This window comes from Epinephelus fuscoguttatus, linkage group LG4, assembly GCF_011397635.1.
Source record: "Epinephelus fuscoguttatus linkage group LG4, E.fuscoguttatus.final_Chr_v1".
Classification (NCBI taxonomy): Eukaryota; Metazoa; Chordata; class Actinopteri; order Perciformes; family Serranidae; genus Epinephelus; species Epinephelus fuscoguttatus.
This window is the reverse complement of record NC_064755.1, coordinates 33,113,935-33,167,118: the sequence shown is the minus strand read 5'-3', so window position 1 is coordinate 33,167,118 and position 53,184 is coordinate 33,113,935. Positions and strand designations below refer to the sequence as shown.

General features: G+C 41.4%; 2 protein-coding genes and 1 long non-coding RNA gene across 4 annotated transcripts; 2 read left to right on the top strand and 1 right to left on the bottom strand.

The window, feature by feature from the left end:
• Positions 1-542: 542 nt before the first annotated feature.
• On the top strand, positions 543-27,552 carry parvb (parvin, beta). Of its 2 annotated transcripts, none has more exons than XM_049573284.1 (13): positions 543-807; positions 11,447-11,536; positions 11,988-12,058; positions 12,146-12,248; positions 15,552-15,692; positions 17,028-17,143; positions 17,342-17,400; positions 19,249-19,268; positions 19,720-19,781; positions 19,897-19,965; positions 20,164-20,265; positions 20,356-20,428; positions 24,163-27,552. In XM_049573284.1, exons 1-13 carry the CDS (start codon positions 693-695, stop codon positions 24,237-24,239), a joined length of 1,098 nt encoding a protein of 365 aa, XP_049429241.1. In that variant the 5' UTR covers positions 543-692; the 3' UTR covers positions 24,240-27,552. The 2 variants fall into 2 exon arrangements, with proteins under 2 accessions (XP_049429241.1, XP_049429240.1); XM_049573283.1 differs by lacking the exon at positions 543-807 and adding an exon at positions 5,924-8,273.
• Positions 8,280-28,705, bottom strand: LOC125886924 (uncharacterized). Its single transcript, XR_007449105.1, has 4 exons — positions 28,551-28,705; positions 21,564-21,628; positions 20,317-20,400; positions 8,280-10,399 (listed from the first exon to the last, which is right to left on the bottom strand). It is a non-coding gene; the product is annotated as an uncharacterized LOC125886924 (long non-coding RNA).
• Positions 28,184-46,783, top strand: parvg (parvin, gamma). The gene is made up of 13 exons (XM_049573287.1): positions 28,184-28,435; positions 29,145-29,251; positions 32,134-32,198; positions 32,811-32,913; positions 33,081-33,224; positions 35,690-35,805; positions 35,891-35,946; positions 36,025-36,059; positions 36,162-36,223; positions 38,688-38,756; positions 38,858-38,959; positions 40,999-41,071; positions 45,992-46,783. Exons 2-13 carry the CDS (start codon positions 29,188-29,190, stop codon positions 46,066-46,068), a joined length of 966 nt encoding a protein of 321 aa, XP_049429244.1. The 5' UTR covers positions 28,184-28,435; positions 29,145-29,187; the 3' UTR covers positions 46,069-46,783.
• Positions 46,784-53,184: the final 6,401 nt, after the last annotated feature.

Below are 53,184 nucleotides of genomic sequence, written 5' to 3'. Positions count from 1 at the left end.
TTTTTTTCTCCCTGTCCTTTTATGGTCTTCAGTTTTAATACAATTCAATAAGCTTTATTGACATGACATTTCATATGTGTTGCTAAAGCACAATTACAATTAAAGACAGCGAATTCAGTAATAATTACAAAATCATAGAAACAAAGTTTAAAGAAAAAACTCATTAAGTGAAGGAGTAAATAAAAAGGCAGCGTGTGATCTGTTATGTGATGAGCTACATGCTGCAGTGTTGGTTGTCTCTCAGGCTGTGACATACACTGACATATCTTGCTGCATCCATAACGCTGACACTATTGTCTCTAAGTAGATGTTTCATTTTTCTTCATAGGTCCACGTAACTCATTTTATGGTCTTCATTTCATGGAAAGCTTCTCCCCACTAGATAAAGATGGATGTATTTATTTATTGTCACATTTACCATTAAATAAATTAAATCTATTTCCTCACCCTGCCGTTAGGAGGCGCTGTGACATGAACCCTCAGTAAACATTGGAGCAGATTGTTACTCACATGTGAGTCATTGCTCTGTTGATGCTGGACCGGCGCTTCTTCCTTCAGTCTGCCGTCTGCCTGTGAATTCAGTCTGTTCTCTGTGATTGGCTCTCACACCGGTGCCGTGAATGCAGCACGAGGAGGAGGAGTGACATTATTAACAGACACAAGAGAGGCAAAGAAACACAACACACGGAGAGATGTCTGGGACCGCGAACACATCTGCGACCCTGCAGCCCGCAAAGATGAAAAAGGACGAATCTTTCCTCGGGAAATTAGGAGGAACCCTGGTGCGGAAGAAAAAGTCTAAAGAAGGTCAGTGATATTTTTTTTGTTTGTTTGTTTTCTTTGTTTTTCAACATTATAAAAGGCCTCTGTTTGTTTTAGCTTGTTGGGGTTTCTGTCCATGGTGCTGCAATCACATGATGCGCTATTAAAATATTCTGCTCTGGGACACCACCGGCACTTTAATCATGCACTGCACACATGATTTAGGCCTATATGAATACATTTTTATCTTTCTGTGGTATAATCTTGTACTGTTCCTCTTGCATTCTCCTGATTAGTGTGTCATAACTGATTATAGATTCATTCATTAACATATTTTGAGCCCTAGTGTAGTTTTAATACTTCTCCAAGTGAATAAGAGGCGAGACAAAGCACCCTGAGCAGCTTCACAGGCATTTACCATGAGGTAATGAACATAAATAGATCACACAGTCACACAGTGGTGACAGGATGTGGAGATAAAGGTGGCAAACAGCAGGACTGTGTTCACTGTGTTGTTTTGGATATCAAAAAATAGGCTTTAACTTATTGTCCTACTTTACCAGTTGTTGGTCAAACTATTTTCTGCCCTCCCACGGGCCAGACACTGTGTGGTCAGACAGACAGCTGCAAGGTTTAACGTCTGTGTGTGTGTGTGTGTGTGTGTGTGTGTGTGTGTGTGTGTGCTCACAGCCATGTGTTTGTAATCTCCATTAAAGGAGGTTCACCATCAGCAGGAGGAGGACAGAGACATATTAATTGTCTAGGAGCCTTATTGAATTCTATAATAGATAGATAGATAGATAGATTATCAATCCTGGGGGAAATTAAGGCACCCAGTAGCTTTTTACACAACCCATACATAAACGCAGATATATATGGATAGAGAACCAGTGAAAGGTGATTACATTAAAGTGTAAGAGCATTGCAGAAGTGATGAAGGTGTTGCTATGGATAATATGAACGCAGTTGAAGATAAATATATGTACATACCAGTGCAGATACAGATACAATATTTTAGACTTGTGCTTTTTCCTCCCTAAATAAAACATAAAAGTAGCACAGGACTTTTTATTTTGACATAATTTAAGACATTTGCAATATAAATTGATGCAGAAAAGGCACAAATCGGTGTATCAAAATTCATTCAATTCAGATAATTAAGTGTTTGATCTTTAAAATGTTCTGTGAGAGGACCCTCAAACCCCCTGACTCGTGCGTCCCCTCCAATGTTGGAATGAAACCTACACCTTTGTATCATCATATAGATTCAATGAAGACCTGCAACAAGATGATACAGGATATACATCACATGAAATCAAGTTTATTTATATAGCACATTTTAAAGCCCGCAGTTGACCAAAGTGCTGTGCAAATTGAAATAATAAGACACAAATATATGGCAATATAATATGTATACAAATATCAAACAGAATAACACTGGTAAGAACAATTAAATATAGTTGTGTTTTAGACTGTTAGTTGGACAAAACAAGCAGTTTGTCACCTTGGTCTCTGGGGCACACACAACTTCTGTTTCTATTATTTTATAACCGCCACAATTAAAAGAAAGAAAAATCGATAGATAAATTGATAATGAAAATAATCATGAGTTGCAGCCCAAATAGATGTAACTGTCCCAGAGTGGGATAAGATGATTCTTTTTAACCTTAAAGCTGCTTTGGGAGTTAAACAGAGAAACCCACAGACAGCTCAGCTCAGTGAGTTAATTGGATGATATCTCGATTTTAATGAGGAAATGAGAATAATTGTCTTCCTGCTGCAGCTTGTGCTGAAAGCTTTACTGAAACCAGTGATAACAATTTAGTGTTGGTTCATATACCACAGTATAGAATCAACACAGACTAGCATTTCTCAAAACAATGTCCCAAAACTCTTAATAGCCCAGACGTTGTTTGAGTTTGCTGCTTTTTTTTGTCCCTATTGTAGTTATTGAATATATTTGGATTTTTGGCAGATTAGTCGAACAAAACAAGCAATTTGAAGACACCTCTTAGAGGTACAGGAAATATGATGTACAGGTTTTTTTTACAGTGATCTTTCTAGTTTCTCAGACAGGAATGTGGAAGCACATACAAGCCTTCAATAACTTGTAGACAAGGTGTGTGGGAGGAAATTGTCTGTAGATAAGGGAAGAGAATATCTGCACGCTGTCTGATTACTTGCAGTAAAACTTTATTTAAATACACAGTTTCGGTTCTTAGACCCTTATTAGGTAGAATCAGGGAACAAAGAATGTCCAAAACCACATATAAAAACGTCTCCTCCTGAGGTGAATCGTCAGCCATGAACTGTCACTGCAAGAAATCCCACAGTCTGTGGGAACAACAACTTAACAACTTATTTGGCCAATAACTGATACTGATATCAATATATCCACTTTTTTCCCACGTAATTTTAGTGATCAAGTCCCTTGCATATTTGAATTAACATTGTACTATGCATGCACACTCGTACTCTTTCAATGTATGTAATTTAATTAATTGTACAAAATAAGAAAAAGAATGTGGGCCGATGTTAAAAGTTCCTTTTACTGATGATGTGCCGATATTATCGTGCATCCCTAGTATTTAGCCTATAAGAGGGCACTTCCCACTATCAAAGGTGGATATTATGGGCAACAACTACATCAATGTAACCATTGAATAATATAATAAAAAAAAGACAGTCTATCTAAAAACATGTCTAACATGTCATCAATGAAGTCAGTCTTTACCTGATGAAGGTCAAAGGGCCAAAACGTGTACATAAAGTTTATTGCAAGTAAGGGTGCAGGAATTCTCTTCTCTTCACCAGTGGTTTGTGGACAACACAATTAATAAAAAAAGATGTTAGTTGCAGACTTAAATTCAACATTAATATTTCAGTCTTAATATATTATGTTGGATTTTTTTTTGTTAGAGCTAGGCTAGTAGTTTCCCTGTACTTCCAGTATTTGTGCTAAGCTAGGCTAACCTTATCCTAGACCTATCTAGGATTTAACCGTCCCTCCTCTTAACTGGCCCTGGGGAACACCATTTCCCCAAATATCTTTACATCCTCTTCAGAAGTCTGCATTTCAAGACTGCCAGTACAGGTCACAAATGTCCCATTATAAAGAATCCTACAAATACCTTTATCGTGTTTTTGCCCATAGTACCCCTGGCCCAGACTTTAGTGTAGGCAGAGGTAAAAATGGGGAAAGGCAAACCTGTGATCTCAGGCGTCTGTGACATTTTCTCATTGTGTTTATACTGGATGTAATGAATGACACAACATGAAAATGTAACTGTTCTTTTATTTGTCAGCCTCCAACGTACCTACAAAACCCCCGAGTGGTTTCCAGACATTAATTTTGCTAATGTATGACTGTGCTGTAAGTCAGTGCAGCAGAGTGGGCTGAAAGGAATCCCACTACAGTGTCAGTGTGTGTGTGCAGCTTGTTTGAGCGCACTGCCCCTGTGTGGTCAAAGTGGATTAAAGCCAAGATGATAAACTGCTTATTTTAAAGGTAGAAAGTCTCTGTGATTTTAGAATTGAAAATCAGTATAACAGGAGACAAGTATGTGAGTTTGGTCTTTGGTAAAGCAGCCCAGCTTGTGGTCTCACATGCTACTGCTGCTGCTGTTGTCGTGGTTTCTGTTACGTTTGGGTGTGGTGCTATATATCTTAAAGAGGAACACCCAAGAGAGACGAGTTGCCACTGGAAAAGTTGCTTCACACTTGCTGAATAATCATTACTAGTGTAACTGTATTGTGCCTTAAAGAGAGGGACTTATGGTTTCTTAAGCTGTGTTGACACTCCTTAGCAACCATATGTGCTCCTTTTAGTAGTTATAAACATTCAAACCCTCCTCTTCTTCTGCTTGTATCAGAAATAGGATGAAAAGTGTTGCTTAAGGCTGTTTAGCAAGACGTAAACTAACATGTATAATTTACCAAGCCCAGATTCCTGCAATTACAGACCTAGTTTTCAAAGATACTGCACGGTCATGGCTCTTTGTGTATATCCTGATAAACTGAAAGGAAGTCTGCATCTCTCTGACAAGACACAGCTCCCTTTGTCAGCAACAGGCAGTACTGTAACAGTGAGAGTTTAATGGAGACAGAAAAAAAAGTTTTTGCTTTATAAGGACTGAGAGGATGAACGTCAGGTCACATCCTCCCTCTATTATCTCAGGGTGAAGAGTGTATGCACTCTGAAAATACAAAATATGACTTAAGTGCAGGATGGATGCTGATAATAGTAAGTCATCTGGTTATTGTTGTGTTGTTACTTTTTTTTTTTAACTAACTTCACCTGCTTGTTTTATTGTCACTTTTACACAACTATCAAAAAGAGATGGAGATGAACTGGAGTATGGCACATTGATTAATGTATCAGGAATACATCCAAAAGATAGTGAAACTTGAACCAACATTACTAGATTCAATATATAGTTTGATACTGTTGCTTTGTGTCTTTTGCTCTTTGTGATGCAGCAATGGTGATTTTTTTTTTTAAATTTAGCATCTTTAGGAAAATACTATATAAATAATAAAAACATCCGAATTGCTTGTAAATTATATTGACTTAACATTTATGGTATTATTAGTTGCCGTTATCCAGGACATCGTTGACATACTTTAAACATTTAAGAGTAGAGTTACTCCAAAAAAGGACAGAAACATATTTGCTATTTGATGCACCTGAACAGTCAAGTCAGTTTTTCTCTATATTACAGCCGATATAGTGACTGATATTGACCTATTAATGTGGGTTACTGATATTGTAACAAGAAACTGCAGCACAGAAATATCAAAGATGTATTTGAAAAACTGTAATATTACAGTTCCTTCACCAGAGAGCCCTGAATTTCTCAACTGTAAAATGTCCCACTTAGTACGTATCTCAGTCATAATTTCTAAAAACTAAATTTAACAACATCTGTAAGACTCTTAAAAAAGTTTGTGTATGTTATGTCAGTATGTGCACTGAGTCTTATTTAACATTGTTTAATAAGAGGTATCTGGTTGCAGATATAAAGTTAACTATCAAAGAATTCACAAAAAAACTCAAGTATAGAGGACACCAGATTACTGCACACCATGTAAAACCTTTAATAACACCATAAGTTTGATCTAATTACACACAGTAATCAAATTATTAATGTTTAAAATGTACTAATTTATTGTGAAAAACATGCTGACATGTATGAAAAGAACCAAACAAACAAGAAAACACTTGACAGCACATAAACTTCAATTTTATTGAGCGTGAAAAAAAATAAACGTAACTGACATTAACTTGACATTAACCGTGAACCTGGCACTTTGGGGATTATTAAAGGAAGAAGAAGATATACTTTATCAATCCTGATATACACACAAGCCTGAAATACACACACATGACATAAACAGGACGTGTACAGTACATGCATTAAATGGAGAGATGTGCCTTGGACAGGCACCCCGAACAGTTGGTCAGTGTCTTGTTAAAGTGCACCTCAGCAGTGCCCAGGAGGTGAACTGGTGCCTCCCCAGCAACCAGTCTTCACTCCAATTAGTCCGTACTGGAACTTGGACTGGCGACCCTCTGGTTCCAAAGCCAAGTCCCTATGGACGGAGCTACTGCCACCCCTAGTTACTCTGCGCAGAGTGGTGCACTAAAGTAGACTGAACACAGGTGACTCGATACATCTCCTGGGTGGAGGTCTGCGGTCCACTGAGCACATTTTCTATTTATTTATTTATTTAGTTTAATTTTATTAAAGTTCAGTCAATTGTCTTTTTTTTTTTTTGTCAAGTTATATCCTCATGTTATATAGGGGTGAAAATCACCAGAGGCCCCACGATACAATATTATCACAATACAATATTATTGTGATTTTAAAAGTGTCGCGACATGCTGGGTATTTCAATATATTGTGATTTATTACCTTTTTTAAACTGTAAGTTATGTCCCCAAAGGCAAACTTTGTCAACATCTGTGCCATCTAATAATATAAAGTTTTTAGCAGAAGAATGTATAGTGGACTGAAAAAGCAATTGATTTTACTATTCTAGTAGGCCACCTAAAGTTTAATTTGTATTTGTAATATTAATAATTTATGTAATTAAAAACTCAAACCTTGGCACTGTGTGACGATACAATATGCTACACAAAAATATCTCGATACTCTGCTGTGTCGATTTTTTTTCCCCCATCCCTAATGTTTAAGGTTTTTCTGCGGTATCGTTTGAGTATTGAGACATTTAGGCAGGTATTGATCAAAGTCGTAATTTTGAAATCACAACAACACTAGTCAGTATCCAATTTGATTTACAGTCTAAACAATTTTCGACTTCCGCTCTCCTTTGACTCTCGATTTGGATTAGAAAAAAAACAGCACCAAACAGTACAATAGTAGAAAAAGAAGAAGAATTGCAATATGGAGAAAAACAGAATCACATCATGGAGTAAATAAAGTACATAGCATGTAATAATAAGTAAATATTGAGTGTAATAAGTTAGAGAGTTAATATCTGCTGAAGGCCCCCTGTGGAACAAACTCAGTGACTCTGTCATCTCCCGGCTGCTGTGACTCACTGCTGCTTGTGTCGGTGTAAATAACCACAGCTATATTTAAGGTCCGGCCTGTCTTCTCCATACTGCTGCATTATTTATATCTTCCCCCAGTGCCACAGTGAACCGCCTCCCCCCCTCGAGAGCACTGGAACCAAACAAGACGAGGTCGATTTCAATCTGCTTTACGCTGTTGTTTATGATGCAGACTAATTATACTCGGAACATTTTTTATCTCCAAAGCAAAAATAAGACTGACCATATCTTGCTGTTGTTTTGTCCTCTTCCATAATGGTTTGCAAAAACCACAGAGGAGGTTTTTACGTGGATTTGTGCAACGCAGCCAGCGTAAGATTGACTGCAGGCTTTGATTTGTATTGAATTAGTGTAATTCTGTTAACAGGAATACAGCCGCTGCCTGATTGATTATCCGCTGCAGCAAAACATGTTAAAGGCTCCATTCACTTGTTCAGTTATTCTCCGAAAAAACAAGTCTCTTATATTGCTGTGAAATTACTAGATTGCAATTTAAACAGTCAATTACAGCAACAAAATCCTGAACTGACACCACCAGGCTGCATGCATTTATACGGATATTAGATTCAAATTAAACGATATCCAGTCCACTCTGTACCTGTGAGAGGTCAGTGAAGTCTGTCCTGTGTCCAGAGCCTGGTGCGTTCATGTCCAGTGTGGTCTTTCCTGTCCCACACACACACACACACACACACACACACACACACCCCTCAGCGTCTCTTGTAACTGGACCGCAGATGTGGGGTGGAGGGCTGTGACAGAAATAAACACGTGATGACGCCCCTGCCACTGCTCAGTCCCACCAACTACGATTCACACACACATACACTCCTGCATTTTCTACCTTTGCCCGCTGCCGTCGTCGTTGGGAATCAGGAGGTTTATAGTGGGGACATGGCGGGGCTGCTGTGTGGGACCAAGAGGAAGAAACAAGGTAAATGTGGTTCTGATTTTGGGCTTTGAGGAACTTGGAAGTGGAAATGGGGAAGCAGGACCTGTTACCTTAGTGCAACTGCAGGTTAATATCCAGCAATGTGTTGTGTCGGTTGTTGTAAGAGGTCATCGAGATGTAAGTAGTCACTGTGAAATGTCTCTTTAACTTAACAGAATTGAGTGTGAGGGTTGCTGTTGTATTTCTGGATCTACGAGTGTGAATGTTTTTATTTCCATAAATCATTCTGCATAAAGCTGCTCTAGCAAATTAATTATACGGTATAATGTGACCATTTTTCACTCACTTTTCACTTGACTGTGTGAAGTGCCAGCAGCAGTAATGCAGTCAGATAGACGCAGAGGGAGGAAGCAGCACAATTATGATGAAATGCAGCGTGCTTGCTCTGTAATTACAAAGCAAAGTGCTGATCTGTAGTGAGATTCAGCTCTTATGAGAGGGCTGAATCAGATAGGAAATCTATGGGGACCTCTCCTCCCCGGGGTTATTCTGAACATCCTCTCTTTGCACTGGCTTTGAAGTTGAGATTTTCTCCAGATTGTATCACAAACACACAGCTCTAGACTTCCCTTTATTATATTTTCAATCAGAAAAATGCATTTAATTTAAAAAAGGAGCTCAAAGTGCAGCCACTCTGAATAGCAGAGTCAATGAAATGACAGATTTGAGACCATTGATTGCAGTCCGGCGTGTTGCAGGTCGTACAAATTGAAATGCTGGATGATAAAAGCAGCGTGGCCATTAAGAAGAAAAAGCCTTTTAATCCCTGGAGTGTCTCTGCAGTCAGAAGTGAACGCCTCTCAGTGGAAATTGATTGCACTGAAAGCCTTTCTCAAAGTGTGTATCAGTGTTTGTTACTTTTTGTGTCTTGTTGTCACCTTGAATCAGCTTTAGTGTCCACAGTTTGAGACTAAATTCTCATTCTAAATGAAATACACTATAAAGTGCCAGTATGCAAAGTATAATAACTTTTGATGGACACTTCTGCGCTGTAATGCAATCTGTAGTGGAAAAGACAGAGCGTCACATGGGTGGAGAAAAATTTAGGAAGTTACAGACGTGTGACAGAGCAGTTTGCAGCTCAAAATCACTGGATAAACATTTTTCACCAACTGAAGATTCTGCAACTCACAACTTGATGACAGCGCACTCCTTACATAACATCTTCTCAGCACAGTGTGGTACATCATGAGGCGTAAACAGATGGAATATACTTTATAATGTGGAATTGGGAGTCAAATTATTCTACCTAATTTAGTGATTGACAATCTGACTATCTGATTAATAGTTGCCAATAAATTATAGTCTTTGAGTTGTCCCTTTTCAGAGTGCAAAGTATGAGATAGAAAAGGTAAATTTATTTATATTAATTTGACTTTTTGAGTATGTTGAGTCCATTAAGGTCTGTAAACGTGCGATGCTATGATGCTTACAGACATACAGAGAAAAGCTTCATCCAGCCTATTTTTTTCCTTGTATTTTTTTATGCTATTTCCGATTTTATGTATGATTACGTTAGCTGTTTATTGACTAGTTGGCACCTGATCAGATGTAGCACTAATCTCTTTGTACAGTGACATTAAAGGGGTTTAATTTTATTCCATGTAGTAAATAATCTTGACATTTGAAAGAAAATGAGGATAAATACAAGAATATATACATATACACTTACTGTCCACTTTATTAGGTACACCTGTTCAGCTTCTCGTTAACGCAGTGACTAATTGGCCAATCATGTGGCAGCTGGTCAAGACGACCTGCTGAAATTCAAACCGAGCATCAGAATGAGAAAGAAAGGTGATTTAAGTGAGCGTGGCATGGTTGTTGGTGCCAGACGGGCTGGTTTACGTATTTTATTAACTGCTGATCTACTGGGATTTTCACACACAACCATCTCTAGGGTTTATAGAGGATGGAGCAGCAGTTCTCTGGGTGAGAGTACCTTGTTGATGCCAGAGGTCAGAGGAGGATGGCCAGACTGGTAGGAGGCCCCAGGCCAGACCCAGAGCATGCTGGAGGGATTACATATCTCATCTGGCCTGGGAGCGTCACTGGGAAAAGGGACGTCTGGGGTGCTTTGCTTGACCTGCTGCCCCGACAACCCAGCCCTGGAGAAGTGGATGAAAATAGATGGATGGACGGATGGATGGATGGATGGACAGTTTAAGATGTTATCATCCGTATGACAATAGGCCTGTAAATGTCTTAGTTTGAGCAGTTTACGTTTGTAAGGTAGTTGTGGAACTTTTCTTGTATGGAGCGTCTTCCATGATGAACACAACATGGCGCTGTTGGAGGGTTTTATAACTCACTTCCACTCCTCACTAGTTGGTTTGGGATGGCGCTCAATATGGCGGACCCTTCATCTGAAGGCAGAAATGGAGTGAGGGAGAGGGTGTAGGGCGTGGTTTTGGAAAGGCTGATGGTCACTTCTGACTCCCCAAAAAAACAAGATGGCGACTGTCAAAATGCCAAACTCAAGGCTTCAAACCAGTGGGTGACATCACAGTTGCTATGTTCACTCTTTTTTACAGTCCATGCTTCATACCCAACTGAGGCTGACTCAAGTGACATCACTTACTGCAATTTATCTGACTTTACAGCTCTCCATGGAGCCAGAAAAGGCTTTATACAACTTTTTAAAATATGAAGCAGTACTCATTAAGACCTGTTATCAGACTCTCATGTGTGAAATCAATGGAGTTCCCCTTTTCAGAAGTGTCAACAGACTTAGAGAGGCCTGTATAAATGTCAGGTTGTTGAACTCTGACTGTTGCCGACACTAACAAGAGATAGTGGTGGTGGAGTGACTGAAGTAGTGTCTGTAGAGGAGGAGCGGCCCACAAATTGACACCAAACTGACCCACACTTTGCCCACAAGGGGAATTTGTGGTGATTGTGTGCTGATATTGTTACCAGTGACTCTGAAGAACTTTGTCTTTAGTGTCTTGTATTTCTGTCCCACAGTCTTTGCCTGCTTATCTCTGTCTCTTTACTCAGATAATTTAAATACCATCAGTGTTATTTTCAGACTTTTTTTTTTTCAGATAATCCCTCCAGTTATTTATGAGTAGGACTTTCAATCGAGCCTTTCAGTGTTGATTTGTTTTATTGACTTTGTTGTGCCTGTATTTTGTGTGTTGTTGTCTCCCTAGTGAGTGATCTTCAGGAGGAGGGGAAGAATGCCATCAACGCTCCCATGCTTCCTACAGGGACAGACATCCACCCAGAGGACACACTGCTGGGTATATAATCAAACATATGCACATCTCAACAACATCTCAACATTAATTCATGACTTGAGGTCGCAGCCTTGTTGATCCTACAGTTGCATTTCCAATATGATCAACATCTTAAAACATCTGCAGCCCACTGTTAGAGGTTTCCAAGGCCACGGAGGACACTATGAATGTGTTGACACATGTTGAGTAATGGGGACTTTGACAGTAGAGGAGCAGGAAATGAAAGTGGGTGGAGGGGAGACGCCTCTGCCCTCAGTCACCGTGTGAATCACTGTTGACTTGAGGGTGATAAGAACATTGTATGTGTGTTTGTGACTATAGATTTGTATTTATGGGAGATTAACAACATGGCGGCATCTACTGAGGGAGACAAATATGCAGAAAGTGAAACAGGATATTTTAGTGTTACTGTTAACTACGCTGGTTGTATTAATTTCTCTCACATCGTCATCAGAGGAAAATGCTGAGAGGATCATGTTGGACCCGACTTCACGGGAAAATCTTAAATTTAAAGATCTTCTGAAGGTAGGCAGAGATCACACAAACATCACACCTCTTCAGCACAATCAACGCACAGAAGGAGAGAGTTTAACTGTAGGTCTTTGTGTCCAGGTCCTGATTGACTGGATCAACAGTGAGTTGGAGGAAGACAGGATCATAGTCAAGGACCTGGAGGAGGACTGTTACGATGGACAAGTGCTCCAGAAGTTATTTGGTGAGAAATTGGTTTCTTTGGCATCACAGCTTTCACAACATCTTTCTATCCATAAAGCCGCTACAAGCCTTTAGCTTGGCTTTGACCACCATGAAAATTCGCAGTATCATTTAGCCATTCATTCATTTTCCATAACCATATGCTTTTGGGGGTCACAGGGAGGCTGGAGCCTATCTCAGCTGGCACTGGGTTAGAGGCGGGGTACACCCTGAACAGGTCGCCAGACTGTCACAGGGCTGACACATAGAGACAGACAACCATTCACGCTCACATTCACACCTGCGGACAATTTAGAGTCACCAATTAACCTGCATGTCTTTGGACTGTGAAAGGAAGCTGGAGCACCTGGAGAAAACCCACACTCACACAGGGAGAACATGCAAACTCCGCACAAAGGGACTCCCCCACCCCAGGTTCGAGCAAGGAACCCTCTTGCTGTGAGGTGACAATGCTTACCACTGTACCACCGTGCCACCTAAGTCATTTTACAGCAGTTTAAAGTTGTATTTGCAGTCTGTTGCTCTAGTATAAAAAAGTTTTGTTTACGCATTTGGAATTTGACTCTTGACAATAGTCAGTGACAGAAATGTGGCATTTTCAAAAAGGCTGCAACTAACAATTATATTCAGTGTTGATTAGTAATCTGTCAATTTCCTTGATCAATCCGTTAGTTGTTTGGTCTACAAAATGTCAGAAAACAGTGAAAAGTGTCGATCAGTGAATACCACATCCCCAAAGATATTCAGTTTACAGTCATAGAGGAGTAAAAACAGAAAGTGTTCACAGTTAAGAAGCTGGAATCAGAGAATTTTTTAAAAAGATACTCCACTGGATAATTTGATTATCATTGAGTTAGCGATTGATTTAATAGTTGACAACTGATTGATTAATCAAGTGATTGTTGTAGCTCAAATTTTCAGTAAACTAAGTGCAGACAGTGAGCAGTATTCAGTCCTTCATTTTGCATGATTTCATTTCTCTATGTGCCTTTGTGCCAGCTGTATATTAGACATGCCTTAATTAAGGGTACTGGCAGTAATGCAGTGGCAGCAGTGAATACCTTGCCTAAAAGTACAATCTTGAAATTAGCATCAAAACCTGCTTTGATAATGACTACAAGTAAACAGAATTCACTCACAGCATTTCTTTCAGAGTTCAGAGATTAATGAGTTTTAATGAAAAGCTGTTGCTGGTTCATATATATCCAGCTCATTTAATAACAGTTCAAAATGCTGATATTGGCACTTGATTGTTTTCTCCAGTGACCACTGTGATAAATGTGTGTTCACTAACGTGCTGCTGAGTCCAGGAAAGCTTCAGTGTCTTTGGTCTGTTAGGAGCTTCCCCCTTGTGTCTGTTTTTTGTTACAGCAGGCTGAAAACACTCTCAGAGTCTTTCAACTGAAAACGGTAAACTTTAGCTGTGTTTTGGCCGATCGTTTAAACGACAGCAGCTTTACGGTTCCAGTCACTAGGCATGCCGACCATCACAACAACAATGCCAAGCTCTGTTTGTGCTGCTCACCCTGCTGATTTGAAGTGAAGTTTAGCTCTGTTACTGTAGTATTTCCACCTTGTCGTCCATCCAGACAAAGTTATCTGTCCCTTTGTTTTGGTTTGTAATCACTGCATTGTAGAGGAAGGTGCTTCAGCGCAGGCACATGGCGTCATGCCGTGGTGTTGCTTTGCAAATTTACACTGCCATCCATTGGCCTGGCGTGCATACTACAGTGTTTCCAGTAGATTTTGCAGCTTTGTGTGAACGGGGATCGTTTCAATAACGTCGTCATATAAACGCAGAAGTTTTTTAAAACGCAAAGGACAGACTTCTGTTTTTAGAGAAACCGTCATCATCTAAACAGGGCCTCAGAGTGTTTAATCCTCCCCACCCTGCCAAAAAACACTAAAACAAAAGGCAGTTTTGGGTGTGTTTTGAATCAACTAAACTTTACAACACTTCACAGAAACCTCTGCCGCTGACTAGTGTCTTGGAGGTGTGACACAGGCACACCGCTACACAAGTATAAATGCTCTCAACGGCGTAGACTACAGTGTAGCGTCTGCTGCACAAGTACAAATCCCCCTGAAGGAGAAATTCAGACGCCATGTTGGGAACCAATGCCCTAGAGCCCCTGACAGAGGTTCGGGCTGAGCCCCAAATGTATGTCAGTCCTAGAAACGCCCCTGCGTGAACCTGACCTGTGTGGGGCTGCTGCGATGCTCTGTAGGTTGGACACAAGCATGTACTTTCTGCCAACTGAATATAAAGTAATGTGTGACACTGCAATAGTAACAGTTATTGAAGTGGTAATATGTCGAACTTGTATCTGTAGGTTACAGAACTTTGTGTTACTTTGTGTTTTTTTCTTGTGCTCTAATTATCTCATGCATTTCTTACATGTTTTTCTCGTATGTAGATTCTTTAATTCTGTGTTTTTTGTGTGTGTAATCAAAGGAAAAACTCAGCTCCTCTCATTATCTCAACACTGACTGCTTTCTTTGCTCCCTCTTATTGTCGTAAACACCAGCTAATTATTGCAGCCTGACAAACATGTGCGACAATAAAACATTTTGAACTAGCAAATTAATTTTACAAAAGCCAACTAATACAAAAGAGGACTTACACTTGGTTCCATTATGTTGCTGAAGTGTCTTGAACAACAGCTAAAGCACGCAGCAGGAAACACTTTGCTAAGTGATGTGTGATTTCTTTATTTCTGTTCAAATCCCTTTTTAGTTCTTCGCACTCCTTTAGCACTTTTGCTCCGTCTGTACTCTCGGCCTTTTATTGCATCAGTGCCTGTTTTAGATTTTCTTTTTTTTTTGATCCGTGTTGCTTTCTCTTTTCTTTTTAATAAATATTTTAACCCACATACATGAGAAATAAATCCTCTTTCTTGGTATTGCGTGCAGCAAAGAACCTTTGTTGTCTGCAGTTGTCACATTTGTACATTGTCAAGATCACCATGTCCTTGTTATCCAACGCACAAAACCCACGATGATACAGGCATGAAAATTTTTTTTTGTTGTGCACTTTTTGGATTTGAAGTCTTTCTGTAACTTTTGTCTTTCCTGTAAATGATGTTTTTTTCAACAGTTGACCTAAATTAGATTTCTTCCCTTTTTTAATCTGTACACGAGTTCCTCTCATTTTTTTTTAAGCCCAACAGGCCTGAAGCAAGCCTCCTATTTCTTGCTACAGTTCCCCTGTTCAGTACAGTACAATGCTTCATGATTGTGTGTATGGAAAGTCTCTCCCTGTGTGTTTGAGCTGATATCTTATCTCTGCTGTTTCTGTTGACAGAGAAGCTGTCAGGCAGGAAGCTGAACGTGGCCGAGGTGACTCAGTCAGAGATCGGCCAAAAACAAAAGCTTCAGACAGTTTTGGAGGCCGTCAACGAACTGCTGAGGCCTCGCGGCTGGACCATCGAGTGGAGTGTGGACTGTAAGTTTTACATAGACGCCAGTGCTTTACTGCTTAAAGGTCCAATGTGTAAGATTTAGTGGCATCTAGTGGTAAGGGATGTAAATTGCAACCAGCTGAAACTTCCTGTGATAAGAGTTCCTTCGTGGAGAGTTCATGGTTCAAGGTTTTACTGGGAGCTGAATTATCCACAGAGATCTCTTCCTCTCTGAAACAAACCCACCAGGTGATTTAAACCAGTAAAATCACTGAATAAAGCAGTTTCACGTTACAAATCAGTGTTTCTCCAATGCAGTTCGGCTCGTCAGAGACAAGCTGCTAGCCCAGCACCTCCTAATGTGTGCTCACCTTTTTTCTCTGGTAACGTAAGATTGAGACGTTCAGAAACTGCAGAGAACAGTACTGCTATCAACAGTTCCATCTGGGTGTTTTTTTAAATGTAAATGTTCCATTCGTAGGACCAAGCAGCGCTGTCTCGTCTGCCTCCATCATGTGACAAAGCCACTGTGGCCTTTAATGTCACACTGGGTCAAAGGGCACCAGCGTCAATTTTTTTTAACACATTATTTTTTCTGTGATTAATTCATCGAAATCAACGCGTTATTTTGATGGCCCTGGTAAAAACCTCAAGACCCTATCTAGAGCCAGTGTTTGGTTTGTCCATTCTGGGCTACTGTAGAAATATGGTGGTGCAACAAGGTGATCTCTGTAGTCAAGGATACGCTCCCTATGTAGATATAAAAGGCTCATTCTAAGCTAACAAAAACCCAACAACTCTTATTTTCAGGTGATTTCACACGAAAGAAAACACTGTTAATATATTATATTACAGTTCTGCCAATAGATCCCCCTAAATCTTACACACTGGGCCTTTAAACTGATACTCCAGCTATTAAGTATTGTACTCTCTGAAAATTTGGGAACTCACAAGAGACAGATTAAAATATTTCTGACCCCACATATGGATCGAGCTTCCAAAATACTGCCTACACTGACCCTAATGTAACTTATTAAGAGCTCCTCCACAGCCACTGAAGACACTACACAACCTGAACTTCTTGTGCAAAATTGTTGGAATGGCCCTTTAACACATAATCTTTTAATGTGCATAACAAATAGAAAGTACAGAATTTGAGAAGCTCTACAAACAGAAGGATTCCCCACTGGAGCTCACAGTTGGTTCATTCATGCCTCATTAATGGCTCATTCACAGCTTTCTCAGTTTTTATTCTGTCTCTCGAACAAAAAAAAAATCACAGACTGTTACCTTTCATCTTCAGAAAATTGTTCACATCATTATGTTAGCTCGCAGTGTGCAAAGCGCTGACATTCCTCTCTTATGATTCACTGATGCAGCTATTCATTCAAAGAACCTGGTGGCCATCGTCTACCTGCTGGTGGCTCTCGCGATGCACTTCCAGGCCCCCATCAGGCTGCCTGAGCATGTTTCTGTGCAGGTGGTGGTCGTCAAGGTAAAGTGGCTCATCAAGCTCACACAGGGCTGGCGTTCATTATCATTATGTGCAATGATGTAGGGATGGTAGGGGTGGGATGGAAATATTTGTGATGTCTTTTAGTATTTTTCTTTGTCTTGTCTGTACGTGTAATTTCATCAATTCTAGTTAATTTCTCGTGCAGCAACTGAAGCATTTTGATTTTTGTTTGAGCAGAAACGAGAGGGAATCCTGCAGACTGCTCTTGTGACCAAGGAGCTGACGAGCACCACAGAGTAAGAGCTGATACTCCATAGCTGTATCCACAGTCGTCCTCTTTTTATATTAGTGTTTTAATTTATTAAAAATCCAGTGTGTAGGATTTAGGGGTATCTATTGGCAGAAATGCTGCATTATATTTATAACTATGTGTCTTTATAGGCTTTTTTGCACTTTCGTGTCAGCCACCGTAGTTCTCCTACATGCCTGGCACACAAGAGAAGTTCAGTTCTACAACCTCACCACTAGATGTGACTATATCCTAAATACTAGACCAGAGGTCTGTACTATGAAGCCAGTTCAACTTAGCCAGGATATCTTCTCGATATATTGTTTGACTAACCCTAACACTGGACGTATGGGTAACTACAAAGCTGGTTATCAGCTAGTTCTCTGGGCTTTTCTATCCAGCCAAGAGCGCGTTCATGTGAAAGAGGCAGGGGAGCGACATCATCAGAACCATGAATGAAGTAGGCTGCTTCATATCATTTGAGATAAAACGGTACTTAAAGTGTTTTGGGACTGCGAGAAAGTAAAATGTCAATGTAATCTGTAATCTTATAATGGAAAATGTAGAAATATTGAAAATACTGTCCAAAAATTCACCACCGGCCAAGACTTAAAATTACGTGTAGGTATCATTAGGCTATATGTGACATTAGTACAGAATATTTTTTGCTATTTGATGATGAATATGTAAACTGTTAAGTGATGCCTGACTGTTTCTGCTACTGAAGTAAAGGGAAAAAAAGTAGCATAGATAATCACTGATGAGGTCTATCTGACCGAAATGTTTTATTTATAATAAAGGGAGCCAATTAACAGTGTGTAGATTATTTTACTAATTAATTATTATCTGTTTATTAGTTCTCATGCAGGGATGCAATCAGAGTGTAAAAGTAGCAGCACTGTCAGCTATCACTGTGGGCGAAAATAAACTGCATAAGTTAAAATCCTGCTAAAATCATATGTTTAGCGTTGTAAATGATCTCTCTGTTTGAAGTGCTGTATTAAAACCAGTGGAAATAGAGCCCTGGAAATATTAAATGATTCTGTGGCTCCCTTCTTTTACCTGAGACTCCAGAGTTTCGTTCATGGATACTTTTTTCATAAGTGATCTGATTGGTCAGAGGTCGGGGTGTTGACAGGCTGTGATTCGATACTCTGAAGTTAACCTGTTGTGGAGCAGGTTAGCTGTTCAGCATAAGTTGCCATGGTGATTTATCCCAACAAAAAGAGAACCAGCTTTGTAGTGCTGAAAACCCAGAGTTAACCCTGAAGTTACCTCTCTAACTCCAAATCCTGCTTCGTAGTACAGGCCTCAGGCATAGGCAACCTGTGGCTCTGGAGTCACATGTGGTTCTTTCGCCCCTCTCCAGTTAAAATTTTGTCAACTACATCTATGACCTGGCACCTTTTCTTTTAAATGTTGTTGAGGTCGTGTCTAAGTAAACCTCAGTAGTGGTGGCTAGTTGTGAATCTCCCCAGTGAGGCTAGCTATGGACTCCAAATCCAAAAATGTAAAAGTCTCAGGGGAAAACAGAGACATTAATAATAGGTGGACAGATTTATTTGCTTTCACCACCAATTCTTACCAAATGTTCATAAATAGCCCACTGCTGACCAGCTATGTTGTGCTAAAACATATTTATGAATGCTCATTAAGACCTGTTAGTAATGTTGATAGGCTTATTTTAGACGCAACAGTCTGTGTCACCTTCAATTTTTATTTAAAAATGGTTCTTCTTATAGTATAGATTGCTGACCCCTGCATTAGACCCCTAAGCATTAATGATGTGTATAGGGTCCTTTAAAGTATTATTCAATAGTGTTTAAAGTTGTCTCTCTGTTTTTTTGTTTTTCAGAATGATGATGGGACGGTTCGGTGAGTCCTGGATACATATCATGTTACAGTATTATGGAAATGTCCCTGTACTTTTATTGTTTCTAAAGGAATAAGTGAACATTTTTTGGAAATGTGCTATTCACTTTCTTGCTGAGAGTCAGATGAGAAGATTGCTGCTACTACTATAACATCTATTAATTAATAGCCTCTGGCTGTAGTTAGAGATAACTAAGACATAACATGTTAATTAGTGAGATTTAGAGGTGCTCTGGGTTTTTTTAACCTTTGGACAGAGCCAGACTATCTGTTTCCACCTGTTCCCTGTCATTATGCTAAGCGAGGATAACTGCCTGTAGACACATATTTGTAGGGCACATGTGAGAGTGGTATTGATCGTCTTATCTTTTTGACACGTTTGACATTTTCCAAAATGTCAAACTGTTCCTTTAAGTATTCATAACCTTTGATTTTACTCTTTTTGTTACAATAGAGAGGGACGCGTTTGACACTTTACTGGATCACGCACCTGACAAGCTCAACGTGGTGAAAACGGTACTCAAGACCTTTTCTTTGCATGATAATGGATAGTATAATCACTTCAGAATATTATGATTATTATTTTTAATTGTCTGTAAAATTAATAATAGTCTGCCGATCTTGTTTCCAGTCTCTCATCACCTTCGTGAACAAACACCTGAACAAGCTGAACCTGGAAGTTACTGAGCTTGAATCTCAGGTGAGCGATCTGATGGGTTATCATTAGACGTTTTTATGTAACATATTTCCATCCTCTCATATTCCCTCTATTTGCACAATTTTATTTTCCAAATATGTATCATTTAATCTGATTTAATTATGCAGTTTAATATTGAATGCTATATAAAGTTTCATTTTGTGTGTGTGTGTGTGTGTGTGTGTGTGTGTGTGTGTGCAGTTTGCTGATGGTGTGTACCTGATACTGTTGATGGGGCTGCTAGAAGACTACTTTGTTCCTCTGTACAACTTCTTTCTCACCCCTGAGAGCTTTGAGCAGAAGGTGATTACACCCTCAATAAGTCGTTTAAATTAAGAAGATTTTTTTAATTACCTTATCAGTACGCTGAGTGTCCTTGTTGTGTCCCCTCAGGTCCATAATGTGGCGTTTGCCTTTGAGCTGATGCAGGACGGAGGCCTGAAGAAACCGAAAGCCAGACCAGAAGGTATTTTATAGACACACTGCATTATTACACGATTAGATAAAAGACATGTTCCCAAAGGAGATTTAATGGAGACTGACTGAGATTATGATTCTAACAGGAGAACATTTTAAAAGGGTGTTATATGGTTGATGTTCTGCAGCAGCAGTCATGGTGAAAGTAGTCCAGTAGATGGAGACCTTGCCTCACCCTCAAACTCTAATACAGGACAATAGGTGCTGAGTTTCAGCTTTGTTGTCCAGGTTCAATAATACAACATATACTGAAAGAGTCAAAATATGACTCACTGGCTTCTAATGATTGTTGCTTTTATGATTAATTCACCATTAAGTAGTTTTCTCTGTTAATCACAGAGACTTGCATTTTGGTAACCCATTATCAGAGGTGCCATCGAGGGATGCAACTAACCCCCCCTCTCCTCACAAAAATAATTTGAAGCCTCTGTATGGTGTTTTTAAACTTGAAAAGGCTTGTTCCCAGTAAAGGTTTATGGCTTTATGGCTCAATTAAAGCAGCATATTTGTCTTTTTTTAGGACAAATGAACAACTAGCCTATTTGAAGAACAATGAATCACCTAACACATATAGATACAGATATGTAACACATTAAGACACGATTGTTGTGGAACTCAAATTGTTAAACATACTGGTAGTAGCCTACACATATTAGATAATTAATAGGATTTAACTGGAAAATAAGAAACCAAAATATATCAGTAGGATTCCTTAACCTTCATATTGCCTTAGTTTTCAACTGGCCTATATCTATGTATTTATTTTATTTAAAAGGAAGCATGTACAGATTAAAATTTAAACATCACCGTTTGATGCATGGTACCAGATTAATGCTTTAAGCCAGTGGTTCCCAACTGGTCCCACTACAGGGTCCAGATTTCTCTTTAGTCATTAATTCAAGGTCCACACAGTTTAAAATATTCAGCATCATACTTGCATTTGGCCATGCCATCGAGCTAGTTTGCTATCTCTCTCAAGTAGCTGTCCTTTAGTCACTGACTCCACAGCAAGAAACGGCACTTCAAAATTAAAGCTCTGTGCCGGAAAATTCCCTGTAGTTAAAAATAAAGTGTTTTTTCACGTTTGTGTGTCACCCGCAACCCACTTTTGGACAGCGACTTACCAGTTGGGAACCACGGCTTAAGGCTAATTTGCATCTGTAGTCCCTTAGCAGTTCAAAACAAACTTCTGTGAAAACAAAGGGACAGCACAACAAACAATACAACGTTAAAACTTACTACAGTGTTATCTTTAAAACAATACAATACACAATACAAAACTACACACAATAGTACATCCTAAGTCAACATGTCCTCATACATCATACATCAAATTCATATGATTAGAGCCCCACGAATGGCATCGTCATGTTGCGTACTTAACATAAAGTTATGTAGGTTAGGTTAAGGAAAAGAAACACTGTTGGGCGTTGTCACACTACGTACTTCAGTTACGTAGGTTAGGTTTAGGAAAATAAAACATGGTGACAATGTACCTTAAAATAAAAGTTCACTTAGTTTCACACGGGACACAGTTACCAGTCTCCTGGGGGAAAGTCCTGTATTTTTTTTGACCCAACCACCACAACCTGCCTCTTTAGACAAACTTTCTTCTTTACTCCAGTTAACGCATTGGTCACATCATTGCAGCCTTAAAGTTAAGGGTCATTGGGAGGCTGGAGCCTATCCCAGCTGACATTTGGCGAGAGGCGGGGTACACCCTGGACAGGTCGCCAGACTATCACAGGGCTGACACATAGAGACAGACAACCATTCATGCTCACATTCACACCTACGGCCAGTTTAGAGTCACCGATTAACCTGCATGTCTTTGGACTGTGGGAGGAAGCTGGAGTACCTGGAGAAAACCCACGCTGACATGGGGAGAACATGCAAATTCTGCAAAGGGCGGCTCCCCCACCCTGGGTTCAAACCAGGGGCATTTTGCTGTGAGGCAACAATGCTAACCACTAAACCACTGTGCTGCCCACCTTTAAGATTACGCGGCTTATATATGTATTTTGGTGCATTACTTTTCGTATGTACATGTGCGAGTAGTGCATGAGAACAGCCTGCAGAAATGTATGCTTGTCAAATAATTCAAGATTTTAAGGTCAGTGAGTAAATACATATATACTACAACAGCATTAAAGACTTTCCAAAATTCAGTTAACACTTTTGTTTTGGTATGCCACCCCAAGACTTTCAGTGGCCCCGTCTGGCCAGTCCTATGAAACATTCCTGGGGGCACCACTTGCCCATTATATTCTGCACACCCTCTGTAGAGTTAGACATGCTATATTACAGAAATTGCTTCCAGTGTGATCTTACACGGCTGACTAATCATGCAAAATGTAATCAGTATCTACACCACTGAAACATTTAAATTAATACCAGGTACTAGCTGGTGGTCACTAAAGATGACACTGAAAGAACGATACAGTAGATTTCTTGTTGTCATATGATTTTAACAGAACCTTTGACATGTTCTACGGTAACTGTAAAGTCAGAGCCATAACTATCAGCTCAAACAAGATATATTTAAGAATATTTATTTAACTGTACAGTGTAATTCTGTCTTGTGTGTACTTATGTAATTCTCAGAGCTGCTTTAAATATTCATGTCTCGCTCCACATTCTTGTCCCATATTTCTCCATATTTCATACCCTACATTCCATATCCAGTTTTTAAATGATTTTCTCACATTATACTATTTAATGCATTGTGCATACTTTTGTTTTTTGTTCTTTGTTTAATTATTTCCTTTGGCTTAAACGGCTCTTTCAACATTGGTGGGGGGGTTTTCATCTCTGTATATGTTCTATTTTACTATGATTGTACTATGCACAGTCCTTGGAAATTGAAACTGTAAGTATTATACTGCACAGTTTTGTATGTGATTAATAAATAAGTGAATCTTGAATCAGTATGAGCTAGCTTTCAAAGTGTGCAAATATTGTTTCTCTCCACACTGTATTAATGCAAATACTTTTCTATTCTTCAAACATTTTTCTTGACTAAATCAAAAAGGGGAAAAATATCTTACCAAAAACATCACAGTTTATGCAGTATTTGGACATTATTGCTATTATCTATCAGTTTATGAGCTCTGATTAGGATACGGTTTGCTGAGGTTTATTTATGCGCATCTGCAGGTTCATTATAAATGAAAGTTAATGATATCAACAGTGTCATCCAAGCTAACAGGGAAATGCAGAGGATAAGGAGCTTAAGGCATCCTAGTTTAAATGGTGATGCAATATGGCACCACTGTAACAAAATGGTGTCTGGCTTGAATCACTTAACAAAGACCTAGTTGTGATGAGAAATTACAACAAAGCACTTGTGTAGTACATCAGATGAACAGAACAGAAAGTACTTTTGTGCCTTTGAATCTCTCCCGGTAAGATGTAATACATCATATGATAATCATTTGCAAATTCTTGGGTGCTATTTTAAGCCCCATTTCATTTTCTAAAATTACAAATGACCTTTTGAAGATAAATAGTCCAACAGCAATCACAGAAGAAGCTCCTTTGCATTGTAAATATAATTTTATGGTGGCACAGTCCATTTATTTTGTGCTTCGGTGTTCCAAGGATCCAATTTTTCTCTTAATGCATTAGTTTTTGTGCATGTCAAAGGTCTGATTTTTCTTCCTGCAACTCCTCAGAACAAGTTCAGCAATCTCTAATGATCCCTGTCTCCATTTTCTTTTCCAGATGTTGTCAATCTGAACCTCAAGTCCACCCTCAGAGTCCTCTACAACCTCTTCACCAACTACAAAAACTCTGAGTGAACTTTTCCAGTTTTACCCCCTGATATTACTATTGAACACTGCCCCTGTGCCTGCGCTGATATTATGCATTACACACTGGACACTGGAGGAGACCAACTGGGACTGAAAGACATCATTATGTGGGGTTTAAAAAGACCCATGTGGAGAGGCCTGAAAAAAGGCTCTGAATGTTAGTATTTAATCTTCCCCAAATGTCAGTATTTATTTATTCCTTACTTGAATGTTAAATGTAACCCAGGAAACTCTGTGACCTTTAGCCTGCATTTGAATACACAGCCGTCACAGAAAAATGAATGAGGGCAGAATGTTAAAACTGGAAAGCATTTGTGTGTTTAACTCCCCACTGCAGAATATTTAAGAAAGTTTGAAATGCTGTTATATATTATAGTATCTAAAATTGATTTGTGTAAATATTAAAAGAATAGTTTTAGGAAATACACATATTCGCTTTCTTGCCAAGAATTCGATGAGAAGATTGATACCACAGTCATGGTTATGTATGCTAAATATTAAGCTATAACGTTGGAACCAGCAGCCAATTAGCTTAGCTTAGCATTAAGACTTCAAATGGGGAAAGTGCTAGTTTGGCTAATAGACTGTCATGACATCCCACATTGGTTTGTGGACTCCTGTTTTGAAGCCATTAACTTGGCATTTTGGCCGTCGCCATCTGGATTTCTTCGAAGCCAGAAGTGACTATGTTTACTTTAAACTGTAATAAAATGTAAATGGACGAGTTATATAAAAATTAACCCGCTGTACAGTTATACAGCTACAGCTATAGAGACCAAAACTGTTTTGTTTTTTTTTTGTACCAGGCTGTAAACATGTTTCTCCTGTTAAGTTAGGCATTTTAATATGGGTGTCTATGGAGACTGACTGCCTGCCTAAAGAGGTGATTTAAAAAGCTGTGGCTTTTGGCGCTTTTATGTTGCCTTCATTTTTCAGCCCCAGAGGTAGCCGCTTGGTCTGGCCCTGAAGATAACAAAATCGGCCTACCAACACCTGCAAGGCTCAAACATAACATTACGCGTTAGTCCATTTAAGAGAAAAGTACATAAACAAACAAATTGCTTATCAGATAGAAAGATTGTGGTACATATTTTATGCCCCCAAAATGCCATTTTATGCAACTGAATCTACTGCTTAAAAAATGTAGATCACAGTACGGTGCACATTTTGCCTTTGGATTATACGCTAATCATATAGTGACAGAAGGAACCAACAAAATGTGTTATTTTAGCTTTCTTGGTCATTTTAACGATATTGTGTAGAAAAGAAAACTTATTTAGATTATTGGCTGCCCCTGTAGAAAGTGTAGCTTAATAAACACAAAGTTTTCTAGAGTCAAAAGCTGATGCTCTGTTATGCTAGTACCGTTAGCAAGAGTTTAGCTTGTTATGGGGAAAACAAATGGTAAACAGCATTTCTTTTACTTACAAATAATAGTGAAGGAAAAAACAATGACGTTAGCCTAAATGTAGTTTTAGTTTTAGCTAAAGCTAGCCTATATCACCAGCTAGCTTTGAAATGATTTAACGTTACCTCTCTTTCTTCTTTGGCTATCTTGTGACATTTGCTCCCTTCAAATGGTGTTGTGTTTACCGGGTTAACGTTGTGTTGACGTGAACACCCCCCCTCTCGTCATATTCACGTAGTCCATCTAGAGTCAAAAGCTGAGATGGCAGTTAATACTCTGTTATGCTAGTACCGTTAGCAAGAGTTCAGCTTGCTCCATCATGACTGGACTGGATTTCGGTCATTAAGTTATGTGGAAAACAAACAGTAAATAGCTTTTCCTTCACTTACAAATAACAACGAAGGAAGAAACAATAAGTAACGTCATAGCTAAGGTGAGCCCTGGCTATATTACCAGCTAGCTTTGAAGTGATTTACATTAGCTCTTTCTTCTTTGTTTAGTTGGTTGTCTTATGAACATTTTCTTCCTTTCAAATGAAGTTGTGTGTACTTTGTTCATGTTAAGTGTCCATTGCTGTATTCACATGGTCTGTCTAGAGTGAAAAGATGAGATAGCAGTTAATGCTACTCTGCTATGCTAGTACCTTTAGCTTTGAAATGAAATAACGTTAGCCCTCTTTCCTCTCTGTTTAGTTGGCTATCTTGTGACATTTTTTCCCTGTAAATGGGGTAGTGTTTACTGTGTTCTAAGTAAATGCTTCCCTCTTAGGATAGTCACAACTTTGTAAATGGAAATTTTCTGAAAGCTCCGAGTTCACAAGTCGTGTTTGCCCGTGGTTCAGATATAGTCAATTATGACTCTTTCTCTTATGAATTTTTGATCCATGGAGGGTTTATATTTGTAAAATTTTCTTCAAGCTGAGAAAAGTGATTAAAAAATCCGTGATGTCAACACACGTTAAAGTCTGTGAACCAACAGCAGCATCCATGTTGCCATTACCTAGCAGCAGTGCTCTCACGACTTTAACACCAAGCAGGCTACACGGCTTCCCATGTTGTATCCGCAAGCTCACAAGTTCAGTTTGAAGGCAGCTATTTTCATTTTTAGCTCTGTTTGGGAGTTACTGCAAAAAGATTTTTCACAGAAATTATACATTTCTATTTTCCTGTAGAGCAGAAAAGGTGTCGAAAAAGTCAGATTCTGGTCTGAACACAAGACCAAATACATTGTAGTTGCTGCATTTTGTCTTTATAGAGCAGGGCTGTTTCTCCCTGCTTCTATCTTTATGCTAAGCTAAACTAACCAACAGCTAGCGGTAGCTTCATATTTAATGGGTTCATAGTACATGGCATCAATCTTCTGACATAACTCTTGACAAGAAAGTAAATAAGCATATTTCCCCAAGCTATTCCTTTAAGAAACTTGAAAAAGCTGTTTATTATATATTATATAATAGATATGAAAATGCTTTGGATATTATTCTCACTACAACTGCTTTAACTCGACAGCTGAAGGAACTTCTCTGTGCCTCGTTTACTCTGAACTATGCACACCACATTTCAAGCCATATAAGCTGATGCCTTAAGTACAGTGTGCTCTCTCCGTCCCGGAAGAGGCCCAGTCAGAGTATCTTCGGCCTTTCAGACGAGTCTCAGCGGAGACCGTGGACCTCACACTGTTCTCCTGTAGCGGAGTACAGCCCCGCAGTGCCACCTGAAGATCTGCTAAGATGCACAGTTCAGACTACTCATGCATTTCAGAGCCGGGGCTGAATTATTGAGAGTGGATGAGTCAATCTAAACCGCGCTCGCGCTGGATGTCTCACCCCTGTGTGTTTTTTTATTTATTTTCATATTGCCTATCAAGAAATAAACGCCTGGAATCAAAAAGGAATGAGAATTTCATTTTGCCTCTTACTTGTGTGATAGGTTAGATTCGCTTTGGCTTTTGAGCGAGATTGGCTTTGGAACAGCCAATTCCTGCAATTTGGGTTTAACTAAAGGAATTATGGGTTTATTTTAGACCTTTATTTTCTTGTCTCATTCCTTTGTTGCTATGGTAACCTTCCACATCCCCAAAATTGCCCCTTCGTCTGGCTGATGGGTGGTCCTTTTTTCTTTCTTATTTTTTCCCAAAAAAGGCTGGTGCACATGCAGAGCTTTTTGTTGTGTTGTCTCTATCTCTTTCTGTCTTTCTTTTTTTTAATGTTTTGTTTGTTGGAGACTGGAGAAGGCTGGAGACCAGACGACAGCAAATTGATCCGGTCACAGATGGAGATGTGTGAGTTGAGCCTGAGTGGTTCAGGCCTCCGAGTGTCACGTTTCTCTCAGCCCTCCCGAAGTGTGGCTTTCCAAACAATACATTTGCACCCATGAGTCTTCCCTGTTTTCTTTTTCTCTCGACACATACTCAGTATTAAAGTCTCAGATGCAGTTCGTGACACAGAATATAAACGCCCTTATCTGAAAAACGTTGTGCAAAGCCAGTATCAAAAAGAGGAAGTGCTACCTTCTTCTCTGCCACATCCTCTCGTTTGTGCTTATCTTCCCTTTCGACCCTGTGACATGTTATTTTCTTTTAAAGCAACGGTTTGAAATTGAGTGCAGTCAGACCTTTTGCGCAGATAGACTTCAGAAGAGGCTGTATTCAGATAGAGTACAGCCCTCTCCACTTCTTATATCGCTGTTTTGACAGTTTGTTGAGTTGACACCAGTTAAAGAACTCAATTCAGCCGAAGTCACCCGATTCTGTCGAGTCGTTCTCAGGAGTGCCGAAGGTAAGCTCATGCAAAAAGACTTTTTGTTTATGACCTTGTTTGAAAGTTACTGTCAACCTCAGGAAAAGGAAGCCCCACACACATAAAACACACAGGAAAGGAAAAGTTTTCTCACCGGTAGCTTTTCTCGTCTCCAGATCCAGGAAACAACAGTTTGACACGCTCCAGGTCACGTCTTTTTTTTGTCAGAGTGTGTTTGCTGTGCTTTGTCTCAGACCATATGATTCAAAAACATTCAGAGGAAGAGGTGCAGCCCTGCAAATCTGTGGGGAATCTACAGTACTTGATCTGTTGAGCGTGCCACTGAAAAGGAGAAAAAGGAAGTGGGGAAACTAAACATCTTCCTGTTTCAGTCTGACAAGTTTTTGACCGCTTCAGTTGTGTTTAGAAACTTCTTAACACCCTCAGTCATGAAAGAAAACCCTTTCAAAATCCAGCTGTAGGAATGCATTGAGCACAAGACTGTGTTTTTATTTGTACATGAAAAGCAGAAATTTGGAGGTACAAGATTTTCATGCAACAGAAAGCTGCCTGCTGGAGCATTCAGTATTTACCACTGCCGGTCTGCAGCAGCTGAAAGTTGAGCAAATATGGTCAAGGACACTTCCTGAACCCCTGTTGAGAGTGAGAGACTTTCTGCCAAACATTTTGATGCTGAGTATTTTCATCATTCTTCTGTGGTTTATATTCAAGCTCTTCTTCTCTGCAGGGTTTGCTGACAGGTGATGAATGTCTCACCTTGAGGAGAAGCAATGGAGGCTGCTGTCTTTGAGTATCACAAAGAGGAAGACACCGTGGACATCGAGGCTTTTCAAGGTATGTGTGTGCATTCAATAAACTGATAAATATCCTGTCGTCATTTTCAGCCTCAGTCAGTCAGTCATGATTTGTGTATGTTTAGGTTCACAGTTTTTCAAGTATATCTTAACGGGATATTTCAGGTTTTTTGAAGTGGGGTTGAATGAGGTTGTCATCCATAGACAGTACATTACATATGGTAGATGGCAGTCAGCACGCCCCCCGTTTAGAGAAGCAGGCTGGAGTACGGCATGGTGGCTGTGTGTTCTACTGCTGTGGAGGGGTCACCTTTTTTCACCATCTAAAAAAAGTCAAAATAAGTTTAAATTTACACTATACTGAGAGTATTTTCACCGCTGTACCTTGCTGTCAGACTCTAATCTACAATGGGACGATGAAGCCTTTATATCACCCTCTTTAAGCCAGTGAGCACGGTTACATGCGCACAATAATCAGATAACTGGGAATAATCAGGTAATGGTAATAATCCGATTTGACACGTTTACATGCACTTCAATAATCTGATAATCAGAAAAACTTGGTTTACATGAGTCAGTCCTTCAGTTGGATTTCTCCCCAAGTACATGACATAAAACTCAAACTTCTTGTTACAGTAGGTACTCATATCCTTGAAAAACCTCGAAAAGTACACAAGTCCTATATTTGCAAAATAAAGCTCTCATCATGCTGACAGCTTATATTCTTACAGTACTGTTTGTTTTTATCATTGACAAATACATGTGAGAGCATTCTAATGTGTAGTTTATCAATGTGGAGCCAATTTTACATACTTTGGGTAGATTCAGAGTAAAAGTACTGCAAAGTGCAATATACAAGTGCATTGTATATAAACTTGTCACACAAAGTGCATAACATATAAGTAAGATAAAATAAAAGTGACAGTTTAAACACTGAGAATATAAAAATATATTATTTTATGTAAAATCTTTATCTGAAAGGAAACAAAAGCTGTCAGATTAACATAGTGGAGTAGAAAGTACAATATTTCCCTCTAAAATGTAGTGGAATGGGAGTATAAAATAGCAAAACCCGAAAGAAACCAGATTAAAGGGTATACATGCACCAAATAATCTGACTATTGGGGAAAAGATAGGTGTGTTTATCTGATTTCTCATAATCAGATAATGGCTTTCATCTGATAAAGCCTATCAGATTATGCTGTTTACATGATCACTTGAATAATCAGGTAACTCCAGATTATTCAAGTGATCATGTATAATAATCAGGTAACTCCAGAAATCAGATAATGATCGGTTTATTAGTGTGCATGTTAACACGCTCATTGCTGAACACAGGAGCTGCTGGTTTCCCACTGCCTCAATCAGTTAATTTGTTTGTGTTATTGTGTGACTTTGGCATTTAAAAAGCTTAGTTTGGATTCACCAAAGTTACACAATAAGACAAACTAATTGGCTGATCAAAGCAGCAGTAGACCAGCAGCTCTCGTGTTCAGCAAGCTAAAATGATTGTTTTTGTCAATGGAGTCTGGTTGCGTAGACGAAAGCATGGATGTAGAACTGAAGCTGTTAACATCTTCCCCGTCAGAACAGGCTATCTGATGGAAAGATAAAGCGCTGAAAATACTTTCAATATAGTGCACATTTCAGGTTATATTGATTTTATTAGTTGGGACTTTTTTGGGTGGCTAAAATATGTTTTGTTGCTTACCCCCATCCACAGCAGTACATTGCTTAGCTTCCATGTTGGTCTCTAGCCTGCCTCTACAAGCTGGGGTCCTGCAGACTGACTATAGATACATACCCCATAGAACCCCACTTCAAAAAATCTGAACTGTCTCTTCAAAGGGGAACTACGCCTATTTTCTTATGTGTTATTTCTATGGTCAAGGAAATTAGTCTTAGTCTTGGTCATCAGTAAACATGAATAACTCTGTCCCAAATCCAGAAACTAGATATGACATTACACGTTTGAGACTTAGGATAGGACACACAAGATGTGTCACAGACACACAGCTGCAAAGTGCATCAGGCAAAAAAGTGCCTGGAAAACCATTAACTGTATTTAAAGATGGATAATTCGTCTTCTTCACTTACCCCCACTGTACAGAAATGAAGCCAAAATATCCTGACTTGAATGTAATCAAAAATGTAAAGTATACAGAATGTGTGTGCATTGTCTGTGCACAACCCATGGCTAGTAAAAACGTTGGCATTGTATGTTTCTGAAAACCAAGGGTTTGTTACATTTTCACGTTATGTAGTGGGAATGTTGAAACTTTACATTTCAGCAACACTGTGGTTAATGTGTGGTAAGTTTTAGGCACAAAAAACACTTGGTTATGGTTAAGGAAAGATAATGCTTTGGTTCAAAATACCTAGTTTCAAGGGTAAAATCCTTGCTGGAAAAGAAGCAGTGTCTCAGTAAAAATATAATTGCTTTTCGCTGCACTTTCCGTAGTGGAAATACAGCAATGGGTCGCTAAAAAAGCACCATGTTTGGTGCCAAAAAAGCCGCTGGAGAGACAGCAACAGGTCGCTAAATCACAACCAGTTTTGTTGTTTGTTGGTCTTGAACAGTGGTCTGCAGCTTGGCAGGCATCATCAAGATGACACGCCATCAGCTATTCCCTCCACCTCCCGATGCCAAAGTCGGCTCATACACTACATTTAGAAATGTTGATATGATTCGTGTGAAACATGCAAGTGTAACATGTCTGTGGTTTGCACATACAATGCCAACATTTTCCTCTGGCGACTGGGCCGCTGTGTGACACAGAGGTGTTGCCTTGTAATTAAAAATAAATCAAAGTGCTACAAAGGATCAGAGAATGCTCAATCACAGAATTATGGCATATAAAAGGTTGTAAAATAAGAAACAATACAATCTGACTAATTCATTTTGTTGACATATTCACACAGGAGGGAAGCAGAAGCTCATTCAGCCAACATCTTTAAAAGACCCCAAATTTGAGAAGCTAAAGGAGGTAAGAGAATAATCCCTGTTATCTACCCATAGAGCTTTGTCTGACTCTCTGTCTTCTATTTAATATTTACTGTTACATCAAAACCCATCCTTGACTACACAGGAAACACATTACAGCGCCTGCATGTATATCTGTGCAGTGAAGAGCATGAATAATATCTGATGCAGGGAGAGAGGTGGAAGGATCAGTGAAATTTTAATGAGCATAATTATCAGAGGTGATGGGAGACAGATCAGAGAGTCACGGCGAGGAGTTGTCGGCAGAGTCGGCTGGATCTGACTTTAAAACAAGGTTTTGATTGGGGGAAGATGGCAGCGCAAGTGTTTCAAGCGAGCGGCAGTGAATGAATAAATAACTCAATAAGCCTGACACGTCTGGTATGTAGGGCTGGGAGGACAAACAAATAAAATATCAGTTATTTTGGGTGGGAGTATTTTGTATTTGTCATCATTTCCATCTACTTCGGAATTGTATTATTTCTGAAAATCGAAGAGAATTTTAAAAAACAAGGCTTCATGCTGTTTGTCATTTGGCATATTTGGGGGAAAAATGCATGCAAAAAGATGAAAGTGTTTGGTGTGTCTGACTGTGTGATGAATTGTGTTTTGGTAGGCACTGGTCTGTTGGATCAATAGTACTTTGAAAACGGAGCACATAGTGGTTCAGAGTCTGGAGGAGGATCTGTACGATGGGCTGGTGCTTCATCACCTGCTGTGTGAGTTAATACACATTTCTACAGTTGTACTGTTTTTGAATGTGAAGATGAAAACTAACAAATGTTTTCCCCTTGTTCACCTAAAAGTTGGTTGTCTTGATAACCATAACACAGTCCTTGCCAATAAAACTATACTGATAATAATTAGATTTTCCTTATTTCTACAGCAAGGTTGGCCGGAGTGCATGTGTCAGTGGAGGATATAGCACTGACCAGCCCCGCTCAGATCCACAAGCTGGAAGTGATCCTGGAGGAGTTGGATAGTAGACTGGGCCTGCAGGACAGCAGCCAGATCAAGTGGAACGTCAAACGTGAGTCATGCAGCTGACTGGGCTTCAGCAACGGAGCAACAGGAGAACAAATGTTCTGTTCTGGCAACGGCTCGGAATTACAACGGGATTTGGTGCTAGCTCAAGGGTGCCATGTTAGTTTACACCAACTGTGAGGGATTTTGGTGGAGATAAACACGGCGGGGTTCTGTGTTAATCACCTGTCAGTGGATTCTTTTTTTGTCCTCGTGCTATGTTAGGGAAGAAAAGAAAGGCCGCAATAATATTCAGAAGTTTAGAAGAAACTGAAAACCTAACTGTGAAATTCAAGTAGATTCCAGTCACTCATCTGAACTTTCCCTTCATGAATCATACAGCTGAAAGGACGTAACTTGATCCACTAAAAAAGTGTCAGAAATGACTGATTGTGTTGAGCACTAATCTCTGACAAACACACTTTATTTACTGCGACTGCTTCACAATAAATAACACCTCATACTTCACCCACTGAATGCTTTTAAAGGGAAACCTCTGTGTCTTTTAACCTGGACCCTGTTTCCCATGTTTTTGTGTCAAAGTGACTGATGGACACAACTATTTTGGTACCTGTTCCAGTATTGAGAGAGAGCGTGACAGCCACAGAAGTTTAATCCCTGTGGGCAACTGTGCACCATCACTTAATCCGCATCCACTTAAACTAGGGTGGCACCAATTTCTCAACCGCACATTGGCATCAGCAGATATATGCCTTGTTGACTGCCATCGACCTTTCAGCAAATAAGATGACATTCACCAATGGCAGTGGCTGATGTTTTTCCGTTGTGTCACATCAAATTTGCACAAGCAGGACTCAAGACTCGCAGTTTCCTGTCATCTGTGGAACAGTAAAAATATGTGTCTGGGACAAACAGCTGTCAGAAGAAGAGGACGTGCCCTATGTTTTCTCAAATAATGCTACATTGCCAAATCTTTGATGACGTCAACATTGCACTGAGTTACATTTTGATGCATTCAAGCTCTCTTCAGTAAAAAAGAGTATTTGGCGAAGTTCAGTTATAATATTCTAATGATAATGATGAAAAAACAGGAATAAATGCAGCGGTTTAAAGGAGAAATGCGTTGATTGTTTTACAACAGTATAAATTAGACTGTGAATTTTGATACATTATTGATGGTACCAGCTCAGAATTTCACAATCAGTGTACCCCTAACTACAAGTGTTTGGTTTTGCCACTGACAGGCTCAGCTTGTTATTATAAGTGTCTGACAACAAAACATAAAAGACCCGAGAGAGAAATGAAACATTCGTTCAAGGAGAAGTCTCGTTCTAAAGTCTTGTGGACTCCACATCGTCAGAATCAGCTTAATATTAAGCCACAACACTGAAAATGTTGTACATAACACTATGCTAGGCTGTCTGCACTCCAATGCAACAAAGTCATCCTGGCACCCCTCTCTCCAACTCTCCACAGTTGTTTTTCCTACCACGAGTCACCTCTCATGAGATTTCAGGATAAGACTTGTTGAGCGAGAGTTTGTCACAACAACAAACACACCAACGGAAGGCAACAAAAAATGTTTTATTTCTCTGTAGGGTCCTTTCCATAGTGTTGTAAGACACCTAAAATAACAATCTGAGCCTGTCAGTGGCAAAACAAGCACTTTAAATGGACGTAAAATGGTGGTGCACAATTACCTTTAGCGCTTACATTCCGCCTTTTTCGCTTCCTCGGCTGCGGCACTCTCTCTCAATACTGGACCAATTTCAAAAATTGTTGCCTCTATTAGTTAGACACAAAAACATGGGACAATAGAGAGGAGATAGAAAAACACTAAAGTTTACCTTAACTGTGAAGCAGTAGGAAATGTTTAGTTTAATAATCTATTACAGCTCTGATACGGTTGTAGGAGTCTAAGTAGTTAACAGTGAGGCTAATTAAAAAGAGGCTAATTACATGCTGCTTCATTTCCTGTGAATCCCTTGTGCATATGGGATGTAGGCGATTGTAAAGGTAATTTGAAAATAGCCCCCAGATTGGCGGACTCCGCCATTACGCATAGTGGGGATTTCTGGCACACCTTCTGATTTTTAAGGTGAACATCTTAAACTATTTTAATCTGCACTGCTTTGTCACATTATGTTTGTCGTCTGTTCGGTTATTTGTTGTGTATACTTGTTGGTCTCACAATGTGCCATTTAAGTACTTAATACTATGGCTAGACCTCTTCAGACTCCACCACTAACAATGAAAACTACTACATAGATTGTTGAAAGACTGCCGCCCATAAACAGTATAAAAAACAGGGTTTAATTTCATGAAAATTTTAGTGAATATAACTTAAAATTTTCATTAGTAATTACATTTCATTCAAGTGTTCATTTAATAGAAGACTCCAATCCTTTTGGCCTTTGTTCGCTGTCGCACTGGGAGGTGCTGAGTTCTGTCGTATCAGTGCAAGTTGTGTTTTATGTGTGTGTGTTTTGTTCTCTGCTGTTCGCCTGTCAGTCATCCACAACAAAGACCTTCTGGCCACTATTCATCTGCTGGTTGCCATGGTGAGATCTTTCCAGCCTGAACTCGAATTGCCACCGAATGTGAAGGTTGAAGTTGTAGTTATAGAAGTGAGTTCACTTTGTTTCCCCCGAAATCTTGGTATTAAACACACCTTGAGGAACTGCTGCTTAATCTCGGTTAATGTTCGTGCAGGTGACTGGAAGTGGAATCAGATCAGAGGTACAGACGGAGATCCTGACGGAGGAGGGGTGAGCAGATTTTTTTTTCTCTGTGTGATTCTGCGGATGTGAGAAAAACACCTCATATTTATTGGTCTTCTTCAACAGGGACTCAGGCCCAGACTCCCCCAGCAATACTGAAAGTGAGTAAAAAGCTGTCGGAGGTTGAGTCGATTTGACATTTTGAATGTCATCGAAGCAGCACAATGACTTTAACACACTTTTCTGGCTGTCTGGTCACGCAGGGGAAGATCCCATCGAGCAACTGCTGAAGCTTGAGGCTCACAAGGTCAACACAGTGAAGAAGGTATGACAAAGAGAGGAGGAGAAGTGCTGAAGTAGCTTAAAGAGTTAACTCTCTCAACTCCACTGGCAGTGACAGAGCAAATGTTATGGTGTTAAGACAGGAAATAAATTAGTATAATTTGTTTGTGATCTACATAAAAACATGAGGAAGATGCTTGAGATGATCAAATGGAAGAGAAGTATTCTACTGGTGTTTTGTTATATTTGCAAATGGCTAAAAGTATAAGTAAGTCCGTTCAAAGTAGGGTTATTTCAACAGTCATTTTCATTATTGATTCATTTGCTGATTATTATATGTATGTGCTTTACATGGTTTAACTAGGGTTTAAAGGGGCGTTGGTAGCTTAGTGGATAGTGCCAGCGTCCCATGTATAGAGGTGATGCCTCGCTGCAGCGGTTGCGAGTTCGACTCCGGCTTGCAACCCTTTGCTGCACGTCAGCCCCCCACTCTCTCTGTCTCCCCATTTCACACTGTCCTGTATAGTAAAGCCAAAAAGCCCAAAAAAATAATCTTAAAAAAAAAAAGGTTTTAAAGCATTTCAGGATTTAGTTGAATAAAATCAGGCAAGTAAAACAGTAAATTTGAAAAAAGGGAACACGTGCAATGAAGATAAATACCAACAATGAAACAGAATACCAATGTTGTCCATTACCCGCCCTGAAGACTCTACTGAGGTGAATAAATTAAATCAATTAAAACAATACAAAAAATAAAATAAAAGAATAGAAAAGATAAAAAAAAAAGAAATATCAATAATGACATGACTTTTTTTTAAGTGTGCTTAAACTTATGAAAGAATTTTTTGAACAGGTAAGTTAAAGAAGTGATTTAAAAGATGTCACTGATGCTGCAAGCTTCAGACCCTCAGGCAGGGAGCTTCAGAGCTGAGGGGACTGGACCGCAAAGGCACTTTAACCTTAAGTTTTGAGCCGAGGCTGAGGAACAGCCAGCAAAGCCCTGCCTGAGGATTTGAGGAAGGCACTGTCATGAAAAGGTGATGCCAGTCACAAGTTCCCAAAGCCCAAGTATGTACCATTATAATGCTTTTTGTTCAACTGTCAGTCTAAAACCATGGACTGTATAAAATAATGCACATAGCTACTGTGACGACACCCATTAGTTTGTGGACTCCCGTTTTGAAGCCTCGAGTTTGGCATTTTGGCCTTTGCCATCTTGTTTTTTTTTAAGCCAGAAGTGATCATATTTGGATGAAAGGGTGGAGTTGTGCAGGAGCGAGGGGTGGATCTGACTCATAGACTGTCAGCAACGCCCCAAAGATAGGCTGTCACTGAAGTGACCCTGCACTTAGTTATGCGCTTTTTAGCCTTAATAAAATGTAAATGGGTGTCTTATATAAAAATTCACCCCCTGTACAGTTGTCATGAATGTTGAAATTAGCTATAGAGACCAAAAACATTTTTCATACCAGGCCGTAAACTTTTTTTAAGATATATTTTTGGTAACATGCAGCAAAGGGCCACAGGCTGGATTCAAACTTGGGCTGCTGTGACAACAGCCTTGTACATGGGGCACCTGCTCTACCCACTAAGCCACCATTGCCCCATAAACTTGTTTAATTCTGTTGTAAAGTTGGACATGTTGACATGGAGGTCTATGGGGATTGACTCACTGTTGGAGTCAGCCTCAAGTGGCCTTTAGAGGAACTGCAGTTTTTTTGGCACTTAATTGTTGCTTCATTTTTCAGACCAGGTTGTTGCCGCTTGTCCAAAACCCAAAGATGTACAACTTATTCATGACTTCAGCAATTGATTATTTTATATAAAAAAAAAAAAGTTGCCAAATTATTTTCTGTCAACCTTTTTCCTTGCCTTTTTTTTTTTTGCCAGCCAATTATTCATTCATTTTCCGTAACCGCTTCTCCTGTCAGGGGTTGCGGGAGGGCTGGAGCCCATCCCAGCTGACACTGGGCGAGAGGTGGGATACACCCTGGACAGGTCACCAGACTATCACAGGGCTGACACATAGAGACAACCATTCACGCTTATGTTCAAACCTACAGTAATTTAGAGTCACCAAATAACCTGCATGTCTTTGGACTGTGGGAGGAAGACCCGGAGAAAACCCACGCTGACACAGGGAGAACACACACACACACACACACACACAGACTTGTTGTTCCTGGTCCCTGGTTAGAAACCCCACCTTTCTTGCTGTGAGGTGACAATGATAACCACTGCACCACTGTGACACCCGTCCAGCCATGTCTTTTATATAATATATGTAAATCTGTATATAATCCCTCTGACGGTGACAAACTCAAGCATTTGTCATGTTTTGATAAAAATGAGGGGTATCGAATGAAATAAAGGAAAGAAAAGGGTGTCAAATGAAGCACACTGTTGGTGTTAGTGTCACTTAAAGAGTACTGGTATTGGCACTGGTACATACATGTCAGTTAAATAAGACCAACTTATATTTCAAACTGTTTTTTTGTTGTTGTTAGGCCATCCTACACTTTGTCAACCAGAATATGTCGACCATGGGTCTGCAAGTGGCTGATATGGACAAACAGGTAAAAACAACATCTGAACACTGTTGTGGAGCACTGCTACTTTTCCCTGAGATTACATCACCTTCCCTGGACTGGCTGTCAGATGTATATTTTCCATCTAGTTTGCTGACGGTGTGATTCTGCTGCTGCTGATCGGACAGCTGGAGGGATTCTTCATCCCGCTCTACGACTTCAACCTGACACCTGTCAATCACTCAGAGATGGTACAGTATAGATTCAGTCCAGATTCCTGACACATTAGTAAGAGAAGTGAACCCTCAGACAGGTGATGACTTTTTTATTCTGCCTGTAGATGCTCACAGGGGATGTGGGTGTCATTTGCAATATATTTATTTATTAAAAATCATCCAGTTGAAAGCGTAATTACCAATTTCAATTAGGATTTATTTTATTTTTGCCTGATATTTTGTGAAAATGTAGACACACACAGGCTGCATTGTTTTAATTCAGAAGTTCTACTGGAAGATCATAACACAGTTTTCATTTCCTATTCGAGCTAATCTAATTTCCCACGAGAGCACAGTGGATAATGAGCTACAGTACTGAAACCTGATCCAAAAACGTGCCTATTACAATATAAGATATGATAAAAATTAATATTTTACAGCTCCCGTAATAAAAGTAGATGCATAATTACTTCTGTGTCACTTATAATGATATCTTTGATCTCACTTTACTTGAAGCATTAGGACGAGTCTATGAAAAAGTTATGACTCTTTTATCACAGATATGAAGACTTTATGAATAACTTAGCGTATAAAAGACACTGTGACACTCCATATGGAAAGTATTTTTGGCACCTTGAAAACTAAAAAGCCTCTGGCTATAAACACATTATACTATATTACGGCCTGATCCGAGATATGTTATGGTAGATTATGTCTCATACAGCTTTATAATCATCTTTATGATGACTTATAATGTCTCAGTTAAGGTGTGATGTTATTGTTTTACCATTTTATAATCATATATTAAATTTGACTGCCATAAAATCATTGACATTCAACAAATGTGCACAGTGTAATTAAAATGATTTGTACATTAATGCTGGGGTAGGCAGAAATCTGGAAAAGGCAAAAAACAAAACAAATAAAATAGCTGAATTTAAAAATACACCCTCCTCCTGCAGCTTGCCTCTTCATGTCCTAAGCTCCTCTCACCTGATGACTACAGGCATATGTCCGCACTTTAGGCTATACAGTGACCCAGTGTTTCCATCCACTGATATTTAGTTTCTATGCAGAATATTAATAATAAATCATATATACATAGCTGCATCTCATCCATATGTTTCCATATGTTTCACAAATTTTGCGCTTGTTGAAATCCAGAAAATTTTTTTGACCTTTTCATTGTATAGTCAAACACAGCTCATTCTCTCAGCCCTGCCTTGTCCCGCTCTCTCTGTTTATCAGACTACAAATGAGACAAGAATTAGTGAGCTAGCCACCCCGCAGTCCCTCCGCTTTGCTCCCCACTGCTGTGGACTGCTTCCCAGGGAGGAGACAAGACAGTAGCTCAGGAGACAGACCTTTGATCAGCTAAAGCTGCTTGAAATCAGCCAGCACAGGGTGTCATGGTGGGCTGATTGCTAGCACCAAGTTTAACCTGTCAGCTCATCTAGTGGGGAGCTGAGGCTGTCCCGTCTCCCGGAGCTGTGGTTGCTGACTGGGGATCTGTCTTTAGAGTTGCTGCCCACTGTCCTCCCGGGGAGGTGGTCTGTAGCAGCAGGAACTGAGGTGGAGGACACTATGTGATTTAAGGCTTTACGTTAGATACATAAACATAAACCTGAGGCCACAGCCATGAGCCTTTACCTCCAGTTAGCAGAAGGTTGAACTATTAGCATAATTTTGTCGCCATTTCTGAAACATCTTACTGATGTTCACGTTTTTTTTTTGTGTGTGTGTGTTTAATGTCAGATTCTTTTAGATTCTATTGTCTTTGCAGTGTAGGCAGTTACTGCTAATGTTGGAATAGCAACTTTCTCTGCAGCACTCTCTACCATTGAATAAGGCTATTTTTTCCACCACTGAACAGGAAGTTGGTCATTCGTTATAGAACCTAAAAATTCTGCAGCTACAGCAACTGTAAGATATCACCACACAGTATACTAAAGTATATTGGTGGGTATATTAGTGGGTAAATTTCACAGTAGAGTTTTATAATTTTATTGACGATTTTAATGAAAATGTGGTGTTTGGATTTTGTGTTCGACTTTTTTAATTTCTTTGACCCATAGATTCAGAATGTGACCTTGGCCTTGGACCTCCTTAATGACATGGGCCTTCACATGTCCAGTGTTGAGCCACAAGGTGAGGAAATTGCTCTCATAATACACACACACAATACACACAGGCCCCCTCTGCAGGCCCACCACCTGCAGAGAGATCCAGAAGGGTTCGGTGCAATGTGGATTGGGCAGCAGACCAATGCGGGGGCCTTGGCGGTCCGATCCTTGGTTACATAAGTTGGCTCTTGGGACATGGAATGTCACCTCTCTGGCGGGGAAGGAGCCGGAGCTTGTGGAAGAGGTTGAGCGCTACTGGCTAGATATAGTCGGCCTCACCTTGACACATAGCTCCGGCTCTGGAACCCTAGTCCTTGAGAGGGGTTGGATTCTCTCCTTCACTGGAGTTGCACCGGGTGAGAGGCGGAGGGCCGGGGTGGGCTTTCTGATAGCCCCCAGACTCTCTGCCTGTACGTTGGGGTTTACCCCGGTAGACGAAAGGGTTGCTTCCCTGCGCCTTTGGGTTGGGGAACGGGTCCTGACTGTTGTCTGTGCTTATGCGCCGAACAACAGTTCAGAGTTTTTTTGGAGTTTTTTTTTTTTTGGAGTCCCTGGGACGGGTGCTGGACAGTGCCCCGACCGGGGACTCCATTGTTCTGCTGGGGGACTTCAACGCTCACGTGGGCAATGACAGCGGGACCTGGAGGGGCATGATTGGGAGGAACGGTCTGCCCGATCTGAACCTGAGTGGTGTTCAGTTATTGGACTTCTGTGCGGGTCGCAGTTTGGCCATAACTAACACCACGTTCAAACATAAGGATGTCCATCGGTGCACGTGGCACCAGGACAGTCTAGGTCGCAGGTCAATGAGAGCTTCGACCACGTCCCGAGGGCAGAGGGGGACATTGAGTCCGAATGGGCCTTGTTCCACTCTGCCATTGTCGAGGCGGCGGTCGCGAGCTGTGGCTGCAAGGCCGCTGGGGCTAGTTGCGGCGGTAATCCCCGAACCCGCTGGTGGACACCAGAGGTGAGGGGAGCCGTCAGGCTGAAGAAGGAGGCCTCCAGGGCATGGTTGGTCTGTGGGTCTCCGGAATCAGCTGATGGGTACCGGCGGGCCAAGCGGAGCGCAGCGGCGGCAGTTGTGGAGGCAAAAACTGGGGCATGGGAGGAGTTTGGTGAGGCCATGGAGGAAGACTATCGATCGGCTCCAAAGAGGTTCTGGCAAACCGTCCAGCGCCTCGGGGGGGAAGGCGGCAACTTGTTCACACTGTTTACTGTGGGGGCGGGGAGCTGCTGACGTCAACTGGGGACATTGTCGGGCGGTGGAAGGAATACTTTGTGGAGCTCCTCAATCCCACCAACACGTATTCCAGTGAGGAAACAGAGACAGGGGTCTCGGGGGCGGGTCATCCAATTTCTGGGGCAGAAGTTGCTGAGGTAGTGAAACAACTCCGAGGCAGCGGAGTCCCGGGGGTGGATGAGATTCGTCCTGGATATCTCAAGGCTCTGGATGTTGTAGGGCTGTCCTGGCTGACTCTGCAACATTGCGTGGACATCGGGGGCAGTGCCTCTGGAGTGGCAGACCGGGGTGGTGGTCCCCATTTTCAAGAAAGGGGACCAGAGGGTGTGTTCCAACTACAGGGGGATCACACTCCTCAGCCTACCCGGTAAGGTCTACTCCAGGGTGCTGGAGAAGAGGGTCCGGTCGATAGTTGAACCTCATATTGAGGAGGAGCAATGTGGTTTTCGTCCCGGACGCGGAATCGTGGACCACCTCTTTACCCTCGCCAGGGTGCTGGAGGAGGCATGGGAGTTTGCCCAACCAGTCCACATGTGTTTTGTGGATTTGCAGAAGGCTTACGACCATGTCCCCAGGGGCATCCTGTGGGGGGTGCTCCGGGAGTATGGGGTTGGTGGTCCCTTGCTAAGGGCCATCCAGTCCCTGTACCGAAGGAGCATGAGACTGGTTCGCGTGGCTGGCAGTAAGTCGGACCTGTTCCCGGTGAGGGTTGGACTCCGCCAGGGCTGCCCTTTGTCACCGGTTCTGTTCATAACTTTTATGGACAGAATTTCTAGGCACAGCCGAGTGGTGGAGGGTGTTGGGTTCGGTGATGGGAGGATCTCGTCCTTGCTTTTTGCGGATCACGTGGTCCTCCTAGCTCCATCGAACAGTGACCTCCAGCTCTCGCTGGGACGGTTCGCAGCTGAGTGTGAAGCAGCTGGGATGAGAATCAGCACCTCCAAGTCTGAGGCCATGGTCCTCAGCCGGAAAAGGGTGGATTGCCCACTCCAGGTCAGGGGGAGGTCCTTCCTCAGGTGGAGGAGTTTAAGTATCTCGGGATCTTGTTCACGAGTGAGGGTAGGATGGAGCGGGAGATTGACAGGCAGATTTGGGCGGCGTCAGCAGTGATGCAGACGCTTAACCGGTCCGTTGTGGTGAAGAGGGAGCTTAGCCAGAAAGCGAAGCTCTCGATTTACTGGTCGATCTACGTTCCAACCCTCACCTATGGTTACGAGCTCTGGGTAGTGACCGAAAGAATGAGATCGCGAGTACAAGCGGCCGAAATGAGTTTCCTCCGCAGGGTGGCTGGGCTCAGCCTTAGGGATAGGGTGAGGAGCTCAGACATCCGGGAGGGACTCAGAGTAGAGCCGCTGCTCCTCCACATCGAGAGGAGCCAGTTGAGGTGGTTCGGGCATCTGGTAAGGATGCCTTCCAGACGCCTCCCTTGGGAGGTGTTTCAGGTGTGTCCAACCGGGAGGAGACCTCGGGGCCGCCCCAGAACACGCTGGAGGGACTACATCACCCGGTTGGCCTGGGAACGCCTCGGGGTTCCTGCGGAAGAGCTGACGTAAGTGGCTGGGGAGAGGACTGTCTGGGCTTCTGCTTATCCGGGTCCGGGTCGTGGGGGCAGCAGCCTCAGCCCCCGCGACCCGGACCCGGATAAGCGGAGGACGACGAGTACGAGTACGAGTACAATACACACACACACTCACACACACTGACAGTAGATTTTACTCAGATTAAAATGCCCTGGTAGTTTCAGTTAATCTCCACTGCTTGGTGGAGTGTGGGTTTGACAGTGTTTAGGAGGGAAAGATGGAATTGCTCGCGGAATATGAATGAGTGCGACTTGTGTCTCGATGAGTATCACTGCGGATGATTGGCTGAGTCCGAGGTCATCATCATTCATTTAGAGAGGAGCAGCAAGGGAGACGGTCTCAAGGGGACGATGTCACTCTGGTGCCTGCTGATAGACACAGGGATTTAACCTCACTGCTGTGGCTGTATGTGCTGTGCTGTGCTGTGTTGTGCTGTGTCTGTGTGTGTGTGTGTGTGTGTGTGTGTGTGTGTGTGTGTGTGTCTGGAGGAAGATATGTTATCTGTATTCATGAGCACTGCTACTGTATACCACCCAGTTATCAGACGGATCCCAGAAATATTATGATTGTATCTGTGCACTGTAAAAACTGTGCGTGTGTTTGACAGTTTCATCTTGCAACTGCCACTTATCAGATTTTCCACCTTAACATCACGAGTTCATGATTTGTGGCATGAACTTATAAGTGTGAGCATTCATCCAAATAAACACCCAACGGTGAAAGCATTACATTATGTAAATGGTTTGAAGATTCAGCTTTCTCCTTGGTTTATTAAGGTGAGTGTAGGTTCATGGTATACCGATCTTACAGTTGGTGAATCAAAGGATTATTTCAGAGAAAACTTTCAGTATTAGTTATGCTATTTGACTTGAATGACTGAGTACCAAAAAAGAAACCCTAAAGGTATCAGACTGCCAACAAAACAAAGGAATTCAGGTAATAAATCTAATTATTTGCCTGATAAATATTTTACCATGGAAGATTGTTGTTGATTTAACGGAGCAGTGTGTAGGATTTCGGGGAATATAATATTCATAATAATGTTTTCATTTGTTTATAATCATCTGAAACTGAATTGTTGCATTTTCTTTAGCTTGAAATTTATATTTAGCTATTTATATTTAGGGAGCTGGCCCTCTTTCACAGAGTCAGCCATGTTGCACTTAAGTGTTTCTACAGTAGCCCAGAATGGACAAGCCAGACACTAGCTGTGAAGAGGGCCTTGACAACCAATGCTCCCAGAGTACCTTGCACGTTGTATCTGGACATAGAAAGTCCATGACAAAACGCTGATATGTGACAAGGTCAGAGTGAGAATGTGTTGAGTAATTATGTTTCACTTTTGTTAACTTTGCAAGACAGGGCATTTGGCGTTTGGGGATATCTGCGCTCTTTAAGTGCCCCTCTAGTTTGCTGTGTCCACTTTTGTCCATATGGAGTAGATGAATCGAAAAAGAGAAAAGTGAAATGGATTGAGTGACTCAGTGAGTTACCAACTTGTCTAAGTGTGTGTATCAATCAATAGCAGATGGATCTACTTCACTTCCCTGCAAATCCATTCTTGACAATGTGCCCTGTTTTCTCCCTGAGCTCAAATCACAGTCACCAGAACAGAACAGAAAATATTGCCTGCCAGCCATACAGCCTGTAATTGTGAAGTAAATCCTCAACACGATAACTGTTAATGTAAGGACCGGTACAATTAATCTAAGCCAGGAGCAAGTGACTAATTTAATTCATTTTTAGTGTCTTTTTAATTACCACCATAATTGCGGTGATGGAATGAGGAGTCCCAGCACTGAGGGTCTAAAACGGGAGCACGCAGCATGCATTAATTAGGTTAGCCAGTGGTGGAGTCAATCTTAATGCCACATTCATTCAGTTAGTGCATCTCACAACAGAGAGCAATGTTGCTGGGATCTCGTCTCACCAAGGACGTACTGATTAAATTTCCATCTAATGTTGTTTTTTGCCCTCCTGATCTATGACCTGTTGAGATGGATTGTGAGAATAGTTATTAGCTAATGTCGGTAAAAGCATCCTCGTGTTCTCACTGCCTCAGTGGGTAGATGCTGACGGTGCATTATAAATACGCACTAAATGTCTTCTGTGGATTGTGTGACAGATATTGTGTCCCAAGACGTCACTGCCACCTTGAAGGTCCTGTACGCCCTGTTCAAGAAGCACAAAGAGAAAAAATGAGAGAGGAGGAGTTACTCATCAACCAAGGGTACAAACAAAGCTGGAGACAAGTGGAGTTTTTGGCCAGCTTGTGCTTTTTTTTTTAACTAAAGCAAATGTTGTACATTATTTACAGAGTGAAGTTGACTGTATTTAGACATTTTGTTGATGATTTTAAGCTAATTTAAAGGTACAGTATGTAATTCTGTGGAAACATCTTACCTGCCCTATGGTCTCCCCCCCCAGGTCACCCTGATAAAAAAAAGTGGATCAATTTTAACTGCAAACCCCCTTTAGCATTGTTGTTAGCACAGTAGCAGTGTCAACACGACTGGTGATGTAAACATAGTAACAGTGCTATATGGGTTTTGCAGCTCAAAATAAAGTCGCGTACTCACTGGGGCTATCTGCAGGGAGACTGGAGGGTAGTCATTATGATTCCTCAGCAACGCTGTCCTGTGATCAGAACGGTGGGTTTTTTTCATTTAGGTTTATTTCAGTTTAGATTTCTGTTCTGGAAATTTATGAAAAAAAGTGCATATTCTGAAAACTATCAACTTAAAAAATATGAACTTAATATAAAAAAAGATCTTGTCTTAATGTAAGTAATCACTGTTTCATGGTGATACCTATCAGTCGAAATGTTTATCTTATTCATCTGTAGTGTCTTAATTTTTGGTAAGAAAAAAAAAGTCTGAAATGTTACAATAAATAAAGGTCATCACCTTTCACTCTAGTACATCAGCAAAATGAAACAGTAATTTTGAACCTGGCTTTATCCAATATTCACATCTGTTCTGGAAATGTATGCAAATTAGGGCATCTGAAATTCAATGGTGCCTGAAACTAAACATTTCAGAAATCTTGTGATGAAAAAAAATTCTTAATGTAAGTGATCAGCTTGGGAAGTCTCATGGTGATATCTATGAGTTAAAAGCATAACCCTATTCACCTGGTGGGACCCTTCTTAAAATTAAGCACGAAAAAGCTAAAGAAGCTTCCTGTGTGCCGAGTAGTTGTTGATAGTTGCTGATAATTTGACAAATTGCATAACTGTTTATGTATATTTCACCACTGCAAAATCAACAGCTCAACATGGCAGGTTGTCCATGAACCCTGGGGTTGAGGGTTGGATCCATAGTTCCTCCTATCCACATGTCCATATATTCCTGGGTAAGACGCAGAACCTCAAATTGCTCCAGATGGTGAGGCCAGCACCTTGCATACCATCTGCGCAAGGGCCCCGTGAAAAAAAATCTAGTTCAGTCAGGAACTTCAGTCAAAGAAAACTTTATTTCCATTTGCAGTATTATATTTGGCTGTATGGCTCTGTTCTGGGGCCTCTGGCTTTCTTTGGGAGTAGTATAAGGGGACCAGCTTTGCGCGTGCATGTGAAATGCGCGTGCACGTGAGACGTGCGTGCGTGCGTGCACGTGAACCACCCCCCCCCCACACACACACACACCCCCGCCCCTCCCCCACCCCACCCCCCACCCCCCTTCCGGTTCTCCCCCCCCCACACACACCGTCATATGAAATCCAGCTCTCATTGGTTAAACATAGCGCCTCCTTCTGGGGGGCTGGTTTCCAATGAAACCCTAACTATTGGCTAATCAAAAGCCCCTCCCGTCATACGAAATCCTGCTCTCATTGGTTAAACATAGCGCCTCCTTCTGGGGGGGCTGGTTTCCAATGAAACCCTAACGATTGGCTAATCAAAAGCCCCTCCGTGCGCCCCTGCACCGGAAAAAATGTCGACAGGTGTTGATTCGTCACCTCGCCGGAAAGTAGCGACAAGTGTTGATTCAACACTTCACCTAGCCCAGACCACTGCGCATGGCGCCGGGATGTCCGAGATCAGAGGAATTAAGAATGCACGGAGGTTTTTACAACGACCCCTGCTGTGCAGCATCTGTTCGGTGTAATAAATGTTCAGACATGTCCGGGCAAAACACGAGAAGAAAGTACAGTAGCCAATCATACAGCAAGGCTAGACCAACAACCAATCAGGGTTTTATGATGTGTGTCGTGTTTGTTTTATTGTTTTACCCAAATGTATAAAAATCCCAGTGAAACAAGCAGAGGATCTTTTTTAAAAAAAGTCTAGGTTGCGTGAAACACAGCGGACCCTTTTCTACAGCTTTTACTGCGGACAATGGCCTCAATTAACGGTAAGCGTGCCTAAACTATATTGGATAACATTGCTCTCTAGATACTTAATTTTTCTCAGAAAAAACATTCTAAAAACAACAACTACAAAAAAAAAGTATTTCTCATTAGGTACAGCTGCTGTGATTCGGAGTTGAAAACCGTGCCCCTGCACCCGCTGCAGCAGCCGTAAGTTAACATATCATTTCGTAGTGTGCGTGCTTGTGTGTGATTACTTATTTTCATTATTACTGTTATTAAATTCTAAATCTAACGAATGTATTTTCGTTTTAAATCTTGATCTAATGAATGTATTTTATTATTATTATTTTAAAGAGTGTGTTACTAAGCTAAATAAATGGTATTACTTTCCAGCTGCAGCACAAAGACGCTCACTTTCGTTGAAAAGGCGCAGAACAGACCCTCCAGCCTCTGCTGCTGCTAGAGATTTTATACCGTAAGACTGTTTTATTTTTATATTTTATTTATCATTAATGGGGGAATGCTTGCGGCATCATTGCAAACATCTGTTTTACCTCCTCTTTCTCCACAGTGCACAGCGCAGGCCACTGAGACCCCTCAATCAGTTTTCTAGCGGGTTTAACACGTAAGACACAATGTTTTAACGCTACTTTATATGAATATTATGTTAATATGTGTCGGATACAGAATACTGCTAACATATCGTTTTGTTTGTTTTTTTTTTTCCATAACAGTGCCTGGGCGATTCACCAGGACTACCCGGCTGAAAATTTCCAGAGGGTTACACCGTCAGGACAAGGATTTCTCACGTAAGACACGTCGTTATTTAATAATAATAATAATAATAATAATAGCAGCCTAATAATGATAATAATATTAATAATGATGATAACGTTAATGTTGTATTTTTTAATAAACAGTGCTCAACCGCCTGAGCTGACGGCCACGCAAGAAACAAGCGCCGCGGTAGCTGCGTTACTGGTTGTCCAGGGATTATCTGCGGGTGAAGCGGGGAGCGCACTAGGATCGGGCGGTGTAGAATCGGCTCCAACGGCTGTTGAGGAGTGCTTCAACGGCACATTCGAGGAGGTCGTGGAGTCTGTGAACTCGTTTCCTAACGGACGAGAGGAAGTCGGCGGAACAGCGGACGCCCATCACCGTGAGAGTTCATCGATCAGTGAGGAACACGGGCCATCTCCTCCTCCTCCTCCTCATCCTCACCGGCGGCTATTTAACGTGGGAATATCTACAGAGGCTTTGTGGAGTCAGCAGGAGTCGCTCTCCCACCACAGAACACCAGCCTACAGCATCAGCACGAAGTAAGCAAAGATCTATTTTCTACGAGTACACCTGTGAAGGCTGGCGTTGCTGATACTGGTGCTGCTTCTGCTCCACTTGGCGGAGAGAGGTGTGTGTGTGGGAATCTCCCACAATCCCCACATTATTAAGAGGTGCTGACTATATTCCAGATTTTGATGATCTGTTAGACAGTACTGGTGATTACAGACACAGTAACTTACCCGACTTACTGACATTATCACCTGTACCCGCTTCATATCCTCCCCCTCCCAGTGTTTTTGCTGACGTTGTTGTTGAAAACGGTGAGGAGGAGAGCATAGCATTTATTGATGCACATCCAGGCCAGGCCTCCAGAACGCCTCAGCCTATCCCTTTTCCCCTGCCTCCTCCAGTAGGTGTTGTTGTTGATGTTGATGAGAGTGTAGTGTTTGTTGATGCGTATCCAAGCCATCCCTCCAGCCCTCCCCGGCCTATCCCTCACCCCCTGTCTCATCCAGTAGGAGTAGCTGAAGATGACGATCCAGATGTCGAGAGTGTAGTGACCCATACGTCCCCGCCCTCCACCCAGCAGCCGCCTCCCCCTCCTCAGCCTATTACCGACCCTGTCTCACCTCTGATTCTCCCACCCCAGTGGCTGTTATAGCAGAGAGAACGCATTGCTCAAAACCAGGTGCAGGCATCAGGCTAGGCTAATCAGGCGCGAACAGCGTCAGAAAAGATTTGCCGAGACGCGATACCTCCTCCTGGCAAGCGAGCGGCGAAACCTGATTAGGAGCACTAAAACTAACGAGCGACGCTACAGAGCCCTTAATACACAGGTACATTTGCTTAAACAGAGCGTCGGCACCTTAATTGAATTACAGCACACAATCACAACATCAATAAATAACTTAGTAGACGCACTGTATAGAAAAACAGGAGCACATTGTTAAGTAAACGTAGATAATGGCACCACCGAGGAAAATGTTAAAACGAATGAGCACCCAGGTCGGGATGGTCGTTATGACACAGATGACGAAAGCACACATTTTACTGATAATGTCGATTCGTCCCAGTGCACTACAGAGGGGCGTGCTTTGACAGGTACAGTTAGGGAACGTTTTAACACACCCTCTGGACCAGATGTACTAGCCACAGCAGTGTTATGCGCTGGTCCAGATACATTATAAAAAGAATGCGGGGGATAGAGAAGAGAACAGCACTGTTTTTAAGAGACAGAATTTTATGCCCATCATCATCAGCGTCATCACCATCACTCGCTTGCGGTTCAGGTTCTGGTGTTGCTGCTACTCCGCTACATCTAATGCTGATGTTATTGTAGAAATCGGTGTTAATAATAACAACAGTGACAACGATAATATAGCATCACCATGCCGCTGCTGTCAGTTCTGGGACTGTGAGTGTCTCGTGTGAATGTGTGCGTGATAATGGAGCCTCTGCTGCTGCTGCTGTCAGTTCTGGGGCCGTGAGTGTCTCTGGTGTGAATGTGTGTGATCGCGGGGTCTCTGCTGAGCATGCTGCTATCAGTTCTGGGGCCGTGAGTGTCTCTGGTGTGAATGTGAGTGATCGCGGGGTCTGTGCTGAACATGCTGCTGTCGGTTCTGTGAGTAACTCTATGGTCTGTCAACACGGCGCAGGAAATCCGGTAGAAGGAACACCTGCTGTTCCATCTACCAGTACAGGCGGTGCACAGTTGCGTGTCCGTGACATACCTAGATTCAACGCTGCCGAATTTCGCCAGAGGGTCGATTTCAGAGACGTTAGTCTTGATAACATCACCCAGGCAATTGACGGTGTTAGAGAGAGGTTGTCATGCGTGATTGGTGCAGCCTTAGAGGACTCTCCTGCAGGTAGTGTATTAAATGTGGTTTTGAGAGGACCATCTCTAGCCAGCGATGTGCAGGCTGTTTTAAGCTCTGACAACGCATATAACGCTGACGAGTTTTTGGAGGTGGTCTCTCAAGTTGTGCAGAGTAATGACACGTCGCTGACAGATGATGATCTGGAGTTTGTTGTGACCGTGGCACGGGTAGTAGTGGTGGTGGTTCTAGACTGAGGCTAGGAAGCGTCCCTTATGATGAAATTTTATCTAAGAAGGGAAGGCACCTGTATAACCCTGAAAACGACGTGTCTCAGAACAGTCTTTGTTTCTCTCTTTGTCTCGCCCATTTTGTTAATGAAAGCTTGTCTGCCACTGATAAAATGCAGTATGCTAAACAACTGCATAGCGCTGTAGGATTTGATGAAACCCACAAGGTGTCGCTCTCTGATATCACAAAATTTGAACATCACTTAAACATAAAAATCGTAGTATTCCACCATGGTTCAGGCGTAAACACCTGCAGTGTTACAAAACCCATGACGCTGTACACGCCAGCACTGTGTGGATGTACCTGCACAATGACCATTATTACCTGATTGTAAATAAAACCGGTTTCTTTGGCGGGACCTATGTGTGTGACTACTGTTACGGTTCATACACAGAACCGTTTAAGCACGTTTGTAAATACCTCTGCAATGTTTGTTATACACAGTGTCACATGCACACAGGGGCCACTGTAAAATGTACAGGGTGTAAACGAATCTGCAAGTCCAGACACTGCTATAATCAGCATAAACACCCTCACTCTAAACACGACGCAGCGCCGTGTGACAAAGTGAAATATTGTGAAGAGTGTGGTAAAACCTACAATGCGGCAAGAACGCAGCATAAATGCAAGCCACCAAAGTGTACACACTGCGGCGAGGCCCTAAATGAGAGCGATGCTGTACACCAATGTTTTATCCAGCCGCTGAAAAACAAAACCACACACAAAATACATATTTTTGATTTTGAGACACGTTATCACGAGGGCAAGCACGAAGCAAACTTTGTGTGTGCTATGGACACAGAGGGAAACAAATTTTGTTTCAACACCCTGAAATGCGTTGACACGTTTGTTAAAGCGGTACCGGCAGCCAAAATATAAGGGGTACACATTTATTGCACACAACGCCTCTGGGTTTGATAATTACATACTGCTGGAATATTTTGTGCAACAGGATCCCTCCCACAGTAACCATGCGTGGCAGTAGGGTCATCCTGATGTATGACAAGGCGTTCCAGCAACGCTGGATCGATTCTTTCAGCTTTCTACCCATGCGTTTATCCAGGACACCGGCTGCCATGGGTTTTGAGGACATGGAGAAGGGTATTTTCCGCACAAGTTCAACACCAGGCGACGAGTACTATGTGAAATACCCGACCCCTCTTATTATGGGTACAACACCATGTCTGACAGTGACAAGCATAGGTTCATGATCTGGTATGACACCGTCCGTGAAAACCTTTGATTTCCAGACAGAAATTCGCCACTACTGTGTTAATGATGCAGAAGTGCTTCGCAAGGCCTGTCTAATTTATCGTGAGACATTTATCAGGTGCACAGACCTCGACCGTTCGCGTTCACGACACTGGCGTCGAGTTGCATGGGCGTTTTCAAAAGCGTTTTCTACCCAAAGACACCCTTGCCCTCACGTGTGAAGGCGCATACACGGCAGAATAAAACCTATTCTGAGGTGTCTATGCAATGGCTGGAATACGTGGCCAGGTAGAAGGCTCCGAGATTAGACACGCTTTGAACCACGGTGAGCAACAATTTGGGCAGTTTTTGTGGATGGGTATAACAGGGCCACAAACACATGCTACGAGTTTGCGGGATGCTTTTT

What these genes read in the sequence shown, in the direction of transcription:
- parvb (XM_049573283.1), top strand. Translation starts at nt 8,114, where the DNA reads ATGACGCCCCTGCCACTGCTCAGTCCCACCAACTACGATTCACACACA. An exon ending in AATTTAAAGATCTTCTGAAG is followed by an intron (nt 12,059 to 12,145) that starts GTAGGCAGAGAT and finishes CTTTGTGTCCAG; the next exon opens with GTCCTGATTGACTGGATCAA. An exon ending in CTGAGAGCTTTGAGCAGAAG is followed by an intron (nt 20,266 to 20,355) that starts GTGATTACACCC and finishes GTGTCCCCTCAG; the next exon opens with GTCCATAATGTGGCGTTTGC.
- parvg (XM_049573287.1), top strand. Translation starts at nt 29,188, where the DNA reads ATGGAGGCTGCTGTCTTTGAGTATCACAAAGAGGAAGACACCGTGGAC. An exon ending in GGACATCGAGGCTTTTCAAG is followed by an intron (nt 29,252 to 32,133) that starts GTATGTGTGTGC and finishes ATATTCACACAG; the next exon opens with GAGGGAAGCAGAAGCTCATT. An exon ending in GTCCAGTGTTGAGCCACAAG is followed by an intron (nt 41,072 to 45,991) that starts GTGAGGAAATTG and finishes ATTGTGTGACAG; the next exon opens with ATATTGTGTCCCAAGACGTC.